The 72089-nt window shown below is 35.9% G+C and overlaps 3 protein-coding genes and 1 long non-coding RNA gene across 4 annotated transcripts; 1 reads left to right on the forward strand and 3 right to left on the reverse strand.

Annotated features, from left to right (window-relative positions):
- Positions 1-918: 918 nt before the first annotated feature.
- On the reverse strand, positions 919-1818 carry LOC145956088 (uncharacterized). Its single transcript, XM_083071648.1, has one exon. It carries the CDS (start codon positions 1816-1818, stop codon positions 919-921), a length of 900 nt encoding a protein of 299 aa, XP_082927774.1.
- Positions 1819-2100: 282 nt separating this feature from the next.
- LOC145956089 (putative mitochondrial protein AtMg00860) lies at positions 2101-2499 on the reverse strand. Its single transcript, XM_083071649.1, has one exon. The coding sequence runs from the start codon at positions 2497-2499 to the stop codon at positions 2101-2103; it is 399 nt and encodes a 132-aa protein (XP_082927775.1).
- Positions 2500-21669: 19170 nt separating this feature from the next.
- LOC109817576 (CASP-like protein 5B2) lies at positions 21670-25149 on the forward strand. The gene is made up of 3 exons (XM_020382855.3): positions 21670-22062; positions 23955-24087; positions 24669-25149. Exons 1-3 carry the CDS (start codon positions 21929-21931, stop codon positions 24870-24872), a joined length of 471 nt encoding a protein of 156 aa, XP_020238444.1. The 5' UTR covers positions 21670-21928; the 3' UTR covers positions 24873-25149.
- Positions 25150-37650: 12501 nt separating this feature from the next.
- Positions 37651-54877, reverse strand: LOC145955590 (uncharacterized). Its single transcript, XR_014432243.1, has 3 exons — positions 54783-54877; positions 38133-38276; positions 37651-38004 (listed from the first exon to the last, which is right to left on the reverse strand). It is a non-coding gene; the product is annotated as an uncharacterized LOC145955590 (long non-coding RNA).
- Positions 54878-72089: the final 17212 nt, after the last annotated feature.

Consider the following 72089-nt stretch of genomic DNA (forward strand, 5'->3'; position numbering starts at 1 on the left):
GCGTGGCATTCCAAGTTCGCGGGATGGGTTTTCTGCTGAGTTCTTCTAGTCGGTATGCCCCATTCTCCAAGTCTTCTACAACTCGGAATGGTCCACCCCAGGTGGGTGCAAGCTTTCCGTTTGATGTGCCTCTCCGTGCTTCGCCCAACAGTCACCATACCAGGTCACCAACTCGGAAAGAGCGAGGTCGCACTCGCGTATTGTATCTTCTAGAAGCTTAGAGTTTGCAAGCTTCTTCATGAATCTGAGATTCGTCTCTAAGCTCGACAATCAAGTCGAGGTCAGCTGCTAACTCTTGAGCGTTTCACTCACTATTGAAGGCCTGACATCGATGAGATGTTTCCCCGACTTTCACTAGGATCATGGAGTCAGCTCTGTAAGTCAACTTGTAAGGCATTTCCTGCGTCGTTGACTGGGGGCGCAATGGTATGCCTAGAGGATGCTGGGAAGTTTGTCAGCCCATTGTCCCTTGGCATTCCCTAGTCGCTTCTTGAGCTCTCGGAGTATCACCTTGTTTGCAGCTTCAGCTTGGCCATTAGTTTGCAGATGTTCCACCGAGGTTGGGAGGTGCTTAATTCCGAGTTCTCGAAGGAAGTCCTTGAAGCTCTGCGCAATGAATTGTCGGCCGTTATCAGTAACAAGGGAATGCGGAATTCCGAACCTGCATATGATGCTCTTCGAGGTGAACTTCCGTATATTCTCAACGGTGATCTTGGCAAGTGGGCACGCTTCGATCCACTTGGTGAAGTAGTCGATTGCTACCAAGAGGAATTTGAGCTGACCTTTCACGGGGGGGAACGGTCCTAGGATGTCCATTCCCCACTGGGAGAAAGGCCACGGGGACATCATCTGGTGGAGAGCTTCGGGTGGCTGTCGATGTGCGTTGCTGAACTGCTGGCACTCGTTGCATTTTTGCACCTAGACTTGGCAATCCGACTTCAAGGTGGGCCAGTAGTACCCAGCCCAGAGTACCCTAGCTGCCATCAAGCGCGCTCCGGAATGCATTCCACATATACCTTGGTGGATCTCCTCGATGACGTAATCGGCTTGAGGTGCAGTCAAGCATTTGAGCAAAGGGGTGGAGATGCCACGCTTGAACAGTTCGTCTCCGACAATTACGAACTTAGCCGACCTTCCCCTCATATTCCGAGCTTCATCTTTGTCCTCGGGTAAAATTCTTGCCTTCAAGTAGTTCCAAATACCTGTCATCCACCCTTTTTCTTCGTTGTCGCTGGTGTTGACGACCTTATCGTCCAAGCTAGGTGAATGCAATGTTTCTTGGATAATGGTCTGATGCTGTCCAGGGTGTTTGGTACTGGTGAGCTTTGATAGGAGGTCGACTCTGGTATTTTGCTCTCGTGGTACATGCTGTATAGTGAACTCGTCGAAGGATGAGATCTGATGTGATGCCATGTGGAAATATTGCTGTAGAAGAACATCTTTGGCTTGGTATGTCCTGCTGAGCTTCTCTACCATGAGTTTTGAGTCACTATTGCAACTCACTCTCCGTGCTCCGAGATCGTGGGCTAACCTTAGCCTTACGAGAAGTGCTTCGTACTCTGCTTGGTTGTTCGTCACTTTGAAACTGAACTTGAGAGATTGTTCCAAAGTGACTTGGTTTGGCCCCTCCAGGATGATACCTGCCCCTGCACCTTTAGAGTTGGAGGACCCATCAACATACAAAGTCCATACTTGTAGCTCGTCGACCGAGGTTGGCGTCAGTTCGGCCACGAAGTCAGCTAAGCATTGAGCTTTCAAAGTGTCGCGACTTTCATACTGGATGCCGAACTCAGACAATTTGACCGACCACGCTATCATCCGCTCGGCGAGCTCTGGCTTTCTCAGGATTTGCTTGATTGGGTAGTCAGTCTTGACTATAACCTGGTGACTCTGAAAGTAAGGTCAGAGATGCCGAGCTGCGGTGACGAGTGCTAGTGAAAGCTTTTCAATTGTCTAATATCGTTTCTCGGTGTCCTGGAGGACTCGACTGATGAAATAGATTGGCATCTACACCTTCTGGTTCTCTTGCACTATAACTGCGCTGATCGCGCCTTCTGCCAAGGCCAGGTAGAGGAGGAGGTCGGCTTGATGATCCGGCCTCTAGAGAATTGGCAGAGTCGTGAGGAATGCTTTGAAGCTTTTGAAAGCCTCTTCGCACCGGTCCGTCCATTCAAAATTTTTTAGCTTGCGCAGCAGGGTGAAGATGGGCCCTGCTCTCTCCGCCAGCCTGGGGATAAAACGGGACAGGGAAACCAACCTTCCCGCCAAGCGCTGGACTTCCTTCACATTTTGAGGGCTCTGCATCTGGATGATGGCTTTGCACTTCTCCGGGTTGGCCTCGATCCCCCTGTTAGTGATCATGAATCCAAGGAACTTACCTCCCTGGACACCGAAGACGCACTTTTCTGGGTTGAGGCGCATGTTGTGCTTCCTAATCTGCCCGAACACCTCGGCCAGGTCGGTAGCATGATCCTCGGCCGAGATGGTTTTGACCACCATGTCGTCGACGTAGACCTCCATGTTCCGTCCGATCTGCTGGTGGAAAACCTTGTCCATCAGTCGTTGGCAGGTGGCCCCCGCGTTTTTGAGACCGAAGGGCATCACTCGGTAGTAGTAGTTGGCATGATCAGTGATCAATGACGTGTGCACCTCGTCTGGTGGGTACATCATGATCTGGTTGTACCTGGAGTAAGTGATAGACTATGGCCAAGGCCAAGGAATCCAAGAGGTGATATCATAAAAGAACCAAGAGGAATGGGATGATCTTCAAGACCTTTTCATATGTTTTGTACATAGTTTCTTTTGTATAGGTTATTTTTGCCTTTGTATTTGTAAGGCACTGTATTTCCCTTTTTAGTAGCTATTGTATATTGATTCTAGGGTAGGTTACTTGGACACTTTGATTCCATTTAACCTAACCTAGAAATACATTTTTTTCTTAGTTTTCTAGTAGGAGTGGCATTAGCAAATTAGAGAGTGTCCTTAGTAAGCTAGAGAGTGCTCCTAGCAATTTAGCCAAAGGTGGTCCTAGGCTAAATTTTTCATATTGGACTCATTTTACTCCTAATTTTTCATAGATTTGATTTAGCTAGGTTCCATTCCCATTGAATGAACCTAACTAAACCAAATTAACCATTTTCAAATCAAAAGGAGTAAATTAATTCCAAGAAGCCACCCACCTTAGAAGTGTGTTCACACTTGTGTTCACACTTGTGTTCACACTTGTGTGAACACTTGTGTTCACACTTGGACGAAATTCATGGAGTTTCTTAAGCTTGGAAGCTTGAAGCACAAGCTTCTCCTTGGCTAGCTTACCAAGCAAGCCAAGTGAGAAGCTTGCTCTCCAAGCCTCTTGACCTTGGACGGTTTATCTAGACTCAACCATGGTTCCTAGTGAACCATGGTCAAGACTAGCTTGCTCTCTAAGTTTCCTACTCCTATAAACTTGTAATTCTTTGATTGTAAAACACTTTTGACCAATTTGAGAAATGAAATCTGAATTTTCTCTCTAAATCAAGAGTCACAAAAACCGAAGAGAACTTTCTCTCCTAAGTTCTCTCCAAAGGTGCTTCAACCTTACCTTGGTTCCTTAAGCTTCTACCTCAAGCTAAGGAGTAACCGAGCCACTTCAAGGCTTCTTCTCCATTGAAGAACACTTCAAGGAGCTTCAAAGAGTCATTGGAGTCTTAAACTCAATAGCATTCACGGTCCTAAGCATGGAGCAAGTGAAGGAATCATCAATCTCCTCACCTAGTTCCATCATTTTTGGTATCAGAGCCTAGTGCTCTTGAGGTTTTTGTTTCTAACTTTTTGTTCTTGAATCCGTGTTGTATCTTCCTCCTTTTACATGTCTCTTTGTGTTGCTGCATGGATCTAGTTTTAATAAATATGTTGATGGATCCTTATGTCACATATGAAGTAATTGATTCATAGTTTTGCTTGTTCCTTATTCTTGAATCAATTTGTGTTGTGCGCCTAGGTTCATGTACTTGTGCTTTTAATTTTTGCTTGAGTCTTCTCCATTCCTATAACATGAGTCCGTGATTGGACATTGATAATGTTTAGTGTATATTTTGTTTTTGAATCATATGTTTTGTCTAGAGTCATGTGTAGTCCTTTGAATGTCATTGATTCCTAGACTAGCTTGTTTGACCTAATTTTTTTGCTTTGTGTTTTTGAGTCCGAAAATTATTGAATATTTTCTTGATAAATCTGTACCTTACTATATGAGCTTTTGATTTACATGTTTGAGTTCCTAATTTGCTATTAGTTCTAGCAAATTTCCTAGAGTTAGGTTTCCTTTATGTCATATTAAAAGTTTTGTCAAGAAAAGTTCATAAACACTCTCCTATTAGGTTTCCTTGTATCTTGTGTTGTGGCTGAAACTTATTGAAATTTTTTGGACCTTAAAACAGAACCAAAACAGAGGTGTGAGTGTCCTAATTGCTTGAGAAAAACAAAGAAACAAAGTGCTTAAAAATTTGACCTAAAAAAATACTACAAAATAGTGAAGCACTAGTGAAAACATACTTGTGAACACCTCTTGTTTTGTGTCATAATTTTGCTGCAGTTTTACTATATTGAAACCGAGACATATAAGTGCTTAAAAGGCATTGAAACTCCTGAACATACAAAAAAAAAATAAGTGAAAAATAATTTGCAAAAGAAAAAGAAAGAAAATAGCAAAAGAAAAGCCAAAGGAGTGAAAATTTGAGAAAATATTGCTCTCGGTTTTGATCTATTTTGTGTGACATTTTTGTGTTGGTCCAGCCACATATTGTGTCTTGTTTTTGTTCATAATCTTAGCTTTTAATTTTGTAATCCATTCTAGTGCCTTTCCTAGGTTACTCTTGTGTGTGCTAGCTTCCAAATTTGCCTTAATTTTTGCTTGTCAATTTGTGGAACTCTTTCTAGTCTTGTCTCATTTTCTTCTACCACTTGGTGTAGCCATTCTAAATTGTTCATTTTCAGTTTTAGCACTAATATTCAGTCTTGAAGGTGGTTGAGTGCTTCTTGAAAGGTGTAGGAGGCCAAGGCAAAGAACATCCACTTGAAGGCTTTGGTGGTTGCTTAGGGAGTTTGTTCTCTCTTGGTGGCTAGGCTCTTGGAAACACCTAGAAGTGACTAACACCAAGGTTGCTTCTAAGAAGAGTGAAACACCTTGTGAGGCTGCAGTTTGGAGGCTGAATTGGAGCAAGGAAGAACAAAGCAAATTGTGAAAATTTTTGTGAAAATTAGAGATTAATTTAGTGACGGAATTTTTTGGTCTCTAAACTAGTTTTCCTTACAAATCCGTGACTAAATTTGTCTCTAAATTAGTGGCTGATTTGTTTTCTTGAAATTAATTGCAGCCACTAACTTCATTTGAATGTGAATTTACATTTCATTTGAAGTGTGAATTTGCATTTCATTTGAGGAAAATTTGAATTTCATTTGTCTTGTAATTTTTAATTTCCAACCTTTTGTACAAGGCCTTTATTAAGGAGTGTCTTGGAGTACCTTTGGTGTAACTCCATCTCTCCTTAAGAGTTTCCATAGTAAAATCACGTGTAGTGCTTGTGAGAGTGGTCCTTGAAGGTCTTTGGTACCTCTCAAGCTCTCACTTAGGTTTTATTGCTTTAAACGTCTAGTTTAAGTTTTCTTGTCTTTAAGTTTTCAAGCACTTTATGTTTTAAGCAATTTATGTTTTCATGGTCTTTAAGTTTTCAAGCAATTTATGTTTTCATGCTCTTTATGTTTTCAAGCATTTTATAAATTGTACACATAGGCACTTGCTTGTTATTTTTCCTTTAAGAAAAGTTCTTTGTGAAAATTGTTTTGTGCAAGACAAAAGTACAAGGGGGTTTAGAAATTTTTACTTGAAGAGGCTTGGTTATTAAGTGGCTCTTTAGTAGCTCACCTCCATCCAAAGTTCAATTTGTACTCTTAGACCTCTAAGTGCCAAGTCTAAAGCACTCCAAAACCTTATTTTCATAAAAACTATTTTTGTGTGAAAATTATCTCTTGAATTAAAATGTCTCAAAATTCCTCCCATAGTGAAAGTGATGGCTCTCCAAAAAGTCTTTCTTACATCACTAAAGAGCTCAAATCACTTAAACTATGGAAAAAGCAAGAGTCCATTCAAAGAGAGAAGGAAAGAATTGAAAGAGAAGGACAACTTGCTTATCTTGAGGAAGAGTTGAGAATTTTAAGGCAAGAGGAAGAAAAATTGAAAGAAGATATGAAGAAACATAGGAAAAAGAGTAGGAGCTCACAATCCCACTATACATCCCCTAGTGAAAGCATGAATCAAGGGGATCACTACCAACCTCCAACTAGAAGAACTACAAGACCTAGGGAAGTCAAAGTTGACCTCCCACAATTTTTTGGAAAAGATGATGTGGAGATATATTTAGATTGGGAGATGAAAGTTGAGCAACTCTTTGCTTGCCACAGGGTAAGTGAAGAGAGAAAAGTCCCTCTGGCTACCCTTAGCTTCCAAGGGCATGCCATGTATTGGTGGACAGCTCTAGAGAGAGAGAGACGCCTCCACAATGATCCTCCAATTCAATATTGGAATGATCTTAAGAGTGCAATGAGAAGGAGGCACATTCCCACCTACTATGGGAGGGAGCTTATGAACAAGCTCCAAAGGCTCCAACAAAGGGACATGTCTGTAGAACAGTACAGGCAACAAATGGAGCTTTTAATGATGAGGGCATGTATTAGGGAAGAGGAAGCCACAACTGTAGCTAGATTCCTAAGTGGTCTTGATTTAGAGATTAGAGACCAAGTGGAGCTACTACCCTACAGGGACTTAAATGATTTAGTCCAACTTTGTGTAAGGGTAGAACAACAAATGTTGAGAAAATCTCCTTTTAAAAGAGAGGGCTCCCACTCTAGATCTCTTAAGAAAGACTACATGGAGGAGGAAAAATCTTTTGAAAAGAAAAATATTTTAGAACCCTCCAAGGAATTAGCTAAGAATAAGGATAAGAACAAAGAGAAGGGTAAAGGTACCCACACTCCACACACTAGCACAAAGACTAGTGATATTAAATGTTTCAAGTGTCTAGGGAGAGGCCACATTGCTTCTCAATGCCCTACAAAGAAAGTCATGATCTTAAGGGGGCATGACACTTATAGTAGTCAAGAAGAAACTACTACCTCCTATTCTAGTGAGAGTGAGGTTGAAACAAAGTTTCAAAGGACCAAAGTGGAGCCAATTTATCCTTATGAAGGAGAGCTCCTAATGCTTAGGAGAATCCTTCATAATCAACCTAGTGGTACCCTATCACAAAGAGAGAACATCTTTCATACAAGATGTAATATTTTAAAAAATGCTTGTTCTCTCATTGTTGATAGTGGTTCATGGTGCAATTGTTGTAGCACTAGGTTGGTTAAAAAGATGAGTTTAATTACTATGCCACATCCTCAACCTTATCATTTGCAGTGGCTTAATAAGGATGGTGACATAGTAGTTGACCAACAAGTGAAGGTCAAGTTTTCCATTGGGAAGTATGAAGACCAAGTTTTATGTGATATAGTACCAATGGAAGCTTGTCATATTTTGTTAGGAAGACCATGGCAATTTGAAAAGAAAATTATACATAATGGTCTTACTAATGAAATTTCCTTCACTCACAAGGAAAAGAAATTTGTGTTTTATCCTCTCTCACCTCAACAAGTGGCTGAGGATCAAACACAAATGAAAATAAAAAGAAAAAGTGAGAAAGTAGGGAAGAGTAAAGAGGAAGAAATATCCTCTAAGGGAGTTATGTCTAAAGAGAATTACTTTGTCAATAAAGAACCTATGAAAACTATTCTCTTTATTCATAAAGACCTTAACTCTTACCCTCACGCTGCCACTAGTCTTGAAGAAGAGATTCACAAATCCATTATTTTTAAAGAAAAAGAATCTCAACTTCAAGATTTGTGAAGGAGAAGTGGACTTCTTTTAGTTCTACTTCTCATGCTACTTCCTTGGTGGTGCCCAAGGTAGATAGTCTTCCTACCTTAGTTGTGTCAATAATGCACCCAATTTATGGAATATATTATTTGTTGGATATAACATCTGAACCTTCAAGGTTCCTTGTGACAAATTCTTTTCATAACTATCCAACAAATAATATAATCCAAAATTGTTTAGGGAATTTCTTAGTAGTATTTTCCTTATTTTTTAGGAAAAGCCTAGCTTACCACATAGGGTACTTTAGGCAAGATATTTTAGTTTTTAGGATTAAGTCTATAGTGTGCTATAGTTTTAGCTTTAGCACATTTTTAGGATTTAGAAATATACCTAGTCTATGTTTAGGAGAAGATCCTATTCATTATATTAGTAGGTCTAGTATCATAGATTTCTTTAGGTTTCATGAAAGGATTCCTTCTAGGATATTCCTTTCACATTTATTTGTTGAAAATATCACTTCTGATGAATTTCATTATATATTTGTAGGTATGGCCAATAATCATGAGGACCCTCGAGATTTGAGGTCAAATCCTTTTCAAGAGGGAGGGGATGATAGACTATGGCCAAGGCCAAGGAATCCAAGAGGTGATATCATAAAAGAACCAAGAGGAATGGGATGATCTTCAAGACCTTTTCATATGTTTTGTACATAGTTTCTTTTGTATAGGTTATTTTTGCCTTTGTATTTGTAAGGCACTGTATTTCCCTTTTTAGTAGCTATTGTATATTGATTCTAGGATAGGTTACTTGGACACTTTGATTCCATTTAACCTAACCTAGAAATACATTCTTTTCTTAGTTTTCTAGTAGGAGTGGCATTAGCAAATTAGAGAGTGTCCTTAGTAAGCTAGAGAGTGCTCCTAGCAATTTAGCCAAAGGTGGTCCTAGGCTAAATTTTTCATATTGGACTCATTTTACTCCTAATTTTTCATAGATTTGATTTAGCTAGGTTCCATTCCCATTGAATGAACCTAACTAAACCAAATTAACCATTTTCAAATCAAAAGGAGTAAATTAATTCCAAGAAGCCACCCACCTTAGAAGTGTGTTCACACTTGTGTTCACACTTGTGTGAACACTTGTGTTCACACTTGGACGAAATTCATGGAGTTTCTTAAGCTTGGAAGCTTGAAGCACAAGCTTCTCCTTGGCTAGCTTACCAAGCAAGCCAAGTGAGAAGCTTGCTCTCCAAGCCTCTTGACCTTGGACGGTTTATCTAGACTCAACCATGGTTCCTAGTGAACCATGGTCAAGACTAGCTTGCTCTCTAAGTTTCCTACTCCTATAAACTTGTAATTCTTTGATTGTAAAACACTTTTGACCAATTTGAGAAATGAAATCTGAATTTTCTCTCTAAATCAAGAGTCACAAAAACCGAAGAGAACTTTCTCTCCTAAGTTCTCTCCAAAGGTGCTTCAACCTTACCTTGGTTCCTTAAGCTTCTACCTCAAGCTAAGGAGTAACCGAGCCACTTCAAGGCTTCTTCTCCATTGAAGAACACTTCAAGGAGCTTCAAAGAGTCATTGGAGTCTTAACCTCAATAGCATTCACGGTCCTAAGCATGGAGCAAGTGAAGGAATCATCAATCTCCTCACCTAGTTCCATCAGTAAGCGTCAAGGAAACTAAGGTGGGCGTGCCCGGATGCTCCATCAACCAGCCTGTCGATGCTTGGCAAGGGGTACGAATCCTTGGGGCATGCTTTGTTCAGGTCGGTATAGTCGACGCACATGCGTCATTCCCCGAGTTCTTTTTTACTAGGACCACGTTTGCCAGCCACGTGGTGTACCTGACCTCACGGATGAAGCCTGCGTTCAGTAGCTTTTGCATCGCGGTGATGATGGCCTCCCGCCTTTCACCACCGACCTTCCTCTTCCTCTGGGCGACTTGCTTTGCCTCCTTGTGAATTGCCAACCTGTGACAGATGAAGTTAGCATCTATAACTGGCATGTTGGCATTGGACCATGTGAAGAGGTCGACGTTCCTGGAGATTTCAGCTTCGAGCTGTCGCCATAACTCCGGGTTCAGCTGCCTGCTAATTTTCGTGCATTGCCCAAGAAGTTTTCCGATCTGGAGGTCATCGAGCTCGTCGATGGGACTCAGCCGTTCATCATGGGAGTCCGACCTCGGATCCAGGCCAGTGATATCCACGTGGATGATGTGAGCCACTGTGGGGGGATCACTTCGACAACGCTTGTCGGATGAAGAGACCTTCAGACTTTCGGCATAGCACTGCCGAGTTGTCTTCTGGTTTGCCTTGACGGAGACAATCTTGCCATCACTCCCTGGGAATTTCATGGTGAGGTGCGGGGTAGACACCATTGCTCCGAGTTGGTTTAACGTTGGCCTCCCAATGATTATGTTGTAGGAGGTGTTGGCTTCCACGAGGAGGTATCGGACCATAATCCTCCTTGTGTCGGGAGAGGTTCCGAAGGTTGTCAGTAGGTCCACGTATCCTCGAGTGTGTACTCACTCTCCTGCAAATCCAACGAGTGGTTCTGTGTGAGGTTGGATAAGGGAGTGAGGGATATCTAACCTGAGGAACGTCAGCCAATATAGGACGTCAACCGAGCTTCCTTGGTCAATCAACATCTTGTGGACCTCCCAATTGGCGACCACCACGGCGATGACCTTTGGATCGTCCTGGTTGGGGCAGACGCTAGTGTAGTCATCGTCGGTGAAGGTGATTGGCGGTGAGCTTTGGTGCGAGGCTGAGGTAGTGGAGTGGACGTTGTTGATACTGCGCAGGTATCTTTTTCGTGCCGAGCTGCTGGATCCTTCGCCTGCAAAGCCTCCTGCAATTGTGTTGATTACTCCCCGTAGGGGAGCTGACCCTGTTTCCTAGCTTACCTCGGCTTGTACTGCGCCACCGCCATTCTGCTGAGAGCTAGAGGGTTGGTCTGCGCCAGCTCCCGAACCACGACCTCTGCCTCTCCCTCGTCCATTGTAGCCCCCTCTGTGACTTTGCTGTCGTTGGACGTATTGGCCGAGGTGACCCGCCTGGACGAGTTCTTCGATACGGTCTCGGAGTGTGCGACACTCTTTAGTGGTGTGACCGTGGTTTCTGTGGTATCTGCAGTGCTTGGATTTGTCTGCACTATTGGGGCTGTGACCTGGTGGTGGCAGGGTGAGCAGGTTGCTATTGCTGGCCTCCTGCAGGATGTGCACTCGGGGTGTATTCAGGGGAGTGTAGAAGTCGTATCTCCCCCCATTATTTGCCCTGGCAGTCTTCTTGAACTGGCTGTCATTAATAACCTTCATCTTGTCTTTGTGGCCATTGTCAAGCTTCGCTTGTGATTTTCCGCGAACCTGGTCACGAAAAGCGGAGTGCTCTTCCATCTGTATGTACCCTACAGCTCGGGCACGAAGTTCGTCCATGTCGGCGGGAGCTCGACGACACAGGCTGTCCACAAAAGGGCCTGGCTTGAGCGTCATGAGCATGGCGTGTAGGGCGACCTCGGGGTTCAGGTTCTGAATCTTCACCGAGATGCTGGCAAAGCGCTCCATGAACGCCCTCAGTGATTCGTCGTCGCCCTATCGAAGACTGGCCAAGGCTGCAGAGGTGACGTGGTGAGGGCGACTCATGGCATACTGCACCGTGAATCGCCTTACCAAGGTGTCGAAGTTGTCAATCGACTTAGTAGGTAACTGGGTATACTAGTTGAGTGCAGCCCCCTTGAGCGAGGTTAGAAAAACCTTACACAGAATAGCATCATCATTAGTGTAAAGGTTTACCTGTGTAATATACAGGTCGATGTGCTCATCCGGATCCGTCGTGCCATCGTAGTAGTCGATGTGGAGGGGTTTCCAGCCAAAAGGTAGGGGGGTCTCCATAATGCCATCCACAAAAGGATGACGGCAGATGCTTGCTCGATTGTCGGGAGCCTGGGCAGGAGTAATGCTGACATCATGGGCTGACCTGTTCGTCGGTGCGTGTGACCGATGTGTGGCAAGCCTGGGAGTCGGTGCCCTAGGTGCTGTTTGTGGTTGAGAAATCGAATTCCCTTCTTCCTCGTGTTGGTTACTCGGTTGAGGAGGTTGATCAGAAGGGCGCCGAGGAAGCTGGGCGCGAATACGCTCATTCTCGGTGCGCAGCGCTGCTAGGTCAGCTTCGTTAGCGGTACGTAGCGCCGCTAGGTTAGTTTCGTGTTTGGCACGCATGCTCTGTAGATCAGTGGTGTGCTGCTACCGCATTTGTTCGACCTGCTCGATCAGCCTTCTCAATGTTGCTTCGTTGTCCATGTTTGTCGTGTGATCTACGTCGTCTGTTGCTCATCTACTATGGCTTCGGGTGAAAACCATAAGTGTGGCCGATAAGAACTGTCTTGATCGGCCCCACGGTGGGCGCCAAATGTTCTTACCGGAGATCGGTCGTAGGGGACGATCTGCTGGGTAAGATCGGTGAGCCTCCTTCACTGGTACGCTTGTTGCTCCAAGATGGGGGTGGTACCTGCAAAAGAGACTCCGATGCTAAAGTTAGTGTTTGTGGATGTGTGAGTCTCGTATAAGTAATGCACGTACCTTTGTGTGGATTAGGGTTTCGTCGGGCCTTGGGCTTGGGATCAACTATGGCCCATTTGGACGCCGGGCTGACGTCGCCTAGCGCGTGTCCGAGGTCACTCCGTGCTGAGATGTCGAGCTCGAGCTCGGCATAGCGGTACATATAATACAACTTGTATTTTTGTAAAAGATGGTGAAACTTTATCAGGTTGATCAAGAACTGGACGTAGTCTTGGTAGTTGAGACGAATCAGTATAAAAATATTGTATGTTCTTCTTAGTTATCTCTTCGTTTGCACTGCTATAGTCATGTTACTACTTTATTGTCTTAAAAAGTGTTTAGTTTTTGATTGACATTATTCAACCACCTTCTAGTGTTTCTCTTTTTTCCATAACATGCGAGAACATTTAAAAACAAATAATGAAAATCCACCCTCAATGTTCAAAGTACCCTTAAAACCCAACCATTCTCCATACCACTCGAATAAATCAACACAATCACATTTGATGATAAACAACCCACATGTAACTCAACACACCAACAACAAATTTGTCTCAACTTCCCTTACCTTTGAAAATCTCCAATTCTAAGAAGAAGAGGAAGGAGGAAAAAGATGGTTTTGAGTTTCATCGAGAGCTCCACCTGACTCGACTAATAAATGATCCTCAACTAAGAGCACTGAATTCGCACTCAACAACAATTCTCACATACGTTGAAGATCTAGTAAGAAGGAAGAAGAATCAAAGCTTCAAAGACCCTCGCTCTCACTAGTTTATCTTTCTAAGAATCTTAAGAATGAACTTATGAAACTTAATTTTCAAAAGAAACCTTTTATACTTTCTTCTTCATGATCAAATTAGACCTTTACCCAGAGAAATCCTCTAAAATACCTAAAGACTCAAGGAGTTCTTTATCTCTCCAAGTCTGTCAACTACACCTCAAAATAATTCAACACATGATTATCGTTAAAAGACAATAATTGACAAAAACTTACAATGTTTCATTCTTAATTAAAAAAATACAAGTACTGAACCACTTAAACTAATGATTTTTAGTTATACTTCAATTTACTAAGTTAAATCAATTTTTACTTATAAAATAAGAATGTTGATCTCACATATACTATAAACATTTCAAGAAAGAAATATTGAATCACTTAGAAAAAGCTTTAAAAAATTGGGTGAAAATTCACTTGCTGATTTAAAAAAACATATGTATAAAACGTTATTGACAAATGTCTTAAAATAAATACAAGATAATATTATTATAATTATCAAACCAAATGAAATTAAAAATTAAAATAAAGATGAACAATATTGTTTTTACCGACAAGACATAAAATAGTAAAATCTTACTTTTAACCATTTTATATGATTTTTTTTTAAGAAAATGAAATAAAAATAACATAACATTTCATCATTATTTATAAAGTAAATAAAATAATAATATTTAGTGACAGTAACATTTCTTTTTATAATAGAAAGAAGTAATTGCCCGTACTTCCACGGGAACAAAGACGTTTTATATTTTATTTTGTAACACAGATCATTATCATTTTTAATAGAAATTTTTTTCGCATATTAAACTAAAACTTAACGCTTTAGTTACTGCTCTATTAGATTAAAAATAAAATAAATGAAAAGCAAGGAAAAAATAAAATGTAAAAAATACCGTATTTAAATGACAAAAATATAAATTGGGAACAATTTCTATTAGCTTGTTTGAACAAGTGAAAGAATGTGCAAAAAAAAAAAAATGAAATAAATTATATTAAATATACTAATAAAAAAATTAGTTTAAGTCAAATAATTAAAACATTTTACAGTATAATTTTTTCTTATTAATTTTAGTTTTTTATCAATAAAAAATTACAATAAAAGTAAAAGAGTTTGAACCTAAAATATTATGGTGTGTATATTTCTCTAATTCTCCATCGTTTGCAAGACTCTAGTAGTTATTTTTCATTGTCATTCCATGACAAGTTTGGGAGGAATTTTCTTTTAGACACGAAACCTAAAAAACTATTTTGACACTTATTTTTTTCTTTTAAATAAATAATTAAGTTTATTCTTGAGTAAATCAACATATTGGTCCGGGAGAGTGTATGGTGATTTCACTTTAGTTTCTTAATGGCGGAAAATTAAAAAATGTTCTAATAACAACTATAGTGTGTCTTTCACATTGGTTTCTTTATGGATTAAAATGAAATATTTTAGTTGTTTTTACCCATTCTTTCTCATGTCTTTTTCTTTATTTATTTTTTTTTGTTTATTCTCCCTCTTCCATTCTTACTCCTTTCTCTTTTCATCTCTCTTTTATCTTCCTTTTCTCCCTATACTCCTTATCTTTCTTTTTTCCTACACCTCTTTTCTCATGCTTGTCAATACTCTCTCTCTCTCTAATTTCTCTTCTTTTATCCTATTTGTTTTTTCTTATTTCCCTTTCCTTTTTGTCCTATCTCTTTTACTTTTCTTTCTTTAATTCTTCATTTGTCTTGTTAGATCAAATGATGATCTTAGATCCCTTAAGAATACATGTTTTAATGTTAACAAACTCAATTTTCTTTTATAAATAAGTTTTTTGAAGATCATATAAGAAAGACAACACTATAAGACGATTAGTTAGAATGACATGTGTTCTTGACAAATCCCTTATGCTGTAACAAATTGGCAAGTCACTATACTTACTATAGTATGACTACTACTACGCAACAGAATAGTAAAACAACAAACAATTAGCCTATGGTTATCATTTATATTGCCATACATATAAAAAGGAAGGATACAATATTATGTATGCATATAAAATATACTAAGGTATATACATAACCCTACTCGTCAATCAAACGAATAAACAATGACTTAGTCATCACCAAAAGACAACACAAAATGAGTCATCTCCAAGTAGGACTTGCCACCAACTCCACAAGAAAATTCAACTAATCTTGTCATTCTCCTATACTAAGTATGATCATTATAGTTTTAATCACAAGAAAAACATCGGATAAGCTTGTGAAAATAATCAACATAAATACATAACTGAACGACTCACAACAATTACAACATAGTGAACTTCATATAAAACACATACGACTTCTCAACCAACAACACAATGTTCAATTTAAATAGCTTGAGACAACTCATTACAACTTAATCAACTTCAACACATCCAAAATAGCAACATATATGACTATATATCAAATCCATCGTCATGCATATCAACTATGGAGATTCCCTACAACAAGGATGAGCAATTTAAGTGATTAAACCCCACTAAACCACAATATGTGACCTATCTCAATAAGATCATTTAACAACTCAATTTGGTTTCTCAAGTTTTGTCAATTAAACTAGGAAGTCTAGTACTACTATCAAGGTATAACAACTTGGGTGTGAGTCTACTACAACATTAGCTTGCAATACTAAGTCACCTATGAGATTAGTTCACCAACTATCTTTTAAGTATTATGCCTTCCAATACTTGGTTAGGGATTAAGTCCCCGACCTTATACTTTACTCCATTGGTTACTTTATACGTGTATGTCTTGACCTTTCCCACATATGAGTATCATATAAAACATAGAGGAGACGACACAACAACTTACCATAAGAAGCCAACTTACTTATTGAAGGTTTTTCAACACTTAGGTTCTCAAACCACCTTAACGTATATCCACACAATGTGATATTAATTTTTGAAAGCAACACTTAATCTCCTCTAGTTTTTATGTATATTAGCAAAGACATGTATATCTACCACATGTCTATCAACTTAACAACTTAGAAACATGAGCAACTTATACATCATACAACTTCTCAACTCGTTCAACTACAACATCTCACAACTTATGCATTAATTAACTTACAACTTAACAATATTAATACCATCATATAATATATCAATTCATAACATATAGATTCACCATCATACATCATCATCAATACAACTTATTCATCATTATTCAATTATTAAAACGATTTAAAACAACAATTTTCATAATGCAACTTGCATCCAATGCCACTCATAAGACATTGGGCACCATAAAGGCAAAAAGCTCCCCGTCTCACCCATGCCTTACACCAAACCACTCATGCTTGATGTGGTTGAGACAGAGAGCGTCCCTTTCTCTCATGCTTAGGTTGGCAAAACCCATGTTCAGCCCTAATTATGCAAAAGGTCTTTGCTTGAATCATGCTCAATGCCACTTTGCTAGCGTCCAACGTGGACCTAGTTAGAGGTGAGTCTCCATTTTCATGTTTGATGCCATTCAATCTACACTCGACGTGATTCCATACATACATCATCATCCATACAACCTATTCATCATTATTCAACTATTAAAATGATTTAAAACAACAATTTTCATAATGCAACTTGCATCCAATGCCACTCATAAGACATTGGGCACCATAAAGGTATAAAACTCCCCGTCTCACCCACGCCTTACACCAAACCACTCATGCTCGATGTGGTTGAGATAGAGAGTCTCCCTTTCTCTCATGCTTAGGGTGGCAAAACCCATGTCTAACCCCAATTATGCAAAAGGTCTTTGCTTGAATGACGCTCGATGCCACTTTGCTAGTGTCCAGTGTGGATCTAGTCAAAGTTGAGTCTCCCTTTTCATGTTTGATGCCATTCAACCTACACTCGACGTGATTCCAACTCGAGATCATTCTCTCCTCATGCATAACGCCACCAATCATGCACCCGATATGAGAAAACAATAAATACCCCTCTTTAGAGTCATGCTCGACACCATGAAGATACGTCCAACGCAATATCAGTGTTGTACTTAAGAAGGACTCGATTTCAAGTCAATCCACCTGAAACTCAGCTAAATTCCAACATACAATGCACAAAATAAGGCATAGGCATCAAAAACAACTTGGAAACAACTTAAATTACAACATGCAACCACTACAAAACATATTCACTCAAATCACTCAATAATACCATTCTTAAGAACACTTCTAAAAGCATCTTTCCATTCTATGATTTTCACCAAGTCGTTCATGCACCAACAAATTTGAACATCAAACAACAAGCATTTCAATATCAACAACGTAAAACACAAGCTTTCCTTACCTCTTATTGATCCGAACCAAGAAAAGGAAAAATGGAAGAATGAAACTACATGAATCTAACTCAGAAACTTCAACTCCACAAGTTTCGAATCACCAACTCAACAACTCCAATTAGCTACCAAAAGAAGGAAGAGATTTTAAGAAAAGGAAGAAGGGAGAGGTTCTAAGTTCCAAAGGGTCTTTCACTAACTTCTCTCTAAAATTCTTAAAACTTGGACTTATGAGGTCTTCATTTTAAGAAAACCTTATATAATCTTCCTAAGTTGACCCAACTAAACTTTACTTGATACTCGCTCTCAAAGACAACTCAACTCTTAGAGTCCCCTAACTCCAAAGTCTGCAAAAATAAAAATAAAAATTGAACAACACAATTCATACAATCACTCAAAATTGAATTATAGCACCTCCAAATCAATAGTGTTACACAAACAAAACACTTTGTTTGTCTAAGACGAATGTATTAAATATATCATTTAATAATTCTGATAACTATATCATTAATCTCTATGTTATTCCTTAACAGAATGAATTTTTTTTGGTACTTGAACTTCAAAAAGGAATACATAAAGATTTTCTTTTTGTCAAAGAAATAACAAACATATATCTCAAAGTGCACAAAGTCACCTAAAAATTTATTTTTGACTGACACACACAAAAATTTCTCTTGTTTTAAACCATAAAGGTGATAAGTAGCCTCCTTGATCGGATAAAAAGTGACAATTTGGTAGAACACATTTAATGTACTAACAAACATCTTATTCTAAAGGAAGAAAGACGAAGAAAGATAAAGTAATTAAACCTACGAGTGAAGCTTATATAAAGAAGTTTAGGCACTCAAAAAACATAAAGAGAACAACTTCAACTACTCTATTAATTTTTTTCTTCTATGTAAAGCTCTAAACTTAAAAGTTGTATTACATCTTGTGAGAAAGATAAAATACTTGTTATCTTTACTCAACTTTAACTTTGTGTTTTAGGCAGAAGCTTGAAGGGGCTATTATAAAAGGATACTTGGTTTTTGAAGCCTAAAAAGGTTTCGTTGTTAAAAGAATACTTGATTTTTGAAACTTGAAAAAACTTCATTGTTCAAAAAATACTTGGATAGTTGCTTAAAGAAGAAAATATCAAATAATACTTAGGTTAAGCCACAAGTGGTGCATGGAAGAATACTTGTATCTTTGCAAAAATAGTAAAACTTGATCGAGTTAATTAAGAACTATAATTAGTCTTGACGATTAAGACAAACCTGTACAAAAATGCCTTGTGTTCTTTACTTATTACTTTGTCTGCATTCCTTTCATGCTTACAATACTACTTTATTGTTTGAAAAAATCATGAGTTTTTTTTATACTATTCAATTTCTTTCAAGTGTCTTTATTTTCTCTACATGTCTTTTTTAAGATATATAGTGATGTTAGAGAAAAAGGAAAAAAGAAAAAAAAATAGAGAAATGAAAGGGAGATATTAAAAAAAAAGGAGGCAAAGAAAGAGAGAGAAATGAAAGGAGAGAGAATGAGGAGAGATAAGAGAGAGAGAGAAAGAAAGAAAGAAAGAAAAAAGAAGAGATTGACTAAGCTAGAAGAAAGGTAAGTAAGAGAGAAAGATAGAGAAAACATGAGATTGAAAAGAGAATCAAGGAAGAGAAATAAGAGAAATAAAGGAGGATAAAAGATAAAAGAGAGAGATAATAAAAAAAAGAGTGAAAAAGAAAATAGAAAAAAAAAGAGGAATAATGAAAGAAAAAAAAATAATGAAAGAAAGAAAAAAATAAAAATTAACTTAAATATTTCATTTTAATCTCTAAAAACATCATTATCACTTATTAAAGGTTGGTTATCTTTAAGATACAATTACTTTTTTTTTTTCTTCATTGGAGTATGTTTAGCTGGTAGAAATAGTGTCTTAAAAATAAGATTTGTAGCACAATGGCTTAAGAATAAAAAATATTTTATTATATTAATCTAATGCATTTTGTAGCTTAAGATTCAACTATTATATTTTCCCTTTTGCTCGGTGATGTTATTGGAACTCTGGACATGAGACATTAGCCTTTCTGATGTAATTGTTCACATTAATAAATAAAAAAATTAGCCTAAATCAACAAGCTAATGGAAAAGAAGAGGGGAATATGATACAGGAAGTCACCAGAAGAAAAACAAATTAGCACAATAACACATCAAGAACCAGCAACTCAAATAATAAAAATTCAGCAGATCAAATAATAAATGACTAAAATCTAATCACCAACTTTTATATTTTTGAATAAAATTTAATATTAGAGAGATTATGTTAAAAAATAAAAAAGTCAACGTCACACTACTAAAAAGCCGTAAAAAACACTATTAACAAATTATTGGAAAACTATGCATGATTATATATATAACTTTTTTAATTATGATATTAATATAAAATATTTTTAAAAAATAACTAATCTCCATCTATTAAAAATAATGACTAATTTTTATGAGAAATTCTAAGTGTTCTCAAAATAAGTATCCAATGTAGTTAAAATTTTTTTTCCTTCTTTGACCATTAAAATGGAAGTTCCATACAAATTTTAAGTAACAAACTAGTAATATACTTGTTACACTAGTGTTAGTGTTTGGGTAATAAATTTAAATGGAGTAATTCATTTGTTTGAAGAATTTCAAATTTTTTAAGGTAAAATACTTTGTTTGGATAGATAATTTATAAAGAATTTGAAATTCAAACATTTATGAAATTCCTTGAAATAGTAGAATTTCAAATTCTCCCCAAAAAAGTAAGAATTTGAAATTTCTTATATTTTTTTTTCTTATTTCACTTATATATTTTATCTTATCTATTATTTCTTCATATTTTTAATTATTAAATATTCAAAAATATTTTAAAAATTATTAAAAATATTATCTAATATTCATTTTTAAAATTACTAAATATTTAAAAATTAGCTAATATTATTTTGATAAAATTTAATTTAAAAATCTCAATATATAAATATGTTTTTAAAATCATTTTTACCATAGTGAAATCAAATTATCATATATAACTTAATAATTTAAAATTTAAGAAATTTTAATTGACTCATCTAAACAATATATTTTAAGAATGACAGAAATTAAAATCAAAGAAATTCAAATACCAAGAATTTCAAATTCTTTGAGGTGAAATACTTTGTTTGGATAGAGAATTTACAAAGAATTTGAAATCCAAGCATTTGTGAAATTCCTTAAAATAGTAGAATTTCAAATTCTCTCAAAAAAGTAAGAATTTGAAATTCCTCATGTTTTTTTCCTTATTTCACTTATATATTTTTATCTTATCTCTTCATATTTTTAATTATTGAATATTCAAAAATACTTTAAAAATTATTAAATATTATCTAATATTAATTTTTTAAATTATTAAATATTTAAAAATTGGCTAATATTTATTTTTATAAAATTTTATTTAAAATCTCAACATATAAATATATTTTTAAAATCAATTTTACCATGGCAGAATCAAATTATCATATCCAAATTAACAATTTAAAATTTTAAAAAAATTGAATTGACTTATCCAAATAAAATATTTTAAAAATGATAGAAATTGAAATCAAAGTATTTTAAATACCAAGAATTTTAAATTCCTTGAATTTGTAAAATTTCTCATCCAAACACACCATAAATTTATAAAATTCCTCATTCAAACACAGTTATTTTTATTTATTACATCCTTTTATAATTATAAGACTTTTTAAACTAAATTACATCTTTTAAAAAATTAATTAATTAAGCTTAAAATATTTAATTTATCAATAATTTAAACTATTTTTTTAAATTAATCTTTTCTCTTCTTATTTAATTATTTTTCACCTAATTAATTAATATTTACTATATATATATATATATATATAAAAGAAATACTATCAATACTCTTTTAAACATATTCTTTATAATTAAATGAAATTTATCGAAAAACATGAAATTTGATAGATTTTACATTTTACTTAGTGATTCTCTTTTCTAACTTTATTTATCTGTTTCAATTTTAATACGAGAAAAAGTTTTGATACCATTAATTTCAAGTTTGCAAAAAAGTTATTAGTTAAAGAAGAGTATTTTAAAAAGAAATAATCAATACACATGAAATTAAAAGAGAGACATAAATAGTAAAAAAATGAAAAGGATGAGGGAAGGAGTTAGCCAACGATTCCATTGCACAAAAGGTGTTGTTCCCCAAACTCTTGTACCCTCTCGATTCCCATTCCCCTTTCTCTCTCTTCAAATTGCTTTCACTACCCATGGTGGGAGAGTAGTGAGGAAGGAACAGAACAGAACAGAACAGAACAAAAGCCTCCTCTAATGGATAGAGAAACCCTCCAAAATTAGGGTTTCATTTCCCCTCTTTTTTTCTCCAAGCAACAGAAGAAAGGGGATGATGAAGCGCTTGTTGGGTGGGCCCGGAACCATTAGCGGCTTTCTCTTGAGGTTCGGCCAATGCGCCTTCGGTGCGGCTTCAATTTCACTCATGGTCACTGCTCTTGGCTTCTCTAGCTACACCGCTTTCTGGTATTCAATTTCTCTCTTTTACTTTTTATCTCAGAAATATGGTAAATTTAAGTGACGATTGGTGCGTGTTTTTCATGTGGGGGTTTCTTTGTTTAGGGCGTGTTTGGATGGGTGGAGTGGTGAAATGTTTGTGAAAATGAACAAGGGAAGGTTACCTCATAATGTTCCCTTTTTTGTGTTTGCTTCCCAAAAATGCCTTTAGTGAACTGTTCCTGTTGTGGAAAAATTGGGTGTGAATATGATTGAAGCTGGAACAGTAGCGGAAACTTCATGAGCATTTAGTGACGATGGTGTCACTTGGGTGTGAGTGGTGTGGGTGGGTATCAGACAAAATAGAGGACTGTATGAAAATGGAATTTTCAATTGAAGGATGTGGTGGGGCATGGGAAATTCAACGATGAATATTATGTGTGACAATTTGCCGGAAAAAAACCTTTTCTTTTTTCAAAAAAAAAATAAAAATTAAATTTGATTTACCCCAGTTTTAGAAGGATGGCAAACTGATTCTTAACAGTGAAGATCAGTTACACTTGTTTTAGGTTGTTCCGAGTTGAAAAAGAAGAAAGGAAAACGTTGGTTATTCGTTCCGAATTTTCCAATTTTTGGCTTTTTCTACCTACTGAATTTAGCACATCTGTTTACACGAATCTCCCAGAGGCAAAACTAATGTAGGAAGATAGTATACTGACCTAGATTATTAATCAATGAAATAATATGAGCGTAAGGGTGAAGATGGGTTTGATGTTTTTTTCAGTTAGAATAAAATATAGCTCAATCATCATGACAAAGGCTCTTTAATTGACCATGTTCAGGGCTTGTTTATAGCTCCATAAACTATCCCTCTTTTTCTAACTAGGTTCTAGACTTGTAGGGGCATTGGGCTGGACTTTATTCAACCAGAATGATGCACAGCCCCCAGCTCAGAGCTCAAGCTTACGAGTTTTCAAGCTTGAATATGCACCGGAGGGTTCAAAGTCCCCTATTGGATTGAGAAACTTCTGTACATTTAGATGTATATTGCAATGTGGATAGTTGGTTCTTTTATGAACGAGATGTTTCTAATTTGCTTAAAAGGGAGAGTAATAAATCCCGTATTAGTATCCAATCAAGCAACTTATTCAGCCGTGTCAGAATGTGTAAAGGAGATGCATTCTTTGTAACATTTATAGTTCTCTGTTTGAACATAATATAACTAATGACAGCTTCTACTCCTCAAATCTTTGCTGGTGTGTTTGGGTAAACAACTTAATTAAGCATTTATTCAATAAGTCATTATCACATGGGAGCTTATATCATAAATTTGGCCATTAAGGTCGTTGAAATGAACTATAAAGAGCTTACTTTGATAAACTTTACCACAAAACTTATTGAATTACGCTAAAAGGAGTTCATAGGAATCAACTAAAATTGGAAATGATTTATGTATAGAAGATTTAATGATATGGTGATGATTTTCTATATTTACATGTTTAGTTGATTATTTTGAAATTGAGCAATGAATGAGTGTCAAATTCTAGCCTTATTCCTTGAGATTAAAAAATTCCTAGGGTTCTGGTCTAATTGGAATACAGGAATTGACTGCTTGTTCCTGCCAGATAGTTTGGTTAAATGTAGTTAGAGGACTACTTTGTCATGTAAGATGCTAATGGGTTTTTGTGTGTCTGTCATGGGCACTGTTGTAACTTGTAAGAAGTGTGTAAGTTATTTGTTCATTGCATTGGATTCTCAGGTAGTATTATTTACTGGTTAAAAATATGCTTAAATGTTCACCACTTAATGTTATCTTGTTTTTGTTTTTCTATCAAGTAGAGAGTGATTCCTTTCTTTTTTGTCTTAAATAGATTGTCATATTTTCATGTGAACATAACTCTGGTACTGCCCTGCACTTTCAGCTATTTAATTGCATCAATGGGACTTCAAGTACTCTGGAGCTTTGGTCTTGCATGTCTTGATATTTATGCCTTGAGGAGAAAAAGAGACTTACAAAATCCTATTCTTGTCAGCCTGTTTGTTGTAGGTGATTGGGTAATAGTCATGCAACCTTCCTTATCTTTTTCCTATTTCACGTGGAAAAATAATTTCAGAGGACGATAACATGCTTAAACATTAGCATCACGAATTCAACTTTTATGGCTGGTAGTTACTAAATACTTGAGATGGTCACAAAAATACCAGCTGGAATTAAATATTTTAATGCTGCAACATCTTAAATCTGAATGTCACACTGTGTCTTCAATTTTTGTGCGAGCTTCTATACTAAAAAGCAACTAATAAACTAATGAATACGTGTCAATTACAACTTCACGTTACTGCTGGGGGTTATGTAAACATAATTTTCTTGTAAAGGAATTTTCAAAGCTTAAAATTGAACATCAATTGCTCCATTATTATCCAGGTACTAATTCTGAATAATGGTTCTCTATTAGGTTTATCTTGTTAATGGTGCTTGGTGAAACTTAAAACCTCTAGTGTAATATTGACTAGTCCAGGCTTCATTTTCTGAATTTTATTTTCCAAAAATGATGGGATAGGAATCAATATTTCCCTTTTCTTCTATAGCACGTTTTTTATATTCTGATGATATCATAGTGGTTTATGAAATGCAGGTAACGGCAACTTTATCACTGGCAGCTGCATGCTCATCAGCAGGAATTGTAGTATTATATGCCAGAGACCTGAACATGTGTGTGACAAATAAGAACCATCTCGCTTGCAACAGGTACCAGATTTCTGTAGCCATGGCTTTTGTGACCTGGGTTCTTACAGCAATGTCATCGCATGTGATGTTTTGGATCTTGGCCTCGGTCTAGCCTGACTTATTTTCTTTGCTAGACATACATATGACCACCATAGATATCTCAGTATCTTTGATAGGTCTTGTAAATTTTGTTGTATCAATATTTGCCATGACATGTGGCAAATTTTTTCCCTAGTCTCCCTTCTCAAAACTATGATTGATTTTTCATTTTTCAATCTTGCCACGCCTCTCATTCTAGATATAGGTTCTGGTTTAATCTAAGCCTTGGACATGATATTGTAAACTCACTTCCTTATTTTAGTTAAGATATTGTCCTTCTGCTTGGTGCATGCGGTTGTATGTAATCTTATTTACTGCCTGTAAAACATGGAAAGAAACTGTAGTCACATCTCACGTTACTGTACTTTAAAATCCATCATATATGCAAATTGGCTATAGTATTTTACTTTGGCCGAGTTATTTTTAAGAGCAAATTACACCGACACTCTCTTATAGAGTATGTGTTGTAATGTTTTTTTGGGTAATAGAGGAGCAAATGTAATTTTTTTTTAATCATGTTATTAGTGTCACGTATCTATCAATTTTGTCAATAATTGGTGGAGTAAGAGTAATGTATGTAAGTGCTACCATATGGGTGTACGAAAAATTATTTTTGTATTTAAGTATTTATTTTTCTGTTCACATTAAGTAATATATACGTGTCACCTAAAAGGACATGTCACTACTAAGATTCACTACCGTCTTAATGAATGTGGACCCTAACTAAAAGTTGTGGTAAGTACAAAGAGCAGAATAGCTTCTATCTGTAGCAAGACATTTCCTCAACATCATGGTTCCATACCAGGCTTAAATGCTGTCTTTCAAATTCCATTAATTGTGGGCTCCATTAACTTTGCGTTTTAATCACATTTTCTTCTTATTGACTAATATGTGATTCCATTTATGTGCTTTAAAATATTCCTCGTTACTGTCCCATGCTAGCAAAACATGTTATTCCTAACTTTACACTTTTTCAAGTACTAATAAAAATCCTATACATCCCCCTACCCATACACACATATACGGAAGGTACGGTTCTATACCAGTAATGAATATTGAATTTGATTAATCTAATTATTAGATAAGGAATTTTACTTTAGTAGAATAAAGTTATAAAACTTCATATAATTTAGAAATTAATTGATATTTCATTAAATTAACTTCTTTTTACGCATAATAATTTAAAAATATATCATATGATTTACCATGTGTTTGTATTTCAATTTCTTTCCATGTTCAAGTCAATCCGTTACCTTAGAACCAAACATGTTTTTAATTGTTAGATTTGTTAAATTTGTATTCTATATCAATTTAAATGTTTGAGATTTATTATGAGAAGAAAAGGATCCCTTATATCATATCATTAGGAAATACAAAGTTTCTTTTATTACAAAATATGATCCAAGTGCGTAATACGGTAAAATAATAAGACAAATTTTCTATGGAATCTTTTTGTTTTTTGGTAGAAACTATAATGTCATAGTCTCTATAAAATTTGCCATATTTAGTCATTACTTTATATAAATTAGAATGACCATCTTGAATGTGAATCACATTCACGCTGCTTTTTGATTCATTTTCTGAGACCAAATCTTTCTCTCATCACCAAATTTCTTTATTTCTTGTGTTTGTTGCGTAGGACACATCCCGCAAACAACACAGGCCTCCCAAATAGCTCCTTCCATCTCTTTGCAACCTTTGAATTTCATTGCATGTTTTAAGTAATTTTCTTTAATGAAAACATTTTTAAAAGATTTTCTTTGATTAGAGTATTTTTAAGAGAATTTCTCAACCTCTTATCTCTTTTTAATTAATCATTTTTATGTTTATCTTCAAATTAATTTTTAGTTATATATATTTAAAAATATATCAATGGATAAAAATATTTTTTATACCATAATATAAAGTATTTATTATAAACATAAAATACAATTTTATGTTAAAATATATTTATTACAAACTTTAATTATAATGTAATTCATATATTTAAAAGTAATTATTTATTATAAAATGCATATTTGTCAAAATACTAGTTTATACATAAATAATTACAATATACAATTTAAAAAAATACTAGTTCATACAAAATTATCTTCTACAATGTACAAATAATTATCTTGGGATTCGAGCCTTGTTTGTTGTGGTTAATGGAATCCAATGTTAGCTCAAACACTTTACATTCTTCTTGAATTTCTCAATGGTTGGTCCTTTAACTCCACAACAACATACTTGACTCATCATCCATCAGCTTTTCACATCATTCACTGGAAATAATTGCAATTAGGTTCCACCTACACAAAAAAACAACAAAATAAAATCACAAATAGTAGTGATGAACTTTAAACACTGGTGATAATCAAGTGCACTTACTTTTCAATTGCAATACTTCCAAAACATTCTTCAAGGATTTTTAGAACTCCCCAAAGTCAATAATGGATGGTTCAGCACAACCACGCATTATCTTTGATAACATACTAATCGATGTAGAGGCTAATAGCATGTTTGGAAACCATTTTAAATACTTGAATTTTTAAAAGCAATAATTAGCTTTTTTATTATTAATTTTAACATGATTCTTAAATAAATGTGAATCTTACATGTAAAACGAAACATGTACTAAATTAAATCTCTTTTCCTGTGCTCTCTTCACATACTAACATTGCAAGAATCATTACTATTAACAATGGATTATCCAACAACAACCAGCTAGGGTGGAAAATTTAGGATCTTACCTAAATAGGTCAAAACAAAACGGGAGAATAGGGTCTTGTGTAATCATTTGATCATTTTTTTTATTTGCTGATGTGTAACTAATTTAGAGAATAGGTTATTGTGTAACTCACTTGACATGTCAACATTCGATGTCATTTTTTTTGTCAGGTATTGCTGATATATTGGTATTTTGTTAGAATTGACATGGACAGGTTAACATTATAATCAAATTCATTAATTTTCATATAATATGGATCAAATAATTTTTTTATAGGACTAAAATTTATAATATGATTATAAATCATGCTAAATATGATTTTTGAAATAATTATTGCCAAGTCCAACAATTTTCTCGTACATTACAATACGTGATTAGATGATAATATTCTAGTTTAATTTTATTAAAAAAACAATATTTCAATTGAGTTAGACTATTAATATATTTTTTGATTTTACATCTGCGGATTGTCATGTAGTTGAAAATTATTAATTCTTATAATAATTACTTTAAAAGTTATATTTAAGATAACTTTTAATTGATTGATATAACAAATAAATAAATCTTTACATAGATGGTACATCAAAATTAAACCCTAAAAATATTAAACATTGAAAGAACATAAACATACCAAAATTAACAAAACGTTTAGGATTGGACTTTATTGATTAAATGGTTTTAAATTTGATTCTTACCGATACCAAATCACCTGTTAGCATTATTATAAACTTTTATTGAAATTTCTGTTGTACATTCTTCTTTTAGAAGAGACTGCCTATGTTTTTTTATAGAAGTATTGAAGACTTATGAAATACTTTTTTTGGGTTTAAAATTTCATAAATAATTTTGGATGAGACAATAACTTTAACCATATGTATTTAGTTTTTCCAATTTTTTTTAATCTGTTTTAATTTTCGTAAATTTGTAAATCTTAGAAAATTATCTATTAAAAAATTTATGAAAACTAATGTCTACAAAAAAAAAAATAAAAAAATTGGAGGATTATAAACAAATTTAACTATATTTTCGATGATTAAAAATGCAAGTAAGTCACAACCTTTAAAAAAAATTACTTTTCAGTAAAATCAATGCTAAATTTTGAAAATTACGTGTGTATCTAGAGACCAATTGAGATTAACTTAATTATAATTAAAAAAATATATATTATACTCACAAATTTTTACTTTTTTTACATTAAAGTACGTATTTTTCTTTTTTGGATAAATGTAATTCTAAATTAATATCGAAACATACTTTACATTGTTTCATCGTCACGTCAAAATCCAAGGAACTATCATAAAGCTAACAAAAGAAATACACATGTTTTATTCAAGATTGGATGCAGTGTTATTGTTCTGAAATGGTGGTGATTACGTGAAGAAGAATTTGAATTTTGTTCTCTCATTCTTAAAGGAAGATCAATATCATTGGAGTAAATAGTTTCAAATTAACCACGAAGCAAAACGCAACAGGATATTAATCATCACAAGAAAAATTTCAAGTGGAATTAGGTTTACACGTTGAAACTTGAATACATGCATAAACACTGTGAACAAGACAATTTCCCGTTGTACACGCCATCATCCACCTAACAAGATATAATTAAATAGTTGAAACTATATTTTATGCAAATCTTGTTAGATGATTAAGACCAAAAGGGTTTGAAAATTAGTCTTTAGTTCATTGACAAGATAGTTTCAACATTCCCTGAATAATAAATATACCCTCATTTTGCTTCTCATGACGTGCAATTTTTTTTTTTTGGTCTAATTCCTAGTTCTTTTTCATGAACAATTCTCATAGAACCATACTTTGAATACCAATAAAATCTAAGAAACATCCACCCCATAAAATGGAGGAAAAATCATTAAAACACAAATAAAACAAACAAACAAACAATTGCAATCTAATTATTGTACACGTTCATAGTTTTCATGACCCCTTAGGCCAAGAAACACATTCATTTCAATTTCATAATATAAATGACCCTTTGGCCATGAAACACACACATCTTCATAAGTGTCATACCAAATATTTACAATTGCACAATAAACCAATGCAAGCAAAGGACTCCTTTGGTTATCCACATGCTTGCAAGTTCCAACTACACCCCAAACTTAAACCAACTTAAACCATTTGAAAACACAAACTTGAACACTTAACAATACAAGTAGTAATCACATTCATGTACCATACCACGTTGGTCTAGATATCACGTTGAAACGCTAGGAGAACTCGAGCGACGGTTTGGAGATTGAATCCCGGAAGAAACTATGATTTGGGTTGAAGAAGTTGTAGCTTTGGAAGATGGTGAAGAAACAGAGAATCCACGATCTGAACTAAACAGAGATGAAGCAGAGGTTTGAAACCGACCCGAATCGCCGGGAAGTTTCATGTATGAGTAGGAAGGTGACTCACAAAGCCATGAACCAATAGGCCCTTGTTTCCCATTCTTGTATTGAATTATAGCCTTGTAAACAAATGGAATAAGACCCTCCATTTCTATGAGTGATAATGAGAGAAAAACAGAGGAGGAACAGAGGAAAACAGAGGAAAAGCAGAGAAAGTGAAAGATTTTGGTGAGTTGGTTTGTGAATTGGATTGAAGGTGAGAGGGGAATAGAGAGGTTCTTGGGTTTAAAGGTGTGGGATGGTGTGATGACGTGGAGTAATAGCATGTATTAATTGGAGTCCAACTCTTCACGCTAAGCCAGGAAAATTTCAACGCAAACCCACAAGAAGATCTTGAAAGCTATGTGCCAAAAACAAAAAAAAAATCTCATTGGAACCATTTTGTGTTGATCCCTCATTTTTTATTATTGTTTTGGTGGTTTGGTTTGATGGGGTTTGAGCTTTTAGAACAAGATTGGTTGGTTTGATATGATTTTTTAAAAATTATCCACCACTTGGTTTAGATTTCATCTCAAACATGAACTCATTCATTAGTGTTAGCTAATTTCATGTAATTGGTTTTTATAAATGTTAGCAATATTTCCTTCAAATTTTTCATTAGTCGAAACATATCGAAAATTTCAAAATTTTCACTAATGAATTTATTTTGATTTAGTAGTAAAACGTATCAAAATTTATAATTTTAACTCATAATAAAGAGACTACCACCAATAAGGAAGTGTTAGATAGAATTTTACCAATATTTTTCTTGATTTTTCTTTTTGATTTTAATGCTACCTTAGTCACTATTGTTGGTTCAGATGTTGTTTTAAAGTATGGTGCTTGATAAATTAATGTTTTGTTCATTCTATATAGGGCCAGTTGTATCTTTGTACGTGTTGGGGTATAGGATTTGATGAATCATGTTTTGCACATAGCCGACGCCAAAATAATGGCGCAATGTTATTAAGATTCGATTTGTGTATGTGATAATTATTTTAGTGATGTTCTTCTCGCAACTAACACTTCGTATTAAAAGGTTTCTATTCTTTGATTGAATCCAACAATACCCTATATATCTCTATTTTTCTTCTTCAATCAATGCCATTAACACGTGCACTCCACCTCTATTAAATTTTATCACTTACAATTAACAAGTAGAGATGTAGATCTTAGTTGAGATTAAAAATATTATTACATTCTCTCGTATGTATATAAAGATCTAATTATTTAATTTATTAAAATTAAGAAAAATAATTTATTTAATTGATAATAATAAATTTATTCTATTTATATATGTTATTTTTAAACTATCTTTATTATATTGTTTTTAATTAATACTTATATATTTTTTAACTGATTAGAGTGTATGTTTTATATTAATTTTTTTCTTAATTAACACTTTTGTTTTTTCTAACCAATTAAAATTGGAGTGCAGGCTCTTTAAAAAATTTATAGTTAATATATTTTACTAACCCATTTTAATTTGGGGTATTTTAGAATAAAAATAATTAATATTCGAGACCATATGAATTAAGTCTTATATAAAAGAATAAATAATTATTATAAGTTGGATCTTATAAATAAGAATGAAGATAATATTATCTATCTTCATTTCTATATAAAATCTAATTATTTAATTCATTGAGTTAAGAAAAATGATTAATTTAATTGATAACAATAAAATTGTCTTATATATATTTTTTTTTTAAAACTATTTTTATATTACTTCTCTTTAATAATTAATATTCATATATCTTTTAACTAATTAGAGTGCATGTCTTATATTATTTATCTCTCCTGATTAATACTCATTTTCTCTTAACTAATTACACTTCATACTTTTTAAAGATTTTATAATTATTGTATTTTACTAAAGTAAGAGAACACACTTTCATTAAAGGATATTTTATTCTAAAAATAATTACTATATGAGATAGTATGAACTGGATCTCATATAAAGGAACAAATAATTATTTCAAGTTATGTTTCATAGATAAGAAAGAAAGTATAACATAATGAAATTTCTATAACAAAATTCGTTAACTCAAGTAGTTCGACATTTATACTTCTACCGTCTCAAAAATATTTTGAGAGGCCTACCCATTGTACAATGCTCAAGTTAGATGCTCATATTTGTGGGTTATCAAACATTTATCAAATCAAGAGATTTAATATGAGAATCAACAATATTAATATACAAATTAAATGCACAAAGTAATGGGCTTATAAATGCAAGATAAACGAGTATAAAACTTTGTTTTAAGGATAGGACACATTAGAACACACATTTTTTAATGCTTCAAACTTGGACAACAAATAGATATTTTCTAATATGTTTTCCATACCAGAACATTTCAATGCCACCGTGAGACTTCGAGAAAACTCTTCTCATGACTATTACAACTGCAACCAATGACCATGTGGTTAAATTTTGACTTTGCTATTAGATGCCTCTTGATCCCCTAATAGGTTTATGTGATTATCAAGCTTGAAATAAAAGACAACTAAGTATGCAATTCTCATCTCTCATTTCTTTAAGGTTAGATTTTATTTTACTGAAACATATGCAAATAATAATTGCGTAAAAAAATATAGTTCCAAAACTTATAACATGCATCACTCTGTATAATATAAAAACACTTTTTGATAATTTTGTTTATTTGTTAGCCGAACTAAACCTAACCGATTAATAGTGCACATGATGAGATCCTAGATATTCGAATTGGTTTTGATTCATCTAACATAGCCTATGACAATTTATTTAAATATTGTATTATGATTTTATTGTTATTTAGACTTATAGACTAATTTTAAAATATTTAATTTGAAGAATTTGGTGTCTTTTCAAATTTTTGATGTGTAAATACAATTAGTTTCCATTATCGGATTAGATAAGTTCATGGTTGATTGATTTAAAAAAATAATAAACCATCAAATAGATTAATATTTGCATATATATTATGAATTTTATTTTTCTTTTCTTCGAAACAACAGTTTTCTAACCCTAAACCCTAAACATCAACATCCCAATTTTTTTTTTTCTATAAGCAAGTGTAATGTATTATATCATTTAGTTGAAGCTCAACAAATGGATAGTAATTTGTGTAAACTAATAAAATCTTTTATTCTTCTAAAAAAATATAGAATCTTTTTCTGAATTAAAAAAAAAAGTTGGGAATATAAGATAACATCATCACTCTTGTAACATACGCCCTTTCTTGTCTACCTTCCTTTTGTACAAAAAAAAAATAACAATAATATTGCTTTAATAAGATAATAATAATATTATTAAAGTAATCTATTACCATTTTATAGTATTTTCATTATAATTATTTATTTAAAAATTATTATATTTATTGCTAATTAATAGACTCTTTATTTTAGTACATAATATTTATTTTACATAATTATCATTATTAATTACTTATTACATGATATAAAACTAAACCTAACTCCAATATTCATAAAAAAAAAAACTTTCAAATTTAAAATAAGAGTATAACTATACAATTTTACTATTCTCTATTGAACCTCCAAAAACAATTATTTCTTATTTAAAAACCATAAGAATTATCTTCAACAAAAAAAATTTTCCGCCACTCAAAATCTTTTCAACCTTTTTTTTTTGTTTCATACTAATTTAATAATATAACAAGCTAATAAATTACACGTTATTGTTTTATTTTAATTATTAAAATAACATGTCATATGACTTTATTAAAATCAATTACTCCTTTAAATTTTCAATGATAGTAAAATATTTGTGTGAAAAATGTTTTAAGATCTTCACCAATATTCACCTTTGTATGAAGAACCTTTTAAGGTTGACATAAGAAAAAAAAATTCATGTGAAAAGTGTTTTAAGGTAAAATTCTCTTAGCATGAATAGCGTTTTAAAGTAGACATAAGAGAAACAAATTTTGACATGAAAAACATTTTACGGTCGACACACGAGAAACAAAATCCTTAGTATGAAGAGCGTTTTAAGGTAAAATTTTCTTGACATGAAGAGTGTTTTAAGGTCGACATAAGAGAAAAAATTATTAACATGAAGAGAGCTTTAAGGTCAAAAAAAATATCCTTGGCATGAAGAGTACTTTAAGATAAAATTTTCTCATTATAAAATGCGCTTTAAGGTTGAAGCAAGAAAAAAAAATCTTTAGCGTGAAAAGCACTTTAAGGTCGATACAAGAAAAAAAAATCCTTGACATGAAGGGTGCTTTAAGATCGACATAAGAGAAAAAGTTTTTGGCATGAAAAATGTTTTAAGGTAAAAGTCCCTTACCCCAAAGAATGCTTTAAGGTTGACATAAGAGAAATTTTTTTTAGCATGAATAGCGCTTTAAGGTTGAAGAAAAAGAAAAACTCTGTAGCATGAAAAGAGCTTTAAGGTAAAATTTCCTTAGCATGAAGAGTAGTTTAAGGTCGACACAAGAGAAAAAACATTGGCATTAAAAACATTTTAAGGTAAAATTCCTTTGGCATGAACAACGTTTCAAGGTTGACATAAGAGAAAAAATCCTTGACGTGAAGAACATTTTAAGGTCGATATTAGAGAAAAAATAATTGACATAAAGAGCATTTAAAAGTCGAGACAAGAAAAAAAACTCCTTAGTGTGAAGAATGTTTTAAGGTCGAAAAAAGACAAAATTCCCTTGTTGTAAAGAGTGCTTTATGGTCGAAGAAAAAGAAAAAATCCTTGGTGTAAAGAGGCCTTTAAGGTAGACACAAGAAGAAAAATCCTAGGTGTGAATAGTGCTTTAAGGTCAAAAAATAACAAAATTCCATAAGTATGAAGAGTACTTTAAGGTCGATATAAGAGAAGAAATCCTTGGCTTAAAAGTTGTTTAAGGTAAAATTATCTTAGCGTGAGGCACCCTTTAAGGTCAACAAATCAACCATCAAGCGAAAGACAACTCAAAAAAGATGTGCATAGAAACAAATAGACCACCACACGAAAATTGACTTAGAAAAGACATATGTAGGATCAAAAACAAATTGACCCATGCAAAAGATGACTTAGAAAAATGTGCATAGGATCAGAAACAAATTGATCACCATGCGAAAGATGACTCCGAAATACATGTGTAGGATTGAAAACAAACAGACCATCATGCGAAAGTCAACTCGAAAAATATGTGTGAAGGATCGAAAACAAATTGATCATCATGCAAAAGATGACTCGGAAAGACATGCATAAGATCGATAACAAACCAGGCAATATGCGACTTGTTAAAGACATGAGTATGATTGACTTACAACCATCCACCACGCACTTAAAATTGTCTCAAAAAGACACAAGAAATATTGACTTGCAATCGACCATCATACACAAAACATCGAGGGATTAAAGCTAGGGACAAGTGTACCGTTTGTGGGGAATATTCTAAGAGGTCTCGACTAATCACAAAATATGGAGGTCACCTACAACCTTATGCACCTTGTGCTTAAGGTTGAGAGTGAGTGTGTTGTCTTATAAATATTTCAAGATACCTTAACTAAAATGAAGAGGGTTGTTTACCATCTTTACGTACCTTGTATTTAAGATTGGAAAACAAGTGTACCTTTTAAAAAATATTATGAGAGGCTTATCTATGCTCAAGTTAGCTATTTGTATTATAATTAAGGTTGTCAAATATTTACCAAATCAAAAAATTTAATATATACGAGGTTCGCTATTAATATATGGATTGAATCTCATAATGCGAACGTTAATGATTCCGAGACTTTAGAACTAAAACTACAAAACAACTCATAGGATAAACGAGTATATGATTTTGATTTAGGATTAAGACCCATCACACACACATTTTTAAATATTTCGGATTTGGAGAACGATTACATTTTTTTTAGTACGTTTTGAATACCAAAACATTCCTTAATTTGAAATTGACAATCGATCTCTAACTTGACCACGAATTTACGATACCACTTTGTAAAAATAAATAAATAAAAGTACTGAGATTTGTGGCCAGTTGTGAATTAGACTTGTGTCTACTAACAAAAGCGGCTTTAAAATCTTATTGCACGATTTACTCAAATTCTGGGTACCGTATTTGTCGAAAAAAGTAAACTTTTTAAAAAATTCACAATTTTCTTCTGAACTTTACTATATTTATCTTAAAGTTTTGTCTTCTGAACTTACGTTATTTTCTTCTTTGAAAAAGTACAATTCAGTATAACTATGTCCAGTATCAAATTTATCCTAACTAAATATCATCCCTACAATATCGTCTTTTGAAAGTACACCTCAGTATTACTATGTCCACGAAATTTAGGGTCTAGCAAAAGTAAACTAATAAAGCTTAAATTTTACATTTACTAACCAAAAAAATTATAATTAATTTTTATAAAATAAAAAAGTCACACACACACACACACACATATATATATATATATATATATATATATATATATATATATATATATATCTTTTTTTAAAAATTATCTCTTGAATTTATTTAAGACTTCGTTGGATCGGCATGACGAAACTGGACATAAGGAAACAATACTAACCATTCTATTACCATACTTGCTTCTAAAAATTTCAGGGTCATTCAAAACAAATATTTTAATAAGTTATTGAAAGATTTATTCATAAAAACATTTATAAGATCTTATATTGTGAATTTTTAATTCCCTTGTTGAATTTAGTTAAATTTGCCAGTTGCTAAACTATTTGGAAAATCTTAAATAAGTCGCTAGATTAAAAAAAAAAGTGAATATTTGATCATAAATCTTTTAATTAAACTTATAAGATTTTGAAAATTGTCATAAACCTATCGGTTTTGAACTGGCACAAACTAATATCAAGAACTTATATTTTCAATTTAGAGATTCAATTTTTTTTAGTTTAAAAATATATTTGAAAAATTTCAAAAAATAATATAGAGATTATATCAGAAATGATATTTTCTCATTGGGCTATATATCTCGTGAATTAAATTACACATTTGTGCGTGCCTTCAATTAGGTTATACTATCCTCAACAAAACATAAAAAATCAGGTTACACTAAGTCACTAACCTCATTTGCGTTGGAATACCTGATATCAATTTGTATCGCATCACAGATTGTACCTGTACGTACTACGTAGTAGTCTCCACTATCTAATATTTAATAAATTATTTTATTAAGAACATTAACTTCCATGTTCAGCAAATCAAATTACATCTTGTTGGCCATGGAAAATGTTTTATATTTTCCTCCTTTCCTTATAAAAGTCAATGATTGATTTAATTGAGTTCAAAAATATTATATATATATATATATATTGTGGTGATAATAATAAAAAAATAATATCATAACAATTATTGTAACAATTATATATTATCATTGTTATTGATGGTGATAATAGTAACGACGTTAACGGTTGAGGATAATGAAAGTGATAATTATGTAATAGAGGTAGAAATAAAAGTGAAAATGACTTTATAGATTTAAAATTTATATATCCTATATCATATATATAAAACTTGTGAGTCATAATTATTGATTTAATTGAAATTTTTACTTATTTATACATTTCATAGTATATTATATTATTTTTTTTATTTATAAATATGAGTTATCTAGTATTTTAAAGTTAATAACTAATGGCTAATCCACACTTGTGAGATATGTTTTCATTCACCAAACATTATAACTATTAGGACAAGAAACCTGCTTCCTTGATATATTATATGACCTTTAATAAACTATATTTTTCATTTTTGTATAATATTTTTAAGACACCTGTGTCCAGATATCACACATTGGACTAATTTATATCTACTTGAGCAGAGGATTAGAATATTGTTTTTGTCTAGAGAATTAGAAATTTAAATAAGGAGGCTTGACAAATCTTTTATTTTAAAAAACCACAAACCGTGCATACCATGCTTGCTTCATCCAAATAATACCAACTCCACCATCTTCAATCTCAATCTTAAAATAAAATCGTGGGCTTCATGATGAGGAAAAAAATGTGGGCATAATAAACATTGGGATAATTAATGAGACAATGTCATTTTCTTGCCGCAATAAATATCTTAGCTTCAAACCTGAGATGAATTCCCCAAAGATCATTAATGGAAAGGCAGAAAGTGAGTTAGGTGAAGGTGGAAGAGTGGGGCATGGTGGTGTGAAAGTCTAGTCTAAGTTATGTAAATTTGAGTTTTGAAAATCTTACCTTGCAAAACAACAAATAAAACAAGGTGCAGGCAACATCAACTTTTGCACTGTATCTATCGCCATGCACCGCACAACTTTTTTCCCTTTCAGTCAGTTTCCACACCAACAAAGAATACGATGTTCATTATATCCACGCAATTTCCTGCGGATAATATCAACCTTTGTTTTCAGATGATTCATCCATTGTTTTAACTAGTCTTAAGTTGAAAAATATTATGCAGGGATTTTTCTTAATTTAATTTGATTTCGACTTTTTGGTGTATATTGTTATTATACTACATTTTTATGGTGGGAGAATAATATAAAATACGAGTAAAATTATTAAAAAAAAAGTATAATTGAATCTTTATAGACTAAAGATGATCATTCTAGAAAAACATCACATTTATAAAAAAAAATAAAAAAATTATTGGTACTTGGTATGAAACATTTACTAAATTTGTGGATAACTAACCTTTGTAGAAATACATAATTATGTCTGATGCAATATTGAACTGCAAGGAAGTTCTAATAAAATCAATTGTTCAAAAACTTCCCTCTTGCATCCTAAATACACACATTTTACATTCATCAAGAAGGATCCAAGTTCACAGCTAACAAGAATCATAAGGGAGGCATATTTGCCATATTGGTGATTTAATCTATTTGGAAGAAATCCCTCGGGGATTGATCAATTGCTTTCAGCTGATATATACTTGCAACTTTAGCCAAATTTCTTTTCAATGAAAGTCTCTTCAAATGAAAAAAAGGAAACTTGAGGTTCCTATCAAAACTAGTTTATCCTGTTAATCGACTCAAGTAGACTTATTTAATAAGTAACCATTTGACATAATAAAAGTATAGTGTAATGTGTAAATTATTTTTCCTGGTATCCAAAATTCTTCTCAACCTAGTCCTCACTAAACACAATTTTTTTTTTTTAAATACAGAAAACCAAAAGTATTTTAACAAAAAATTAAGGCAATTTGGGTCCTTGCTAATGCATCTAAGCACAGCCAGCTGGATTGATCATAATGTGTGCTGGCATTATTTTAATGTTTTCATTTCTTATTAGCAGAATTTATTTTATCAGTTTCATACTAGATAATCATGATTACGTGCCTACATCTCTGTTATAGTTTCTAAATATTAGTTTAGTTGTTTCAAGAGAATTTGTGATTATATTTATCTGAATATTATATTCTGCTAATTGAAATTGCTATGAAAGTCAGCTAAAAATTTTTCTGAATTTGCTACCCTTTTGCTTGCAGTTTTGACAACTACAATTTGTTCTATGTGGATAGTACTTCAATAGTGCAAAAACTACTATCACTTCTATCCCAATTTCTACTAATACTACTATTATTAATGTTGCAACTACCACTCCCATTGCTATAACATTGTTATTGAAATTACTATCACTACTTCTCTAAGAAAAGACTCCTTATAAGATGTTGACATCGCGTACCACTCCAATAGTACGATGGCACTTTGGTACTGTAGTTTGATAGTAAAAAACTTAACCAGAGTTGCTCTATTTATTAGCTTATTTTCATTCTATTGATCATTTTTCATTGGTTTACATGCTTCTTTAAATGCAAATGTATGTTTGAAATTGAGGATCAGTTATCATGGATGTTCATGTGGGAAACACTCCTGCTGATCTTCTTGATGACTGGTCTCCAAGGTTCGAGGTGTTGACTAAATCTCTGCTCCAAGTGGTGGGAAGGGTACTTGCAAAGGTATTTGGATTAGATGCTTAAGTGAGTATTCAGTACAGAGCAATAAAGACTACAATATTAAATAATCATACTTGTCTCATCAATGTTATATTTATAGTGACGGGCCTAACGAGCCTTTTGGGATAATGGGCTAATTACTGTGGATTTTGTCTCCTAATCATAGCTGACGTGGATCTTTATTGTGAATCTGTAATTAGTCTTCTGTGTGCTAGGGTGATTCGGTGTTTACTGTGGCCAAGTACCCATTTGGGTTGCTCGTTGGCCGAAGAGGGGTACTCGGCTTCTTTGCTTTCCAAGTACTCATTCGGGTTACACATTGATCGAAGGAGTGGTCGGCCTCTGGTCTTTGAGTACCTATTGGGGTTGCTCCTTGGCCGAGGGGGTACCCGGCCTCTTTGATTTCTGAATACTTATTAGAGTGACGGGGTTATTTATCCATCCGGCCCCATTAGGCCCGGATAGTCTTGGTCAGGATGAAGGCCGAAGGGTGTGTCCGGGTCCACTGGTACAATGGACTTAAATCCATTAGAAATTTTCTGCAAGTTCAGTTTCTCTCATAACTTAAAAATCAAGATCAGATCTTCACTTCATCATCAACTGAATATATTGATGGATTTTGGCTCTTACTAGGGAAATAGCACCACAGAACAAAATTCAAGGCACTGACCAAAGATTTATTCACCTTTCCCTTGGATTCTAAATTGCATAAAGCACTTGAACCTGTTATTTATAGACACACTGCCAAATCTATGATCAAACAGATCTATGTTGTCATACAACGTAAGAGAGCATGATGATATATCTATGTTATTTATCAGCTGTTGACTGGACCAAATTATAACACCTCGAGTGGTGCAATGCTTGATATTGATATGTTCCACATTAGCCTATAGGCCCAGATAAAAAGAGATTGTCTCATTCAATATCAAAGGTAAGGTTTGCTTTAAAACTTAAATAATCTGCTTGCATTGGCATATTCTAATAGCCTATGAAGATAGTTTTGATCTTTCTTGACCCTCTATATACCATGATTTATTTTGGGTGCTTAATGTGAATTTAGAACAGGTTATTTAGAGAACTAACTGTAACGTAAGCGACGGTACACCAAAACATCAACACAAACTGTTACAAATTACAACATAAAATGATTAATCCTAGATAGTGGTTTAAGGTTTCCCTATTAAGGGGCCTAGCCTTTACACACGTGCCTGATGGGGTGTTATTTGAAATTGATCCAACAAACCAAGATGAGCTTGAAAGAGCAAGACAAGAGAGAGAAATTCAGGGCCTCTTCTAAGTTGATGAGCATGCATGTCTACTCTACATTGAGCACTAGCATAGCTCATAATCTCGATCCACAATTCTTCAACAAATTTCCATGTAAGTTGTCTATTTTCTTCAGCAATGAGTTGTTCTGCGACCGCACAAGCATGAAACAATATAGATGAACTTTGCATCTCTGAGGCTTCATAATCTCTAGATGTAGTTGTGACATGATGATGATGCAATATCCTACAAATTTCAGCTAAATTGTTTTGTTGTGGAGAAACTTTGATGTGTTGGAAAAACTCCATGGCTTCAACTATTGTGTCATTAAGAGTTATCATCCCTGCTCCTACTGGCAACATGTGACGTTTCTTGACCAAGAGGTAAAACATATAATCAGACATCTCTTGTCAGTTCTTCTTTGTATTTAAATTAGACCTTGACCCTTCATCATACTAATAAAACAAATATGTAGCAATGTGCCATGTGATAATTGTTCTATGAAATTCAAGTTCACTTGCAAAAATTGGAACATTTTTTCCCAATAGAAGATTCCTGTATCTTGGGGCGCCTGAAGGATTTGATTCTGCACCTTTCTTTGATCTATCTCGCAAGCATTCAATGATCATCATTTGTAAATTTTTAGATGCTAGGCAATGGGTTACACTTGGGAGTTCTCCTAACTTTTTCACAGGGAAGAAATTACCCTTGATGTTTACTTTTTTGTAGCAAATCAAGTTGAAGAAGTTGGTTTGTCCCAAAAAAAAATCAACTTCATCATCTTCAAAGATTATTAGACCACTGTTACAGTAGTAAACTAGCCATCTGGAGAAGAAAAGCAATATACAGGAATATATTTCCGCTATGAATTCTCCAAACAGCAAGAAGTATGTTAAGATGTGATCCACAAATAGGTACTCCTTCTTTGCACTATAATTAACATACGACAAAAGCACAGCGATGATGGTACATAAATTGGTCAATCGTGATGCACAACCCAAGAGACCATAATTGGCAAATGCCTTGGTGTAAAAGACTTCATACATCACTTGAAGTTCATGATGCTCCAACATAAAAGAGAAATAGGACCGATTTAAATTGTCTCGACGAGTTAGAGTAATGCGTTGCGGGCTCATGACCAAATCACTGAAGAGGCTTACAAAGATATAAATGGCTTGAAGAAAATTCCATTGGTTTTTCACCGGTCTCTCAGGACTAAACTGCCTCTCCAGCAACCCTCCCCTCTTCCTTGAAGTATAGATTGAACCAATGAAAGAATCTCTTAGATGCTTAATGCTTCCTGTACCAGTAGGCACCCCTTCGGTCAGACAATAGGCCGAAAGGGGTACCCGAACTGATAAGACACACCAGTTGGCACCCCTTCGGTCAGACAATAGGCCGAAAGGGGTACCCGAACCGATAAGACACACTAGTTGGCACCCCTTCGGTCAGCCAATAGGCCGAAAGAGGTGCCCGAGCCGACAAAAACACACCACCCCTTCGGCTGGAAGATGAGCCGAATACACCTTCTCGGCCAAAGGGGTACCCCAGGACCCCCTTACCAATAGAAGTGAACACCCAACAAAAACCTCTCGGTATTAAGCTGGGCCAAACACCTTCTCAGCATTGACATAGGCCGAACACCCCCTCGGCCTTCGGATCACCGAACACCCCAATCACCACCAAGGACGAGCCAAATATCCCCTCCTCGGCCTTGACTTAGGCCGAACACCTCCTCGGTCTTAGGGCAGGCCGAACACCCTTTCGGCCTTGTGCCTAACCGAGAACTTCAACAAAGGACAGAACAAAGAACACGTGGCAGGTTAGACACTTATTATGCATTAATTATTATGACAGATTAAGAAGAGATTAGGGTTAACTCAAGTGTTATCCATCTCCCAAGACTGAAGGCCCACCAGGCCCAATTATGTCACTATAAATACGCAGGTGATGTGACATAAAGGAGGTACGTTATTATCCAATATAAAAGCACTTATTGCTCTACACCGAATACTCACTTGATCGTTGGAGTGCCTTTGCAGGTACCCTCCCCACCCATCGGAGACAGTATTCGGTCGGCGCGAAGACTTAGAAGACCAAGAAGGAAGAACGACAAGAGGAGTGTTTCTACGCAGGAACATTTTGGCGCCCACCGTGAGGCCGAAACCAGAACGGTTCTCAACCCTGAAGCAGGATGGTAATGACGAGGAGTCATCAAGAGAACGCAGCCGACTACCCATTCGGGATGCCCCGCGACACCAATAGACAGCCAGCTAATCAGAACGAGGAAGGAATGGAAGAATCTTATGTGGACCGGTCCCAACAACCCAACCCTTCATCGTCCATCGAACAACTGAAGGACGAAATGATGGAACTCAGGCGGCTCCGAGAAAAGGACGCCCACGAGCTATCGATCTTAAGAAAAGAAAATGCCAGGCTCAGAAGTGATAACCGGTCATGGCATCCGTCCCATGATGTTCCCAACACCCAATCAGCCCGAGATCACGGAGAGTCATCTGGATGGTACAAAGAAACGAGGGATCCTAAGCACTCAACTGGAGTGACGACTACTACTCTCGATCAGCAGCGACGACAAGGAAGGACCCCTTTCACCCCAGACGTGGCCGGAGCCCGGCTACCCGACAACTGGAAAAACTTGACCCTAGAAAAGTATGACGGCACCATCGATCCAGAAGAACACCTTGACGCGTTCGTCACCCAAGTCGGTTTGTACACCTATGATGATGCGATCATGTGTAAAGTCTTCCCTACTTCGTTGAAAGGACCAGCGCTCAATTGGTTCACGAGACTTCCTCCTGGATCGTTAGACTCATTCACGACCCTGTCTTCCCGGTTCGTGGTACAGTTTGCCACAAGCCGTCCGCACCAGCTAACGTCGATAGCGTTGGTTAACATCCGCCAAGAAAAGAAGGAACCCCTGAGGACTTTCATGGAGAGGTTCGGAAAGATGACATTGTCTATTCGCAATTTGGACCCGGCCGTGGCAATGCACCATTTAACCACAGCGTTGCGACCAGGGCCATTCGTTAACAGTCTGTGTAAAAAACCACCACGAGACCTCGACGACCTGAGACAAAGAGCCACGAAGTACATGCAGATGGAGGAATTGGCCGAGTTACGAAGTCAAAACCGACCTGACTTGTTTCTCGCCAAAAAAGAAAGTGACAAGGAGCCTCCCAGACCTCGCCCCCGAGACATAACTGATCGTGAGAAGAACAACCGAGGTCCAAGGTATATGCAATACACGCCGCATAACACCAGCAGGGCCAAGGTGTTGGAGCAGGCTTTGGCCACTGAAGTACTAGCCGTGCCTCGAAGGGCTATGACCCCGCCTCGTGCCGATAAGACGAAAGCATGTCAGTTCCATCGGAATAGGGGGCACACTATTGAGGAGTGCTCTGCCCTACAGGACCGAATCGAAGACCTTGTCAAGGCTGGCCACCTTCAAAAGTTCATTCAGACGACAGACAACAGAAGGAACAATTACTGCCCTGGAAGAGGGGAGTACAGAAAGGACAACCGAGATCGAGCGCCTCCACGGAACCGGTCTCGTGAGCACAGCAGGTCCCGGGATAGAAAAGATCAGTGAAATCATGATCAGCCCAGGCGAGTGATTAACACCATTGCCAGAGGATTCGCGGGAGGAGGAAGCTCATCTTCGGCCCGGAAGAGACATTTGAGGGCCATCAAGTCAGTTAACGCTATAGGTTGGACATCCCCCATTCGTATTCCCCCTATAACATTCACTGACCAGGATTTTCAAGGCATTGATCCGGTGCAAGATGATCCAATGGTCATCAGCGTAGAGATCAACAATTGTATCGTGAAAAAGACGCTGGTCGATCAGGGAAGTTCGGCCGACATCTTATACTGGAAGACGTTCGAACAATTAGGCATTCCGGAACAAGAGTTGATGCCTTATGATGAGCCTTTGGTAGGGTTCTCGGGTGAACGGGTGGATACCCGAGGGACCATAGACCTATATACCTACTTCAGGGACGACCAGCGCAGGCGGATCAAGGTGCGTTACGTGGTGGTGCATGCCAACACTTCGTACAACATTTTGTTGGGAAGACCCTCCTTGAACAAGCTCCGAGCCATCGTTTCCACCCCACATTTGGCTATGAAGTTTCCATCAGAAGAAGGGACCGTCATCACCGTGCATGCCGACTAGAAGATGGAACGCGAATGTTACTTCGCTAGTCTAAAAGTACAACCAACTCCGAAGCCAAGGCGAGATGTAAATGTTATTGGCGAGGGTGATAAACAAAAATTCGTGGAAGGCTTAGAACTTGATCCGAGAATGGAAGATGAAGATAGGGTCGAACCTATTGAGACAACAGTTCCCTTCCAACTCGGAAAGAATGAGGAACAAGTTACCTTCTTGAGCTCTCAGTTGTCTGAAGTAGAGGCTAAAGATATCAAGCAAGTCCTACGAAGGTATTCAGATTTATTTGCTTGGACGGCAGCTGACATGCCGGGTATCGATCCGAATTTTCATTGCCACCGTCTCTCAGTATGTCGAGACGCCAAGCCCATCGCTCAAAAGAAAATAAAAATGGGTGGAGAAAGGGCCCAGGCAATAAAAGAAGAGACCGCCAAACTACTCCAGGCCAGATTCATAAGGGAAGTCAAATATTCCACTTGGTTGGCCAACGTGGTGATGGTCAAGAAATCAAATGGGAAGTGGCGGATGTGTACAGACTACACGGATCTAAACAAAGCGTGCCCAAAAGACGCTTACCCTTTACCCCACATCGATGCTTTGGTTGACGGGGCGGCCGACCATCAGAGGTTGAGTTTCCTGGACGCATATTCGGGGTATAATCAAATACCTATGTATCCCCCGGATGAAGAAAAAACCGCGTTTATCACGGATTCGGCCAACTTTTGTTACAAGGTAATGCCTTTTGGTTTGAGGAACGCAGGGGCGACCTACCAGCGCCTTATGGAAAAGATTTTTTGTCGGCAGATCGGAGCATGCTTGGAAGTCTATGTGGATGATATGGTGATCAAGTCCAATTCTGCCGCCGACCACCTGAAAGACCTCCACACAATCTTTGACGAGGTAAGGCGGCACCACATGCAATTGAACCCGGCCAAGTGCACGTTCGGGGTAGCCGGTGGAAAGTTTCTGGGCTTCATGTTGTCAAAAAGAGGCATAGAAGCCAATCCCGACAAGTGTCAGGCCATCATCGATATGAGAAGCCCTCTTAATGTAAAAGAAGTGCAGCGTTTGGTCGGACGCATCGCCTCCCTGGCTCGATTCCTGCCCTGCATGGCAGATAAATCCACACCCATTATGTCTCTATTGAAGAAAGCCACCAAATTCAAGTGGACTGACGAATGTGAGTCAGCCTTTTAAGATTTCAAAACAATACTAGCAGCTCCACCTTTATTAGCCAAACCGGATCCCCAGTTAGACATGATAGTATATCTTTCGGCTTCAGACAAAGCCATCAGCACGGTATTAGTACAAGAAAAAATAGAACAAGTGTCGGTTTACTTCATCAGCCGAGTACTGCAAGACGCCGAAACAAGGTATCAACATCTCGAGAAAATGGTGTTAGCCCTGGTGCACACCGCCAGGCGCCTTCGACACTACTTCCAGAGCCATCGGATAATTGTCCGAACTGACAGCCCTATAACCAAGGTTTTGCGGAGGCCAGAGTTGGCAGGGCGAATGGTTGCCTGGTCCATTGAACTCTCACAATTTGATATTCGTTTCGAACCCAGAGGACCCATCAAGGCACAAAGCATGGCCGACTTCGTGAATGAATTCACACCGCAAGTGCTCCCCATGTCCCACACTTGGACCCTACATGTTGACGGGTCATCAAACCAGCAAGGCAGCGGTGCGGGCATCATTTTGGAAGGCCTTAGGGAAGTTGTGATCGAGCAGTCATTATGATTCGGTTTCAAAGCCTCCAACAATCAAGCCGAATACGAGGCTCTTCTTGCGGGTTTAAGGCTAGCAAATGAACTAGGCGTTAACAAAATCAAGTGTTGGAGCGATTCTCAAGTGGTAACAGGCCAGGTCAATGGGACCTTTCAAACCAAAGAACCAACGTTGCTTTTATACTTCCATGCTTTTCAAAAGCTGAAGGACAACTTCGAAGAAGTCCACGTCGAGCACACGCCTCGGGGGCTCAACACGAGAGCCGACCAGTTGGCCAGGTTGGCAAGCAGCAAAAAGACCAGCCACTTGCGCAGTATCATCCAACAAGAACTACAAATGCCCAGTGTCAAGGGAATAGAGTGCTTACAGGTTCAACCAGGGACACCCAATTGGACGACCGGAATAGTCGAATACCTTGAAACTAGATCATTACCCAACAATCCCCTGGAGGCAAAGAAGATGAGAACAACGGCGGCCCGGTACACCCTGATCGCAAGTGACTTGTTTAAAAGGGGAATCTCATCGCCCTTGTTAAAATGCCTGACACCAGAACAGGCGCACTATGTGATTCGAGAAATCCACGAGGGCATATGTGGAACTCACTCAGGAAGCCGCACTCTTGCAATAAAGGTCATCCGAGCAGGATACTATTGGCCGACATTGGTAGCAGACTGTACTAAGTTCGTCCAGCAATGCAAACCCTGTCAGCAGCATGGACCCTTGACACATCAACCTCCAGAGGAGTTGCACTCCATCATCACCCCTTGGCCATTCTCTACATGGGGCATGGACATCTTGGGACCATTCCCACCAGCAAAGGGCCAACTAAAGTTTCTCATTGTGGCCATTGACCATTTCACTAAGTGGATCGAGGCGGAAGCATTAGCCACCATCACGGCCAATAACGTGCAGAAGTTCTTCTGGAAGAATGTCATAACTCGCTTCGGAATCCCTTACGCTCTGATCACAGATAATGGGTTACAATTCACTGATCGTCGCTTCAACGATTTCCTATCCGGATTGGGGATCAAGCACAAAATGACTTCAGTGGAGCATCCCCAAACAAATGGGAAAACGGAGGTGGCAAATAAGGTCATACTTAAGGAACTGAAGCGACGACTCGGGCAAGCAAAGGGAACGTGGCTCGATTGCCTACCAGAAATCCTATGGGCTTACCGGTGTACTCCGCAATCCTCAACTAGAGAGACCCCCTTCCGGCTAACCTATGGCACAGATGGCATGATCCCGGTAGAAGTCGGAGAACCCTCCTTAAGACGGACGCAGTTTGATGAAGGAACTAATGAAGAAGCCCTCAACGTAGAACTGGATTTGGTCGACGAAGCTCGTGACCAGGCACTCATCCACATGGAGGCCTGCCGGACTAGGTCAACCAGAAAATATCAAACCAAGGTTAAGCCAAGAAAATTTCAGTCAAGATATTTAGTATGGCGAGTCACAGGCGAAGCAAGAAGGGACAAGGCTCATGGAAAGCTAGCACCAAACTGGGATGGTCCCTATCGCGTAATGCACCATTTGCAAAACGGAGCATACAAGTTGGAAGAACTCATAGGAAAAGCTATCCCACGAACATGGAATGCAACACATTTGAAGCATTATTTTAGTTAAGCAAACACCATGTAAATGTTTCGGTGCACTCTTTTCCTTCTCTTAGGTTTTATCCTCTTCAAAAAATAGTAAGGAAAAAGGTTTTTCTGAGAAAAGGTTTTTAACGAGGCACCATATCAATGAATCAAGTTTGCTCTCAGAAATTTTTTATCTACAGTGTTAAACCCCAAGTCAAATAACTGAATCCCTCCCGAGCGATTTAGCTCGGCCCAGGTTGATATAAATACTTCCCTCCCGGGTACCATCTCGGCCAAGGATGAAAAACTAAATCCCTCCCGAGACATCCTCTCGGCCAAGGTTGAATGAAACAATCCCTCCCGAGCGATCTAGCTCGGCCCAGGTTGATATAAATACTTCCCTCCCGGGTACCATCTCGGCCAAGGATGAAAAACTAAATCCCTCTCGAGACATCCTCTCGGCCAAGGTTGAATGAAACAATCACTCCCGAGACATCCTCTCGGTCAAGGTTGAATCAAATAATCCCTCCCGAGACATCCTCTCGGCCAAGGTAGAATGAAACAATCCCTCCCGAGACATCCTCTCGGTCAAGGTTGAATCAAATAATCCCTCCCGAGACATCCTCTCAGCCAAGGTTGAATGAAATAATCCCTCCCGAGACATCCTCTCGGCCAAGGTTGAATGAAATAATCCTTCCCGAGACATCCTCTCGGTCAAGGTTGAATCAAATAATCCCTCCCGAGACATCCTCTCAGTCAAGGTTGAATCAAATAATCCCTCCCGAGACATCCTCTCGGCCAAGGTTGAATGAAATAACCCCTCCCGAGAATCATCCTCTCGGCTAACCTTGGCTGAATGAAATAACTCTTCCCAAGAATCCTACTCTCGACCAAGGATGGATCACATCATCGCTGCCGAGACGTCACCTCGGCCAAGGCTAAGCGAGATAATCCCTCCCGAAAGCTCTCATTCGGCCGAGGTTGAACGAATCAAAAGTGTACCAGTAGGCCAGAGAAAAACTTGGAAGAAAATTTCCACAACAGGCCCTAGCCACTTCGATCTTTAACGCCAAATCGATCACAGTTAAAGTGTACGGAAACGAAGTAGACATACATAGAAGGGAAGAACTAATTCATTAAGACCGAGGTCAAAGCGGCACTATTGGCCGAAAAGTACAAACAAAGTATGGCTCAAACGGCCCAAAAGAATCAAAAAGCAAAAAGACCCCTGTACCTATACATCATTGGCAAAACAGATGTATAATCAAAAAACAAAACTCCAACACCCTTCAATCCGCATGGGTGGTCTCCTCGGTTTCTTCGTCTTCATTCAAGGTTGTCCCCGGATCCTCCACAGGGGTCGAGCGGGGGGGTGCACCTTCATCCGGCTCCATGTCCTCCGGCGCATTAGCAAAATCCATAAACTCCCCTTGAAAGAAGTCTTTACTCAGCTCGAACGAAAAGTTCGGGGGAAAGGTGCCGAAATGATTGGCTTGCCGAACTGCGTGCCAAAACCCTTCCTCATGCTCCTTCACGATCTTGCTCTCACATTCAGGCCGGAAGGTTGCCATGGTAGTATCAGCTTCGGTCTTTACCCGATCCACCTCAGCCTGGAGTTCCTTCACCTCCTCAACCCGCATCCGCTCGGCATCTTCTGCTGCCAGAACTCGACCCTCCAACTCCCCATACGCCTCCTTCCATCGAGCCACCTCAGCCTCCAACGACGCCTTTTCACCGGATAAAGCCTCTTGCGCCGAAAGGGATTGTTGCAGAGCCGATTTAGTGTCCTCTAGGCTCTTCTGAAGATTATGCATGTCCCCCATCGGCTCCAAGGCCATCTTCCGAAATATGGTGGTGGCCCTCATGTGCAACTCGCACGCCATCGCCCACCGAGCCGAGGGAGTAGCTGCATCGAGCATTACATGCCCTTGGGTCGACAGCAGGTCGGACGACATCATTCGAGCCGGCCTGATCTCCTCCGATAAGAAATCCTTAGCAACGATGGCCGAAGGAATGGCCAAATCCGTGGAAGGACCCTCAACCCTTCGTTGCTTGGGCCGAGAGGCTTCCGTACCTGCAGCATCGGTCTTCCTCTTCCCTTTGTCCTTTCTCTTTCTGCCCCTAGGATTGGGAAGGGCGATGACAGGAGGCGTTGGCCGAGGAGTATCCGTGGCTTGAGGTTGCCGGTCAATGGCCACACTACGACGATCCTCGGCAGAGGTCTCGGCCGGGGCTTTGCTCCTCATCAATTGCCGGTACGACAGTCCCACACCTTGTTGCGCCATCCAACCTGCAAAAATCAAACAAGTCACACATCAACTTAACAAGCACAATCAATCGGAAGTAACAAAACATACCCTCCAAGTCAAAACGAGGCCGCGACGATTTGGGCAGCAGCACCAGAAACCGAGAGGGGATGCACTTCGGCAATCCCTTAAGCACGTCTAAAGCCGACAACTCGGCATCGGTCATCATATCCTCCGGAAAGTCATCGTATTTTCGAGGCTGTCGAGTCCAGGCATCGTAAAAATAACTCCGGCCGGCAACGGGGTCTATGATTACTTTCACAAACCCAGACTTGAAACCCTTAAAGGACGACGTAAAGGGTGTCAACAGCGGTCGGTCGGGATTTCGAATCAAAGACAGCCACTTCACAGTCTTATTAGACGGACGCGTACAGAAAAAATGTAAAAAAAAAACCTACAGTTGGCTCTATGTAATGGTATTTACAAAGAACCCGAAACGCTTGCATATAAGCCCACGCGTTCGGGTGCAATTGGGTCGGGGCCACATTCAACACACGAAGGACCCCCATCTGAAATTCATCAAAAGGGAGCGACATCCCTAGCTCCCGGAAAAAACACTCATACATGTAGAAGAAATCTCCTTGATCCTCCCGCTTCGCCAGAAAAACCAGATCAAGCTCCCCTGGGCCTTCGGCCCGGCATCGACGCAACATTATAGGGTAAGGATCCCAACCTTCCCATCGACCCATCATGCAGAGACCAAGAAGACGTATCACGGCAGCACTCTCATGAAAATGAGAGAAATACGCCGCCACCTCACCATCGACCCAGTTGTACCCGGGGATGTCACACGGAGGATACTTTTGCCTATAATCCCCGGGACTCATCTCGGCGTCGGGCAATTCTGACCCGGATGAACTCCCTGTCTCCCCACTATGTTCTGGTCCCGACCCATTTGGACCCCCAACTTCCTCCACTTCAGCGTTAAATGCTAGCATCTCGGCTTCAACATCTTGCGCCGACACCCTACCACTAGCCGAGAACCCAGACAAAAATGTGACACCTTCGGTGGCCATTATCACAAAAATGGAACAAAGACAAAAAGAAAAACACCAACCTATGAGGTGTATTCGGCTCAGAGAAGAGATGATACGGGGGAAGTGTAGAGAAAGCATGAAGAATGGAGCTCCACCCCAGTAACTTATATAGACCATGTACGGCAACCCAAAAGCCTCGTAATAAATGCCCCTGAAGGCGAATAGACACAACCCTAGGGCGCGGAACCCAAAGGCGGCCATGGCATGCAACGGTCACTATCAAAACGACACACCTCCCGAAGCACACATCTCCCCAAAATCAAAACCCTAAAAAACCCCGAACCATTTCAACAACCCCTACGTCTTTCATCCTCGGGCTTGGGGGGGTAGTGTACCAGTAGGCACCCCTTCGGTCAGACAATAGGCCGAAAGGGGTACCCGAACCGGTAAGACACACTAGTTGGCACCCCTTCGGTCAGCCAATAGGCCGAAAGAGGTGCCCGAGCCGACAAAAACACACCACCCCTTCGGCTGGAGGATGAGCCGAATACACCCTCTCGGCCAAAGGGGTACCCCAGGACCCCCTTACCAATAGAAGTGAACACCCAACAAAAACCTCTCGGTATTAAGCTGGGCCGAACACCTTCTCGGCATTGACATAGGCCGAACACCCCCTCGGCCTTCGGATCAGCCGAAAACCCCAATCACCACCAAGGACGAGCCAAATATCCCCTCCTCGACCTTGACCTAGGCCGAACACCTCCTCGGTCTTAGGGCAGGCCGAACACCTTTTCGGCCTTGTGCCTAACCGAGAACTTCAACAAAGGACAGAACAAAGAACACGTGGCAGGCTAGACACTTATTATGCATTAATTATTATGACAGATTAAGAAGAGATTAGGGTTAACTCAAGTGTTATCCATCTCTCAAGACTAAAGGCCCACCAGGCCCAATTATGTCACTATAAATACGCAGGTGATGTGACATAAAGGAGGTACGTTATTATCCAATATAAAAGCACTTATTGCTCTACACCGAATACTCACTTGATCGTTGGAGTGCCTTTGCAGGTACCCTCCCCACCCATCGGAGACAGTATTCGGTCGGCGCGAAAACTTAGAAGACCAAGAGGGAAGAACGACAAGAGGAGTGTTTCTACGCAGGAACACTTCCGCAATAGAGAGACCAAGTCCTTTCCCCGTACTTGATGATCCCAACAATTAGCATGGGAATGGTAAGATGTGAAAGCCAATTACCATCCCAAGACAGAATAATTATGTAGACAGTGAGGGTGGTTTGAGACAACAAACCAACAAAGTGCCTTAGCCATAATTCATTGTCTTCTAAGGAATAAGTTGTGATTGTATCAGGACCACCATGGTGGATTAGAAAAAAAGGAGCCCAAAATGCAAGAAGATGAGGATCAACATTCTTTGATTTTTCACCCTTGTGGTAATAGTCTCCTAGATTGCTGGAGATGACACCCATTGCTACAGTTGCTATCCAATCTTCTAGCAAGTAGGCAGACCACAAAAGTGATCGAGTCAAAATATTGGGCTTATATTTTGTACGATTGCCCAATATTGTTAGTATGACCTGTGATACAAGACTAAGCAAAATGAGTCCTCTTATCTCCCATTTGTCCCACCATTCTTGCACCTCATCTGGGATCACTTCAACAAGCCTCTTATGCCCTTCTATGGACATCCAAGTGCCTATGACTGAAATAACAAATTATCCACCACAACCATCATCCATGTAGACAAAAATAAATTACTTTAAATTATCGACTATACTTTTATTTATTTATATATTACTACATTTGGATTCATATATATATAAGAAAAAAATGCCTAAAATTCTTGGACTTAAATATAAGTATATTTTAACTAATTTGAACATATTTAATGCTATCATTTCAAAAATACTCTTTAAATTAAATGCAATTAATGTTTCCAATAAACATTAATAAGGTTATTTTAGGAAATAAAATTTAGTTTTTATATGAAATCAATAAACTTAAATGAACTTAACTAATTTCTTTAATATGTGTGAATTTAGGTATTTTTTCTTATATATGAGTTTAAAGGGAATACTTATCTACCAATTTAGGTTGACACGAATGACAAAGGACTATTACAAATGCAAAAACTTCAAACTGGAAAGGAATATTTACATATTTAGTATCTGTCAAACATCCGTTCAATAAGAAATATTCTTTGGTAATAAAAAAAAAAAAGAAATACCTCTCTCTTCTAATTAATATTGTTCACTTTTGTAACTAATAAATGCATGTAATTTAAAAAGTATACATTATTTCACCAAATTGAGTGAATATATTTTAATTAGAGATATTTTAGTATAAAAATAATTAATACATAAAACAATGTTAATTGAATCTTATATAAAACAATATATAAAATTATTCAAAATTGAGTGTTATAAATAAAAATAAAGAAGTAGAAATAGAGAGGTAGATTATTATGTTTGTAATCTCGAGTACATCAACATAGAAATTTTCATTTTTAGTACTAAATATATAACTTTATTTTTATTTTTGGAAACATATCAAATCCGGTGCTTAACTCTATTTGACCAAATCGTTAGATATGTCATATTTAAAATGAAACGATTTTTTAAAGAAGGAACATTTTTGTATTTTACAGGGTTTATAAGCCTATATAACATATTTAACAATGATTAATTTATGAGTAAGCCCTTGAGAGTATAAACAATCGAAAGTTATAACGTATAAGTAAATTTTACATGGGTGTCAAAATAAAAAAGGTAAATTTTACATAAATGAGAAAATTTACAGAGCAAGGATGTGCAAATGAGAAAATAAAAAATATTTAATGTTTAGAACCAAACTTACTTGGAAGCAGCAACATTCCAGTTCCTTATTTCTCGTTTACAGTATAAAGATTTTGATGTGTACAGATCGCTGAGGGCGATAACAAAGGAATAAGCTGCACAAAAAGAATTGAAGATATAACCTATTGCCAATAATGAATTCTATAAAAATGATAATGATTCCACTATCAACCACCTTCAAAGTAAGGTATCTATACTTTTTTTTTCTATTTTTTACTTTTTTATTTAATTAAGTTATATTTTTATCCTATATAATCTTCTATACGTAATATTCATCTATTTTTTAATTATCCAATTTTGATCCTTTAAACTTTAAAATTATAGTAAATTTAGTCTCATTTATCAATTAAATTGTAACATGATCTTAATATTGACATAGATGATTGACATGGCAACAAACACGAATCAATGATACGACACTCCAATTATGATGTAGTATAGTGATATGATAAAAAATAAGATAAATTTAGTTACAAAATACAAATTTTTTTTTTGAAAAGATTATAATTCATGAACTTCACTATAAAAATCATCATTTAAATGATTAAATCACTAAGTTACTTAACTTTCACAATTACAATTTGAGTATATGAGTTAATTTTTTTAATTTTTTTTATCTAATATCAATCTGGTTTAAAATTAATAAATAATAAATTTATTAAATAAAATTATACTATTTTAGTAAATTAATTATATAGTTTATTATTTAATATTTTTTTTATAGAATATAAAATAAAATTTTAAAAAATATAACATAAAATATATAATATAATATTAATAAATATTATTTAACATATTAATTTAGATTATATTTTATTATATTTATTGAATAAAAAATATCAAATAATAAAATTTTATATTTATTAGATGAAAAAGAATAGTAATAATATAATATTAGTATGTATATTGTAAAAAATATTTCTTATACAATAATTAATAATATGTTTTATAATATTTAAATAGATAATAAAATATTATTGACGTATTAAAACAGAGAAAAATATAGTTAAAAGAGAAATAAAGACAAAATATTGTTATATATTTATATTTATTGTATAAAAAGTATATTAAATATAAATTATATATTTATAATTTTTATTTTTACTATATTTTTTCATCTAATAAATATATATTTTTATTTAATGTAACGACCCGCCATGACCGTTACATTATAGAACAATACAACACAATACTAGAATATATACTAAAATAGTATAATAAAAATATTTACAACACAAGTTGTTAGGCAAGCAACCAAAATTCATTATTCAACTATAAATAGCAAACTTTGCTACTATAAAGTAGCCTACAAAAGGAACATCCACTCCAAGGACCTCTTGTGGCTTCTAGCAGCTATCTCCTAACCTATCTCTGTCTTGCTCTCATACATCGTATGATCATTGCAGTCAAATCACATGGAAACATGCAAGGATAAGCTAGAGAAAATAAACAACTCATAATAATTAAATATGCAACATAACAATTATATAATCATCTTCACATCCAACACAAATAACAAACAACACATATACTACACATCTTGATATCATTTCAACTTAATTCAACATATCAACACTGATCAACACAGTATCAACACCTTAACACAACCACTATACAACTGATCATAATAATTACCATATTAACCAACACATGTATTACACACCTCTCAACAACACATATTTTTAAAAGCAACTTACAACACAGGTAATCTAGCAACGCTAACATCATCATCAACTTGTTCAACATACAATGCACAACACTCAAACAACACATATCATCACAATATCAACTCATCAACACATATGCATCGTCACGCATTTCAACTCGAAGATCTCCTAACAACATGAGCACTCTAAGTGATTTCCACCCTACCGAACCAACCCAATCGTTTTCACGCCCGAAGCGTCGGCTCGATCACAGCAAAATGAGATACCAATCCCTCCTCTAGTTTCTCAGGTCTCATCACTATTACACTAGGAAAGCCCGGTTCCACCGTCAAGAGTAGTACAGCTGGGTATAGGCTTACCATGACCTCGACATGCATTACCAAGTCACATATGGAATTCGCCCACTAATTATCCTCAAGGAACCACACAACCTTTTCAGGTACTAGGTTGAGGGTTGTAGCCCTCGCCTTCCTACCTTACTCAACCACTAACTAAGGATTTGGAGGAGACTCAACACACCTCAAAACCTACTCTAAGAGACACAACTACTCAAAGAGGGTTTTCCAAACAGTGGCCTACCCGAGCACCACTCCAAGATACCCTATGTGGGATCTTCAATTTTCAAAATAATTTTCTCTCCTCAAATTCTAAGTTAGTCATCATGCTATAATGCCACACCACATTCTTAGCATCCACACCCCACCATGCATCTACTATTGATAGACTATGGCTAAGGCCAAGACATCCAAGAGGTGATATTTTAAAAGAACCAAGAGGAATGGGATGATCGTGAAGACCTTTTCATATGTTTGTACATATAGTAGTTTCTTTGTATAGGTCTAATTTTGCCTTTGTATTTGTGAGGCACTTTACTTGCTTTTAATTAGTGATTGTATATTGTTTTTAGGGTGGGTTACTTGGAGAGTTTAACTCCATTTAACCTCCTTTGTTGATACATTCATTTTATATTTTTTTAGTAGGGAAAAAGGGGGTGGCATTTAGCAATGCTTGAGGGTATGACTAGTAATTGGGCCAGAACTGGGCCTAGGCAAAATTTTGCATATTAAACTCATTTTGCTTCTAATTTTTCATAGATTTGATTTAGCTAGGTCTCATCATCATATGATGAAACTAACTAAACCAAATCAAATATTTTTGAAATAAATCATTGAGCATTTTTTAGCCTTGGCTGCCTAGCTCATTCCTTTTGTTCTTGGCCGAAATGTCTAGCTTCTCCTACAAGCTTTGAAGCTTGCCTTCCAAGCTTCTAAACCTTAGTAGGATTGGCTGACCTTTCCATGGTTCTTAAGTGAACCATGGTCAAGGTTAGCTTCTCCTACAAGTTTTAAAAACCATGGATGGTTAGCTACACCTTACCATGGTTCCTAGTGAACCATGGTTAAGGTTAGCTTACACTACAAGCTACCTCTCCCTATATATTTGTAATCTCTTCACTTGTATTCACTTTTGAAAATTTTGAGAAATAAAACTTCAGGTTTCTCTCACTCAAGAGTCCCTAAAAACCGTAGAGAATTTTCTCTCTAAGGTTTCTATCAAAGTTCTTCAAACTTTGCCTTGGTTCCTCAAGCTTCCTTCACAAGCTAAGGAGTAACCGGACCTTCTTCAAGAGCTTCTCCTCTATTGAAGCTTCTTCAAAGGAGAATTCCAAGATCAAAACATGTCAACCTCAAAGAGCATCTTCGGTCCTTGCATGGAAACTTGGAAGAACATCAATCTTCTCCAAGAGCTTGCATCATTTTTGGTATCTAGAGCCTAGTGCTCTTGAGGTTATGTGTTTCGAATTTTTTCTTCATTGAATCCGTGTTGTTCCTTCCTTATCTTTATCTAAATTTGTGTTGCTGTATGGATCTAGTTTTATTTCATATTTTGATGGATCCTATATGTCTCATGAGAAGTAATTGATTCATATTTTGCTTGTTTCCAATTCTTGTGAATCAATTCGGTTTGTGCTTTTAGGACTCTTGTTCTTGTGCATTTTTTTGATGTTTGTTTGAGTCTCTCCATTCCTTAACATGTTCCGTGATCGGACAACATTCATATTGCATTAGTTTTATTTTTGAATCATTTGTTTGTCTTAGAAGTCATGTGTAGTCCTTTGTATGTTGAATATTCCTAGACTAGCTTGTTTGACATAATTTTGTGTTGTTCTTCACTCATTGTTTGGTGCGTCTTTTTTGTTATTAAATCTGAACCTACATACATGTGCTTTTGTTTTACATATTTGAGTTCATGATTTGCTATTAGTTCTAGCAAATTTCTTAGAGTTAGGTTTCCTTTATGTCTTGTTAAAAGTTTTGTCAAAAAAAATTGTTAAACACTAATTCCTATTAGGTTCTTTGAGTCTTGTTTTGTGGCTGAAACTTTTAACACTTTTTAAATCATCGAAACAGAGACAAAATAGAGGTGTATGTGTTCTTAATGCATGAGAAAAACAAAAGAAAATAATGCCTAAATTTGTGACCTAAAATACTACAAAATTGTGAAGCACTAGTTAAATGATGCATGTGAACACCTCTTGTTTTGTGTGAAAATTTTTGCAGCAGTTTTATCCTATTAAATTTGAGACTTACACATGTTTAAAAGGCATTAAACTCCTGTGTCAACAAAGAAAAAGAAAGAACAAAAGAATTTACAAAAGAAAACAAAAAGAAAGAACACAAGAAAAGCCAAGGAGTGAAAATTTGGTGCAAAATAGATCTCGATTTTTGGTGTGTGCTTGCTTCTAAATTTTCAGTCCAGCCACATATTTTGTGTCTTATTTTTGTTTTTAATCTTAGATTTTATTTTGTAATCCATTCTAGTGCCTTTGATAGGTTATTCTTTGTGTGCTAGCTTTCTAAATTTGCCTTAATTTTTTGCTTGTCAATTTTTGGAACTCCTTCTAGTTTGTCTCATTTCATTCCACCAATTGGTGTAGCCATTCTAAATTGTGCCTTTTCAATTTTAGCACTAATATTCCAGAAATTGAAGGTGTGTTGAGTGCTTCTTAAAAGGTGTAGAATGCCAAGTCAAAGGAAGTCAACTTTGAAGGCTTTGGTGGTTGCTTAGGGAGCTTGTTCTCTCTTGGTGGAAGGTCTCTTGCAAACACCTAGAAGTAACCAAAGTCAAGGTTGCTTCTAAAAGAAGAGTGATGCCCTTGTGAGGGCTGCATGCTTGGTGGCTGAAATTGGAAGAGAAGGAGCGACAAAATTTTGAAAATTTTGTGAACTTTAGAGACCAATTTTAGTGACGGAAATTTTTGTTACTAAACCTATTTTTTTCCTTACAAAATCCGTCTATAAAATTTGTTTCTAATTAGTGGCTAATTTGTTTTCTTTGAAATTAAGTGCAACCACTAATTTCATTTGATTGTGAATTTACATTTCATTTGGTGTGAATTTACATTTCATTTGAGTGTGAATTTGCATTTCATTTGGTGTAAATTTGCATTTCATTTTCTTGTAACATTTTAGTTCTTCATTTTTGTACAAGGCCTTTATTAAGGAGTGTCTTGGAGTGCCTTTGGTGTATCTCCTGTTGAAGATTGAAGAATCTACATCTGGAAGATGTTCCCTAGAAGTTTTAGTTTTGATGTTTTGCTCATGTTGCTTTTTATTTTAAGCCTATGTCAAAAGGATAATGTATTGATTGTTTAAAAGATTAGGCTTGTATGTGTTTGTTTATTATGTGTTAAAAATTAGTAATTAACATGAAGGTGAAAATATCATAATACTCATTTTTCTTATTTCATTCATTGTTGAGAACATGAAGTATTAATTTACTGAGTGTTTGAGACTTTAAATGAAAACTTGAAAACATCAGAAATTTTCTGAGTTAAGGAATAGATTACCTGAACTGGTAATAGATTACCTGACTCATGTTGAAAAACTGATTGATACTGGAATAATCGATTACCATGTGTGGTAATAGATTACCAAACTGATTCTGATGATTTCAAGAGGAAAAAGGATCGTGTTAATCGATTATCTCTTTAAAGTAATCGATTACCTCTGTTCCAAATGTGAGTTTTGTGTTATTTTGGCATCGTGTTAATCGGTTACCATGTTAGGTAATAGATTAAAACAGGAGCTGAAATAATTAGTTCAGTTATTCTAACTCGTGGTAATAGATTACCATCACAGGTAATAGATTATCTCCGTTATGAATATAACTGAAATAACTGTTTCCTTGCACATGAAAATTGTCTTTAAATAAGATTAAAACTGAAGCTTTTAAAAAAAAGAGAATTTTCACACACGGAAAAAAAGAGAAATACTTACACGAACAAGAGAGACTTTTTTTTAGAATACACATTACTGCAAAAGAGAAAAAGATTTTCTGAAAAAGAAAGAAAGAACATATCTGCTGAAAATCAACTTTTGGAAAAAGAAGTGTGCAAGATCAATTCAAGAAGATGAAGTTCATATAGAAAATTCATTCTAAACTGGTTTACGTTGTTGAAGATCATATCTACACGAACAGGTGTACTCGTTTCTGATCTTTTGTTATTGTTTGAATGGTTTTAACTCTTGAGATTAGAGAATCTCTGGAAGAGTTGTGTAAAGAGAAATCTTGAGATAGGTTTTTCTCAAGTAGGATATTGTGGGATCAATATTCTTGGGTTATATGTTTCTTGTGGAGTCAAGAAATGGTTTGTTAATCTTGTGGGTGTCAAGATTTGCTTGTTAAATTCATTGATTGGATATTGCTTGTGCAGGGTGCATGTAAAGAATATCAATAGTGGATTTGACTGGATTTAGAGGTGTATCTAAATCTGAAACTGGATGTAGGCCTTTGGATGGCTGAACCAGTATATATCTTGGTGCATGATTTTCTTAACTCTTACACTCTTTACATTCTGTATAAGTTTCTTGATTAATGTTGTATGAAGAAAAACATTATCTGCAGAAACTGAACTTTAAAGATTCTTGGTAATTGATAAATTCAATCTTTACATATCTTGTATTAATTGTGTTATTCAAATCTTGTTGGATAAGCTGTGCATATATAACTCTGAATTACTTTTTATGTTTAAAGGTTTGTTTTAAATCAAGATTTGTTTGGTAAAGATTTAGAAAGCAAACAAGAAAAGGAAAACTAACCTAGAATCTATTCAACCCCCCCTTCTAGATTCTAACCGTAGGGACCAACAATTGGTACCAGAGCTGTATCTTGTAAAACATTCAAGACTAGATCTTTAGAAAGGTTAGATGGCTGGTAATCAATTACCGTTTGCTGAAGGTGCTTCTATAAACAGACCCCCATTGTTTTGTGGAGATAATTATCCCTTTTGGAAAGTTAGAATGAAAATCTTCATGGAATCTGTTCATAGAAATATTTGGCAGGCTGTAATCACAGATTACAAAATACCCACTAAGATAGAGGGAGGAAAAGAAATTGAGAAATCATATGATAGCTGGGATCAGAGTGAAATTAGAAGAGCAGAGAATGATGCAAAAGCTTTAAATATCATACATTCTGCACTAAATTCTGATGAATTTTTTAGAATTTCAGCTTGTTCTACAGCAAAGGAAGCTTGGGATTTAATCCAAGTAACACATGAAGGAACTCCAGAAGTGAGAAGAGCTAGAAAGAACACACTCATTCAGGAATATGAAACCTTCAGAATGAATCAAGGTGAAACTGTCATGGATATGCAAAAGAGGTTCATTCACATAATAAATCACCTAAAAGGATTAGGGAAAGACTTCGTGGAAGAAGAAGTAAATGTCAAAATCCTGAAGTCACTAAACAGAAGATGGCAACCAACTGTCACAGCAATTACAGAGTCAAAGAACTTAGCTCAGATGACAAGTGCTGAGTTATTTGGAAAGCTAAGAGAATATGAGATGGATCTGTCAAGGATTGCTGATGAAGAACAAAAAGATAAAAAGGCAAAAGGTCTGGCCTTAAAGGTAAAAGAATCCTCAAGTGATGAAGAGGATAGCAGCAATGAAAGTTCTGAACAAGAAGAATTAAATCTAATGGTGAAGAATTTCAGAAAATTCATGAGAAGGAAGAACAACAATAAGAGATTCTCCAGTCAGAAGAAATCCTTCAAGAAGAATGAAAACTCATCTCCAAAGTTCAAATGTTTTGAATGTGGAAAAGCTGGACACATGAGAGCTGACTGTCCAAGCCTGAAAAAGAATGAGGAGACGAAACAAAAGTTCAGATCAAAGAAAAAGAAAGCATACATAGCATGGGAAGAGAATGCCTCAACAACTTCAAGTGATAGTGATGAGGATCAGGAAGCAAATCTCTGTCTCATGACCAAACATAATTCAGATTATGAGGTATATGATTCTGACTCATCTATTGACTCGTATGATGAATTGTAAAATGCATTTGCTGAACTGTATGCTGAAGCAAAGAAATTAGAAAAATCAAATAATGTTTACAAAAAGAAAATGACACACATGAGAGATAAAATTTCTGATTTAGAGAATGATAACAGGAAACTACTTTCAGATATCTCTAAACTAAAGTCACCATGTGAGAACTGTGAAACATTGTATGCTGCATTAAAAGCAAAGGATAAAGAAAAACAGAATGTTAATGTTATGAAATCCATTAATTCCCACTCATGTAACTATTGTATGAAATCTGGTCATAACTACTACAGATGCATGATAAGGAAATTTGGCATTCCTAGTGGAAAATATAAATGGATTAAGAAATTAGATTATGTACTCACTGATTCTCCAGGACCCAAGATCCATTGGGTACCAAAATCAAATTGAATAACTTGTGTTGCAGGTGTGCTTGAGAGCAAAGCAATCAATGTGGTACTTAGACAGCGGCTGCTCAAGACACATGACAGGAGATAAAAGCAAATTTATCTCATTACAGGAAAAAGAAGGAGGATCTGTAACATATGGAGATAACAACAAAGGCAGAATACTAGGCTCAGGCAGTGTTGGTAACAATTCCAATACTCTCATTGAAAATGTCCTGTATGTAGAAGGTCTCAAATATAACCTGCTTAGTATTAGCCAGCTTTGTGACAAAAATTACAATATCTCTTTTAATAATCAATGCTGTATGGTTTGTGATAAGGAATCAAATGAAGTCCTGCTTATAGGAAAAAGAGTCAATAACATATACATCTTAGACTTAGAGCATTCATCATCCAATTCTTGTCTCACATCACATGATAATATAACATGGTTATGGCACGCATTGCACATATAAATGCAGATCAGTTAAATAGACTTGCATCTAAAGATCTTGTTAGTGGTCTTCCAAAGATCAAGTTCTCTAAACAAGGACTTTGTGATGCATGTCAAAAGGGAAAGCAGACTAGAGCTTCTTTTAAATCAAAGAAAGTTATGTCAACCTCTAGACCGCTGGAACTTTTGCACATGGATCTCTTTGGACCATCAAGAACCAAAAGTCTAGGTGGAAACACTTATGCTTTAGTTCTCATTGATGACTACTCCAGATTCACATGGGTTGCATTTATATCCCATAAAGACAATGCTTTTAAAGCCTTTAGAATCATTTCAAAAAGAATTCAGAATGAAAAGGACTTGAAAATTAAATCTTTGCGAAGTGATCATGGTGGTGAATTTCAAAATGAATCTTTTCAAACTTTTTGTGAAGAAAATGGTATTAATCACAATTTTTCTGTCCCTAGAACTCCTCAACAAAATGGAGTTGTAGAGAGGAAAAATAGATCTCTAATAGAGCTAGCAAGAGCCATGTTAAATGAAAATGGTTTACCAAAATACTTTTGGGCTGATGCAGTAAGCACTGCATGCTATGTTCTAAATAGAATCTTGATTAGACCTATTTTAAAGAAAACACCATATGAGCTTTACAAAGGAAGAAAGCCTGACATTTCACATTTTAAAGTGTTTGGCTGTAAGTGTTTTGTTCTGAATAATGGAAAAGACACTCTTGGAAAATTTGATGCTAAGGCTGATGAAGGAGTTTTTATTGGATATTCTGCAATTAGCAAAGCATATAGAGTCTTTAACAAAAGTACCTTATCTGTTGAAGAATCTATACATGTTACTTTTGATGAAACTAACATCCTTGAAAAAGGAAAATCTCTTAATGATGAAGATGAGATAGGTGACAGTATTACACAAGAAGAAGAAAAACTGGAACTACAGCAGAAAACACCATCTGAAGACACATCACTACCCAAAGAATGGAGGAAACCCAAAGATCTATCTCTGGATAACATTCTTGGAGATATAAATAAGGGAGTTTCTACTAGACACTCTTTTAATCTTCTAAGTGATGATATGGCATTTGTTTCTCAAATTGAACCATTATGTGTGGAACATGCATTAAAAGATGAATTCTGGATAATGGCCATGCATGATGAACTGAATCAATTCAAAAGAAATGATGTTTGGATTTTAGTTCCTTTCAATAAGAATATGAATATCATTGGTACAAAATGGGTTTTCAGAAACAAACTAAATGAAGAAGGTGTTATAGTTAAAAATAAAGCTAGATTAGTAGCCAAAGGATACAATCAACAGGAAGGTATAGACTTTGGTGAAACATATGCTCCAGTTGCTAGATTAGAAGCTGTTAGGCTTTTACTTGCATTTGCTTGTGTGTTTGATTTCAAACTATATCAAATGGATGTGAAAAGTGCATTTTTAAATGGTTTAATTGATGAAGAAGTTTATGTAGCTCAACCACCTGGTTTTGTTGACTGCAAATTACCTAAGCATGTTTACAAGCTCAAGAAAGCTTTGTATGGACTGAAACAAGCTCCAAGGAAATGGTATGAAAGGCTGAGTAAGTTTCTACTAACTCATGACTTTCAAAGAGGTAATGTTGATAAAACTCTTTTCATAAAGAGAAAATCAAAAGATATTCTGCTGATTCAGATTTATGTTGATGATATAATATTTGGATCAACTAACCAATCTCTTTGTGGAGAATTTGTTTCCAATATGCAGAAGGAGTTTGATATGTCTATGATGGGAGAATTAAGCTTCTTCCTAGGACTACAAGTCAAACAAATGGAAAATGGAATTTTTCTACATCAAACTAAATATAGCAAAGAACTGTTAAAGAAATTTGATATGGAGAATTGTAAGATATCAAATACTCCTATGTCTACTAATTGTTATCTAGATAGTGATATTGCAGGAAAAGATGTTGAAGAATCAATGTATAGAGGGATCATTGGATCTCTTCTGTATCTAACAGCTAGCAGACCTGACATCATGTACAGTGTATGTGTATGTGCTAGATTCCAATCAAAACTAAAGGAATCACATCTGAAGGCTGTAAAGAAAATATTGAAGTATTTGAAAGGCACAATCAATGTTGGATTGTGGTATCCTAAAGGTACTTCTCCATCTTTAACTGGTTACTCTGACTCCGATTTTGCTGGTTGTAAATTGGATAGGAAAAGTACAAGTGGAACGTGCCACACGTTTGGAGAATGTCTCATATCGTGGCAGAGCAAGAAACAAGCTTGTGTAGCACTCTCAACTGCTGAAGCTGAGTATATAGCTGCTGGAAGCTGCTGTGCTCAGTCAATTTGGTTTAAACATCAACTTCAAGACTTTGGATTGAAGATTGATCACATACCACTGAAGTGTGACAACACAAGTGCAATTAACATTTCAAGGAATCCTATTCTACACTCAAGAACTAAGCACATTGATGTTAGACATCACTTTATCAGAGATCATGTAGAGAAAGGAGATTGTGACATCAAATTCATAATGTCAGAAGATCAACTTGCTGACATCTTTACAAAGCCTCTACCAAAGGAAAGATTTTTCAAGCTAAGAACCAATCTTGGTATCATTAGTGAGTCCAATCTATCCTAAATCTCATAATTAAAGTATGATTGTGTGAATATGCATGAAATTGCTAAGCACTTATAGGTTTAAACTTGATGTATGTGCACTCATAATAGGAAATCACACAAAACACAGTATGCCCTGTATCTGCACACATTTCTCTGTGATAATCGATTACCTATCGGGTTAATCGATTACCATTGGAAGAAATGAAGAAATTGCTGAAAAATCAACAGCAGTAATCGATTATCAATTTTCAGTAATCGACTACCTCTGCTACTTTGATGCAATTTCTGATGCATACCCACTGTGATAATCGATTACCATGCGGGTTAATCGATTACCACTCACTCACTTGCATAATTACCCTGTTTCAGTTGCGAGATAATCGATTACCAACTGGGTTAATCGATTACCTGACGCGAACCCCTGTGTTTTTTTTAAGTACTCAAAAACCCTCTTTAAATCTGTTTCGAATTCAAATTAATTCAAAACTCTCTCCATTTTTGCTTCAAACTAAAACGAACGAAACCCCTGGTTCCCTTTTCTATCTCAAAATCTCTTTCAAAACCTAACCCTAAGCCCCATTCATGGAAAGTCTTGGCAAAGGAAAGCGTGTAAAGCACAAAGCCAACAGAGATTACCCTCGTCCTACTACTCAAGGTCAAGGTACATCTAAAAAGAAGAAACAAGAGTCCTCTCGTCCAGAACCTGAAGAAGAATATTCTCATTCGTGGTTCACAAGGAAGTCTCAAGAGGAAACTTTCAATGAGTCTTTTGCTTGCAAAAACATTGTGGCTCCAAAGGTACTCTACTCGTCTTGGCTTATAGAGCAAGGTTTTACATTTCCTACTCTGTTATCTTGTCAAGGAGTTAGCAAATTTGTTGGGTTAAGTGGACTGTACTACCCTGATCTTGTTAGGGTCTTTTACTCAAATTTGGGAAGAGATGAAAATGGTGCTTTGGTTTTAGAAGTTAAAGGAATAAAAGTTACTCTATCTGCTGATGTATTTTTGAAGATTGGTGGATTAACCAGAAATGGTATTAAACCTACCTTCAATGAATTAAAGATGAAAAATTTCTCAATAGGTAAAGATACGTTTTTTATGAGTATGCTGAGGGATGTTTCAGCCTGGGAGGCTAATAAAGAATACAAAAGAAAAGAAAAGAGGAAAATTACATATAATGCTGGAGGTCTACGAGTGGAAGATAGACTCCTACATTATGTAATTGTTTGGATTCTGGCAGCAAGGGGGAGCAATCACGCACAAATCAGTGAAGAAGATATGGCACTGCTCGCAGCTTTTAAGAACAACATTCAAGTTGATTGGGTATATGTGGTAGAAGACATAATGCTAAAGACAAGGAGGTTAATGGACTGCAAGTGTCCATATGCTGTGTTCATAAGCAAGGTATTGGTGTTCTATAAAGTTCCCTTAACTGGTGAAGCAAGAGAGGTCACCAGAGATGTTCATGATATCAAGGATAGAGCTCTGAAAATGATGAAGCTAGTGAAAACAGATGCTGGTTGGATAGCAAAGGAAGATGTTCCTACTGCTGAGACTACAGAGCCGTCTCAACCTGAAGTTCAAACTGAAGAAGAGGAAGGAGCTGAAGAGCCCAAGCCTCTTTCTACTTTTGAGCTATCTGTTCTGGCAAAGCTAGATGACATCAGAGAAACTCAGAGAAGAGATTATCAAGAGCTGAAGGCTTGTCTTGAATCTATATCTGAACGACTGGATGCGATGAACATACCCTACCCTGAAGAAATTTAGTTATGCATTACATTTTAGGCACTGCATTTTAATTTGTTCTGCATAAATACTTTGATTTATATTTCAGACTTAAAGTTTGTAATAGTTGTAGTATTTGTATGCTTCTGAACATTTTTAATGCTTATATGATGAAAGTCTTATTAAGTGCTTGTTGTTTTTGTTGCATAAGTATCATGTTATTTCTCTGTTTACTCTGTTTTTTTTTGGTTTGGTTAAGCCAAACAGGGGGAGAAATTCATGAGAAACTGATTAAATGTTTATATGGTTGTTTATGTATTGTATAAGAAAGAAATGGAAATAGAACTGCATAATGCTTTGTATGGAAGTTTTTGTTCTAGACATATGCAGGTTCAAATTCAAGTTCAAATTTCAAACAAACAAGTGAAACAAAACAACATGATGATTGTGAAAGTCAACATGAAGAGTTTGGCTCATCAAAACCAAAAAGGGGGAGATTGTTGAAGATTGAAGAATCTACATCTGGAAGATGTTCCCTAGAAGTTTTAGTTTTGATGTTTTGCTCATGTTGCTTTTTATTTTAAGCCTATGTCAAAAGGATAATGTATTGATTGTTTAAAAGATTAGGCTTGTATGTGTTTGTTTGTTATGTGTTAAAAATTAGTAATTAACATGAAGGTGAAAATATCATAATACTCATTTTTCTTATTTCATTCATTGTTGAGAACATGAAGTATTAATTTACTGAGTGTTTGAGACTTTAAATGAAAACTTGAAAACATCAGAAATTTTCTGAGTTAAGGAATAGATTACCTGAACTGGTAATAGATTACCTGACTCATGTTGAAAAACTGATTGATACTGGAATAATCGATTACCATGTGTGGTAATAGATTACCAAACTGATTCTGATGATTTCAAGAGGAAAAAGGATCGTGTTAATCGATTATCTCTTTAAAGTAATCGATTACCTCTGTTCCAAATGTGAGTTTTGTGTTATTTTGGCATCGTGTTAATCGGTTACCATGTTAGGTAATAGATTAAAACAGGAGCTGAAATAATTAGTTCAGTTATTCTAACTCGTGGTAATAGATTACCATCACAGGTAATAGATTATCTCCGTTATGAATATAACTGAAATAACTGTTTCCTTGCACATGAAAATTGTCTTTAAATAAGATTAAAACTGAAGCTTTTAAAAAAAAGAGAATTTTCACACACGGAAAAAAAGAGAAATACTTACACGAACAAGAGAGACTTTTTTTTAGAATACACATTACTGCAAAAGAGAAAAAGATTTTCTGAAAAAGAAAGAAAGAACATATCTGCTGAAAATCAACTTTTGGAAAAAGAAGTGTGCAAGATCAATTCAAGAAGATGAAGTTCATATAGAAAATTCATTCTAAACTGGTTTACGTTGTTGAAGATCATATCTACACGAACAGGTGTACTCGTTTCTGATCTTTTGTTATTGTTTGAATGGTTTTAACTCTTGAGATTAGAGAATCTCTGGAAGAGTTGTGTAAAGAGAAATCTTGAGATAGGTTTTTCTCAAGTAGGATATTGTGGGATCAATATTCTTGGGTTATATGTTTCTTGTGGAGTCAAGAAATGGTTTGTTAATCTTGTGGGTGTCAAGATTTGCTTGTTAAATTCATTGATTGGATATTGCTTGTGCAGGGTGCATGTAAAGAATATCAATAGTGGATTTGACTGGATTTAGAGGTGTATCTAAATCTGAAACTGGATGTAGGCCTTTGGATGGCTGAACCAGTATATATCTTGGTGCATGATTTTCTTAACTCTTACACTCTTTACATTCTGTATAAGTTTCTTGATTAATGTTGTATGAAGAAAAACATTATCTGCAGAAACTGAACTTTAAAGATTCTTGGTAATTGATAAATTCAATCTTTACATATCTTGTATTAATTGTGTTATTCAAATCTTGTTGGATAAGCTGTGCATATATAACTCTGAATTACTTTTTATGTTTAAAGGTTTGTTTTAAATCAAGATTTGTTTGGTAAAGATTTAGAAAGCAAACAAGAAAAGGAAAACTAACATAGAATCTATTCAACCCCCCCTTCTAGATTCTAACCGTAGGGACCAACATCTCCATCTCTCCTTAAGTGTTTCAAGTAGTAAATCCGTTAGTACTTGTGAGAGGGTCCTTGGAGGTCTTTGGTGCTTTCCAAGCTCTCACCTAGGTTTAATTGCTTTCAACGCCTAGTTTATGTTTTCTTGTCTTTAAGTTTTCATGCAATTTATGTTTTAAGCAATTTATATTTTCAGCAATTTAAGTTTTCAAGCAATTTATGTTTTCAAGCATTGATTAATTGTACACTTTAGGCACTTGTTTGTTATTTTTCTTTGAAAAATATCTTTGTGAAAATTGCTTTGTGCAAGGCAAACGTACAAGGGGTTTAGAGATTTTTACTTGAAGATGTTTGGTTATTAAGTGGCTCTTTAGTAGCTCACCTCCCTCCAAAGTTCAATTTGTACTCTTAGACCTCCAAGTGCCAAGTCTAAGCACTTCCCAAAAATCTTATTTTCTTAAAAACTATTTTTGAGTGGAAAAATCTTTTTGTGTTAAAATGTCTCAAAATTCCTCCAATAGTGAAAGTGATGGCTCTCCAAAAATTCTTTCATACATTACTAAAGAGCTCAAATCACTTAAACTATGGAAAAAGAAAGAGTCTCTTCAAAGAGAAAGAGATAAAATTAAAAGAGAAGGACAACTTGTTTACCTTGAGGAAGAATTGAGAATTTTAAGACAAGAAGAAGAAAAGTTGAAAGAAAATATGAAAAAACATCAGAAAAAAAAGTAGGAGCTCACACTCCCAATACACATCTCCTAATGAAAGCCTTAATGTGGGTAACCATTATCAACCTTTCCCTAGAAGAACTATTAAACCTAGGGAATCCAAGGTGGATCTCCCTCAATTTTTTGGGAAGGATGATGTGGAGGCCTACCTTGATTGGGAGATGAAGGTAGAACAACTCTTTGCTTGCCATAGGGTAAGTGAAGAAAGGAAAGTGCCACTTGCAACCCTTAGCTTTCAAGGGCATGCAATGTATTGGTGGACCTCTTTGGAAAGAGAAAGGCGTCTCCACAATGATCCTCCTATCCAATATTGGAATGATCTTAGGAGTGCATTGAGGAGGAGACACATTCCCTCTTACTATGACAGGGAGCTTATGAATAAGCTCCAAAGGCTCCAACAAAAAGATATGACTGTTGAACAATATAGGCAACAAATGGAGCTATACATGATGAGGGCATGTATTAGAGAAGAGGAAGCCACCACTGTAGCTAGATTCCTAAGTGGTCTTAACTTAGAGATTAGAGACCAAGTGGAGCTACTACCCTACAGGGACCTAAATGACTTGGTCCAACTTTGTGTAAGGGTAAAATAATAAATATTGAGAAAATCTTCTAAAAGAGAAAGCTCCCACTCTAGATCTCTTAAGAAAGACTACATGGAGGAGGAAAAATCTTTTGAAAAGAAAATTATTTTGCAACCCTCCAAGGAATTAGCTAAAAAGAAAGAGAAAAATAGAGATAAGGATAAAGATCTCATCACTCCATACACTAGTACAAAGACTAGTGATATTAAGTGTTTCAAGTTTCTAGGGAGAGGCCACATTGCTTCTCAATGCCCTACAAAGAAATTCATGATCTTAAGGGGGCATGACACTTATAGTAGTCAAGAAGAGACTACTACCTCCTCTTCTAGTGAGAGTGAGGTTGAAACAAAGCTTCAAAGGTCCAAAGTGGAGCCAGTTTATCCTTATGAAGGAGAGCTCCTAATGCTTAGGAGAATCCTTCATAATCAACCTAGTGGTACCCTATCACAAAGAGAGAACATCTTTCATACAAGATGTAATGTTTTAAATAATGTTTGTTCTCTCATTGTTGATAGTGGTTCATGGTGCAACTGTTGTAGCACTAGGTTGGTTAAAAAGTTGAGTTTAATTACTATGCCACATCCTCAACCTTATCATTTGCAATGGCTTAATAAGGATGGTGACATAGTAGTTGACCAACAAGTGAATGTTAAGTTTTCCATTGGGAAGTATGAGGACCAAGCTTTATGTGATATAGTACCAATGGAAGCTT

The sequence above is a fragment of the Cajanus cajan genome, chromosome 3 (assembly GCF_000230855.2).
Source record: "Cajanus cajan strain Asha chromosome 3, NIPB_CcT2T_4, whole genome shotgun sequence".
Lineage (NCBI taxonomy): Eukaryota > Viridiplantae > Streptophyta > Magnoliopsida > Fabales > Fabaceae > Cajanus > Cajanus cajan.

Excerpts from the sequence above, each read along its gene's own strand:
- LOC145956088 (XM_083071648.1), bottom strand. The coding sequence starts at position 1,818 with ATGATAGCGTGGTCGGTCAAATTGTCTGAGTTCGGCATCCAGTATGAA.
- LOC145956089 (XM_083071649.1), bottom strand. The coding sequence starts at position 2,499 with ATGGTGGTCAAAACCATCTCGGCCGAGGATCATGCTACCGACCTGGCC.
- LOC109817576 (XM_020382855.3), top strand. The coding sequence starts at position 21,929 with ATGATGAAGCGCTTGTTGGGTGGGCCCGGAACCATTAGCGGCTTTCTC. Across the intron at positions 22,063-23,954 it reads TCTAGCTACACCGCTTTCTG|CTATTTAATTGCATCAATGG; the intron begins GTATTCAATTTC and ends CTGCACTTTCAG. Across the intron at positions 24,088-24,668 it reads TGTTTGTTGTAGGTGATTGG|GTAACGGCAACTTTATCACT; the intron begins GTAATAGTCATG and ends TATGAAATGCAG.